Below are 72089 nucleotides of genomic sequence, written 5' to 3'. Positions count from 1 at the left end.
GTGAAGAAGTGTCAACGGATATTGAAGACCTTCAACGGATAAGAAACTAAGCTTCAACGGATGTCTCTAACGCTTCAATGGATAATATCCATCAACGGATAAGTGCTTCAACGGATAAAGCTTCAACTGCTAGAGCATCAAAGGATAAAGCCATCAACGAATGAAAGCTTCAACGGATGCACTGCTAGAGCATCAACGGATAAAGCCATCAATGAATGCTCAGTCTCATAGCAGTTGATAGTGACAGTTAACAAAGCTGACAGAGGCACATGGATTGACAGAGATGTGGTAGCCTATTTCAGGAACAGCAGAAAAAGCAGCCGTTTTTAGTCTGGTTCAAAATGGAAAGTCAACAGATAATTCCATATTACACTGGATAAAAATGGAACAGAAACAAGTGGAGAACTATTGTCTTATTATACTTTATCTTTGTCTTCACTTGTAAACTTGGTGATATATAAACCAAGTAGTAGCTAGTAATTAGATATGAATTTTCCCTGAGCTGTTTAGAAATATCAAGAGAGAAAATCATCTAGTTTGTACTAGGAAGCAGCTGTGATTTAGTTTTGAATCACAGATTTTCTGAAATAACACATCTCTGGTGGAACAACAGATCCACCAGAAAAGTTTTTAAGTTCTTTGTGTTCATTACATTTGTGTTTGAATATATATCTGTCTGCATCAGCTCCAAGCAATTCACACACATTTGATCACTCAAACACTTAGTCTTATAAACTGCTCAAAACTTGAAAAAGTTTTGAGATTTACATTCAACCCCCCTTCTGTAAATCTCATTGTTAGTTCACTGGGAATAACAATTGGTATCAGAGCAAGCTCTTAACATACAAAGAGTTTAAAGATCTATTATGCTAACATCATGAGTAAGAAGGATATTGGTGTAAAGATTCCAATCCTGGAAAGAGATAACTATCATCACTGGAAGGTGAAGATGCATTTACATCTTCTCTCTCAAGATGAAAGCTACATCAACTGCATTGAGAATGGTCCTCACATCCCACACAAGGTGGCCACAGCTGCTACTGCTACAGTTGTTGTTGGACAGTCTATTCCCAAGCCAAAGGCAGAATGGACTGTTGAAGATATTGAAGAGGTCCACAAGGACAAGAAAGCCATGAACATTTTGTTTAATGGCCTGGATCAAGATATGTTTGACAATGTCATCAATAGCCAAACTGCTAAGGAAATTTGGGATACTGTGCAGCTTATCTGTGAAGGCACTGAGCAAGTTAGAGAAAACAAAATGCAGCTTCTCATTCAACAATATGTATATTTTCATTTTGAAGAAGGAGAATCATTGAATGATACATTCAACAGATTTCAGAAACTATTGAATGGATTAAAGCTGTATGGGAGAGTGTACCAAGTCAAGGACTCCAATTTAAAATTTCTAAGGTCTCTACCAAAGGAATGGAAGCCTATGACTGTTTCTCTAAGAAATTCTCAAGATTATAAGGACTTCACACTTGAAAGATTATATGGAATATTGAAGACTTATGAACTTGAGATGGAGCAAGATGAGCTGTTGGAAAAGGGAAAGAGAAAAGGAGGATCAGTTGCACTTCTAGCTGACAGTGAAAAAGTTGAAGCCAGAAATGAGGAAAAGACAATGCCAAGTCTCAAAATTGGCACAAGCAAATCAAAATCAAGCAAGGGTAAAGAGCAAGTTGCTGAGGATGAAGACAATTCCAGTCAGGATGAATATGATGATATTGATGAATATCTGGCCTTTCTGTCCAGGAGGTTTGCAAAGATGAAGTTCAGGAAAAACACAAAGTTCACTAAGCCAAACAAAAACATGGTGGACAAATCAAAGTTCAATTGTTACAACTGTGGCATTAGTGGACACTTTGCAAGTGAGTGTAGGAAGCCAAATTCTGAGAAAAAGAAATTTGAGCAAGTTGATTACAAAAGGAAGTATTTTGATTTGCTCAAACAAAAGGAAAGAGCTTTTCTCACTCAAGATGATTGGGCAGCAGATGGGGTAAATGAAGATGATGATGTGGAATATGTCAACCTAGCCCTGATGGCTAAATCTGATGAAAATGAAACTAGTTCATCAAGCAACCAGGTAATTACTACTGATCTCTCTCAGCTTTCTAAACATGAATGCAATGAAGCCATAAATGATATGTCCAATGAATTATATCATTTGCGTGTTTCTCTTAAATCACTAGCTAAAGAAAACACTAGGATCAAAGAAAATAATGTGTTTTAAGTGATAGGAATGCTGTGTTAGAGAGTCAGGTAATTGAGCTTGAAAAGATTAAACTTAAATGCTTGACTGTTGAGAGTGAACTAGAAGAAGCTGTTAAGAAAGTAGAAATTCTTTCTAAACAGTTAAAAAGTGAGCAAGAGGTAATCAAGGCCTGGAAAACATCTAGGGATGTTGGTGTTCAAATTGCCAAGGTTCAGGGAATTGAATCATTCTGTGAGGATGCCTGGAAGAAAAACAAAAAGAAGTTAGAATTAATTGATGGATTGTCAACGGATGTGGAATCAACGGATGATGAAAGTTATCCGTTGAAGAAAGAAAAGGAGCATCCGTTGAAGGCTCATCAATTCAAACAGGCAAGTTCTTTTAAAAATAAAAAGAATGATTCAATTCTCAAGAACTTTGTCAAAGAAGGAGCTAGCACATCCAGAGATGTCAGTAAGGTGAATATAGGACACATGACTTTAGATCAGTTGAAAGATAGGCTTAAGTTGGTTGAGGATAAGAAGGAAACTAAAAGAAAATCTAAAAGAAATGGGAAGGTAGGGATTAATAAACATAACAATTACACACCTGATAGGTATGCTCCTAGAAAAAGCTGTGTACATTGTAAAAGTGTTAATCACCTATCTGATAATTGCAAATCTGTTAAAAATGCTCCCATGCCTTCAAATCCCTCCATGCCTAACATGTCTATGTCACCTCTGCATGCTATGCCTGTTATGTCTCACCAGAATCCCCATGCACATTTTGCAAACATGCCATACATTAACAATCCTTACTTTACTGCATTTAGTATGCCTCAAATGCCATACAATATGCCTATGTGGGATAACATGTTTGTACAACCTATGCCTTATCAAATTCAATCAAATGTGTTAAATGATTCTGTGACTAACCCTACACTTCAACCAACCACATCTGAGACCAAGGTTGACCCAAAGTTACCTAAGTCAAAAGATGCAGGAGGAATGAAGTCTAGGAAAAAGACTAACAAGGCTGGACCCAAGGACACTTGGGTACCAAAATCAACTTGATTGATTTTGTTGTGTGCAGGGACAAAGAAGGAATCTATGGTACTTGGACAGTGGTTGTTCAAGACACATGACAGGAGATTTCACCCTGCTCACAGAGTTTAAGGAGAGAGCTGGCCCTAGCATAACCTTTGGAGATGACAGCAAAGGATTCACTATGGGATATGGCTTGATTTCAAAAGAAAATGTCATCGTTGATGAAGTTGCATTGGTTGATGGTCTCAAACACAATTTATTGAGCATCAGTCAACTATATGACAGAGGGAATACTGTTTCCTTCAATTCTGAAGCCTGTATTGTCACAAGTAAAAAGGACAATAAAGTGGTTCTAACTGGAGTTAGAAAAGGGAATGTGTACTTAGCTGATTTCAACTCTACAGATGCAGAATCCATTACTTGTCTTCTCAGCAAAGCAAGTCCAGTTGAAAGTTGGCTATGGCACAAGAAGTTGTCCCATTTAAACTTCAAGACAATGAATGAACTAGTAAAAAAGGACTTAGTTAGAGGAATGCCTCTAGTGGAATTCACAAGGGATGGACTGTGTGATGCTTGTCAGAAAGGAAAGCAAAAGAAAGTATCATTCAGTAAGAAGCTTGAATCTGCAATTGATGAACCACTGCAACTTCTACACATGGATCTTTTTGGACCAGTCAATGTATTGTCAATTTCAAGGAAAAGATACTGCCTAGTGATTGTAGATGATTTCTCAAAGTTTTCATGGGTTTATTTTCTTGGATCAAAGGATGAAGCTAGTGAAATCATCATCAATCATATCAAGCAAGTCAACAATCATCCTGATTTCAAAGTAAGGAATATTAGGAGTGACAATGGAACTGAGTTCAAGAATTCAACCATGAAGATGTTCTGTGAAGAAAATGGGATCATGCATGAGTTCTCAGCTCCAAGAACTCCACAACAAAATGGTGTGGTGGAAAGGAAGAACAGATCACTAACTGAAGTTGCAAGGACAATGCTTGAGGAGTCAAAACTCCCAACTTATTTTTGGGTTGAGGCTATTAACTGTGCATGTTACACTCAGAATATTTCTCTAATCAATCAATCAAAATGCATGACTCCCTATCAATTATTCAAGAGAAGAAAACCAACTTTAAACTTTCTACATGTCTTTGGTTGCAAATGTTACATCTTAAGGAATCAATCTGATCACAAAGGAAAGTTTGATGCAAAGGCTGATGAAGGAATATTTGTTGGTTATTCTGCTGGAAAATCATATAGGGTCTACAATCTAAGAACCAACATTTTCATGGAATCTGTACATGTTGTGTTTGATGATAAAAAGATTGATGGACTAACAGATGAGGGACATCATGAAGGACTCAAATTTGACAATATTGAGATATATTGTGATGATAGTGAAGATGAGAATGATGAAGAAGGCATCTCAAGAAGAAACCAGAGTCTGCCTTTGGATAATGCACAGAATGCTGCATCCGTTGAAAGTCATAATTCAGCTTCCGTTGAAAGAAGCAATGCAGCATCCGTTGAAAGACAAAGTGCATCATCCGTTGAAGTTCATAACGAAGCATCCGTTGATCACAGTCTGTCAACGGATAATCAGTTCACCTCATCAGTTGATAGAACTCCCAATTCCTTTCAAAGGATCAGCAACTCAGGGGGAGTTTCAACAAATCAACATTCTATCTCACATCATGACAATACTGAGGCAACCTCATCAAGGGCTAATCTACCACCTCAAAGGAAATGGACCAAGAATCACCCTTTTGAACTGATCATTGGTGATGCTACATCTAAAGTACAAACTAGAAGGGCTACTCAAGATGAATGTCTGTATAGTAGCTTTCTATCACAGGAGGAACCTAAGCGAGTGGAAGAAGCTCTTTTGGATCCAGATTGGATTTTAGCAATGCAAGAGGAGCTAAACCAATTTGAGAGGAACAAAGTGTGGAAGCTGGTACCCAAGCCAAAGAACAAGAGTTCTATTGACACAAAATGGGTATTCAGAAACAAGATAGATGAAAATGGCATTGTCATAAGGAATAAAGCCAGATTGGTTGCCAAAGGCTATTCTCAACAAGAGGGAATAGATTTTGATGAAACATTTGCTCCAGTTGAAAGACTTGAAGCCATCAGAATCTTTCTAGCCTATGCAGCTAATGCCAATTTCAAAGTCTATCAGATGGATGTCAAGAGTGCATTTCTAAATGGGGAATTGGAGGAAGAAGTTTATGTAAGCCAACCTCCAGGTTTTGAAGATCCAAATTTTCTAGACCATGTGTATTATTTGTTGAAAGCACTCTATGGACTAAAGCAAGCACCTAGAGCCTGGTATGAGACTTTATCAAAGTTCCTTCTAGATAATCACTTCACAAGAGGTACTGTTGACAAAACTCTCTTCTTTAGAAATGTTAATGGCTCTAAGATACTTGTACAAATTTATGTAGATGATATTATATTTAGATCTACAGATGATAAACTTTGTAAAAAGTTTGCTAAATTAATGCAAAGTAAATATGAAATGAGCATGATGGGAGAGCTAACTTACTTTCTTGGTTTACAAGTTAAACAAGTTAGTGGTGGAATTTTCATTAGTCAAACTAAATATATTTATGATCTTTTAAAGAAGTTTGACTTAATGGATTGTTCACCTGCAAAAACTCCCATGGCCACTGCCACCAAGCTTGAATTAAACAAGGCTGAAAAGTCTGTGGATATTACAAGTTATAGAGGCATGGTTGGCTCACTTTTATATTTAACTGCCAGTAGACCTGATATTATGTTTTCTACATGTCTCTGTGCTAGATTTCAAGCTGACCCTAAAGAATCTCACTTAGTGGCTATTAAAAGAATTTATCTAATTGGCTACTCAGATGCAGATTATGCAGGTTGCAAAATAGACAGGAAAAGCACAACAGGCACCTGTCAATTTCTAGGAAACAAGCTTGTATCATGGTTCAGCAAGAAGCAGAATTCTTTTTCCACATCAACAGCTGAAGCTGAATACATTGCAGCTGGTAGTTGCTGTGCACAAATACTGTGGATGAGGAACCAGTTATTTGACTATGGTATAACTGTTGACAAAATTCCAATATTTTGTGACAACACAAGTGCCATTGCCATTACTGAAAATCCAGTGCAGCACTCAAGAACCAAGCACATTGATATCAAGTACCACTTCATTAGGGAACATGTGATGAAAGGTACAGTGGAACTTCATTTTGTTCCAAGTGAAAAGCAGATTGCAGACATATTTACCAAGCCACTTGATGAATCAACATTCACAAGATTAGTAAGTGAGTTAGGTATGCTTAACTATTCATAATCTATGTCATCTATGTAATCTGTCTTGTAGCCTGAAATGAATTTGCTGCAAGAACAAAGTTGGCTTTAATCAAGACTTATCCTATCAACGGATATTCCCTATCCGTTGAAAGTCAAAATTGTTCTATCAATGGATATTCATTATCCGTTGAAAGATAAATACATTTATGGTAATTTTATCCTTCAACGGATAAAATAGTGTTGTTCATCAACGGATAACTATTTACCTTATCCGTTGATGTGTCACGTCAGTGAGTCACAGCCGTTGATTCTTTTACTCAACCGTTGATACAGATATACAGTGTTGTATGTATTTGTATTTACGGTAGTTTTCAGAATTTCTACAGTTTCATTTATTTCTGAACGGCTATCACTTACTTAAAAGTATCATTTAATTATTTTATTTGTGTTTTAATTCAAGAAAGTATAAAAGCCCAATTGAATTCTTATTTTCACTTTACGCTTTCTTGCAATTATCATTCTCTTTCTCTCTCAATTCTCAAGTTTTTCTCTGCAATCTCTACTCACAATAATGGCACCAGTAGTCAAAATTATGTCTCAAACAGGATTTGTTTATGAAAAGAATAATTTCATAGTCTTGGTTGAAAAGAATGAAGCCCATTCTGATTATCACAAGATGATGGACTTCATCAAGAACTGCAAACTGAGCTATGCAATGCTGGAAGCCCCAACCATCTACTGTGAAGTGATTGAGGAGATTTGGACAACTGCAGAGTTCAACTCCACAGATATGACTATTGCCTTCTCTCTCAAAGGTAAGGACTATTGCATTAATTGTGATGATATACAATCTTGCTTTAAGTTGCCTGAGAATAATGCCATGACACCACATACTGATAAAGATGTCTCTGCAATGCTAGATTCCATATGCTATGCTTTTGATTCTGCTAGTTTAGGTAGTATTAGAAGGAAAGGCCTTAGGAAAGAATGGAGTTTTCTTGGAGATGCCTTTATCAAGGTTTTCTCTGGGAAGATTAGCAATTTTGATGATATCACTTCATCTCTTGTTAATATGCTCTATATGCTAGTTTCTGATAGGTACTTTAATTTTAACAACTGTATTATGCTAGAATTAGGTTCCAGATTAGGCAACAAAGCTAATAGACCACATAACATCTACTTTGCTAGATTCTTTATGTTATTGGCTAACCATGTTGCTGAAGGTTTGGTTATATCCAATGAGAATAATAAACTCAAATGCTGGGCACAAGAGAAAAGGGTCCTTGCAGACCTTTTGAGAATGAACCTCAACAACCAGGTGCCATTGGTATACTTGCCAATCATGAATGCACCACTGGTAAGTGAGGTAAATGTTTCTATAACTCCTACTATTTCCAACCCCAATGTTTCTTTTCCTTCTAGTGTGGCTATGGAACCTGTGTCATTGTCCAAACAGGCTCCTACCAAAGCCACCAAATCTAAAGTTTCCAAAGTCAAGTCAAAGAAACCTACCTTTGTTGTTTCTCAAAAGACAACCGTTGTAACAACTACCAAAAACCCTGAAGGGAGTGAACAGGGTGTGAGTGGTGAGGGGAGGGGTGTACATCAAAAAACCCCCCAGGATAAGGTGGGAAAGGTGAGTGGTACCCAAACCAGCCAAGCCACAGTCTCTCAAAAGACTGTAGTGGTTCAAAAGGAGTCCAGCACATCCCTAGTTGCATCCTCCCAAAAGGATGTAACTATTGAAAATAGTCCCCAACCAGGGACACAGAACAAAAGAGGGAGGGACACTGAAGCTACACATTCACCAATTCAAGCCTTTTCAAGGAAGAAGAAGGCCAAAACCCTAGTTTCCACACAAGGGACACACACAGCACAGATACATCCACCAGTATCTGTGCCTTCTCAAATTCAGCTTGATGTGATTCCAGCAAATGTGGAATCACAGCCCCATTCTCTCAATATAGAAACACACCATTCCTCAAACTCTCCAACACCCTCTCTGGATGTGGATATGATATTCACATCAATTCCTGATTCTCCCTCATTAAAACTCAGGGAGGAGCCCCTCTCAAAACCTGGTGATCATCATCTTTTAGATGATTTGTTGGATCATCAGCCAATTCTTTCAGATGTAGTTGCAAAATCTGTGTCACCACACTTAAAATCAATCCACACAGATTCAACAATTATATCACTTTCTATCTCTACATCATTTCCTTCTTCAACGGATATCTCTCATCCATTGACAAGTGGTTGTTCTTCAACGGATAAGCTTAACAGCAGTTATCCGTTGATACCATCAGTTTCTACTTCAACGGATACTCCCTATCCGTTGATGACCTCTACACACTTAACAGAAACAACTCCAACTGTAGAGGATATGGCAACTGTACAATCACTTTTAGGCTTGAGGGAATGGAGTGATTTTTTGAGTGAGAGGCTGGGTTGCTCCCAGGCAAAAGGAGAGGTTGAGAGTCACCAAATGCATGCTATTTCTTCCAGCATGGAAAAAGTAAGTGAGAGGAGTGCCACCTTAGAAGGTGAAGGTGAGGGTGTGAGGGTGTGTGTGAGCCAGGGGGAGCCCCTGATGCAAGAAAAGAGAGAAATTGAGAGAAAGGCAGGTACAGAAGCTATAAGGGTGGATCCAGCCATTGCTAGTGAGTTAATGAAAGTGGATGATGCAGATAAGGAAAGACAATTTCAGCAACATTACAAAGCTGTCATTGATAACATTTCCTTGGATGCTGACACTTTTACTCACCCTGTTTCAGCCTATCAATTATTGGCTGCACAGGGCAATATGGAGGCAGAACAGACACTACACATTGTACACACTTCAGAATCTCTTCTCAGAGACAAAGCTGCTGTCAACAGGCTGCCTTCTCAAGCTGGTGAGCCATCTGAAGAATTTGGAGTAAATTCTAATGATGATGACTCTAATTCTTTGAATGAGAGCATGAACTTAGGGGGAGTAGCAGGCCCAAGTTCTGTTCCTAATCTTACTGCATGGGCATGGGCAAAACCATCAACACCAGGAGAGTTTGGTGTCACTTTGGTCAAACAAGTCATGACAATTCAGCAGGCCATTCAGGAGACTCAGGATGCTGGTACCAAGGCAATTCTTCAAGCTCATCTGGAATCTCTGCATCTCTTGCAGTTGCAGCATTACCAGCAAAATCTAAGTGTGGATGAGCTCAAGCTGGACATTGCTGATCTGAAATCCTACAATGCTGAGAAATTGGATTCAGTTATACCCTATGGTACTATGCAAGATTTGTTGGGGAGACTGAGGAAGACATCTGATGCTGACAAGAGGGTGGCCAGATTGGAAGATAGGGTTCAAATCATTGAAGACTCTATGGTCACCATTCTTCAGAATCAACAAACTCAAACAAATCTACTCATGCAGCTGGCATAAGCACAAGGCTTGACCCCTACCCTTGATGATAACAAAAAGGGGGAGAATAAAGGGGAAGGGGAAGGAGAGCCATCTATAACAGTTCAGATTTCTCAAGTGCTAGTTCCTGTCATCACAACTTCTCCACCAATTCAAGTCAAAGGAAAGCTAGATGGAATTGATCTAATCCAGATAGCAACAGCTGAATTGCAAGTCAAAGAGCAAAGGAAGAAGATTGATGAAAAGATGCAACTAATATTTGGTTCTACAACTTCTCAATCACAATCTGTGAAGCATAGCACAAAAGTGGAATCAATTATTATGGAACTCAAGCCAGTAGGGAGGCATAAGGATGGAGAAACTTCTTCCAAAGATCTGCAACCTATGGTTCTCAAGCCCAACAACAGATCCAATAAGGACTCTACAAAGAATCCTCTAAAAGAGGTGGATTTTCCTCTTCCAAAAGCTGATGAGGACAAGCTTTTAGGTAGAAGTATTGCATATCTCAACGAGACCATGGATGAGGCTGTAAGGAGAAACATGGCTATTATCTTCAGAGAGGGAAAGAGCATATGTGTGATGCAAGGACATCCCAAATTCTCAATAGCCAAGAGGGAAGAAACCAAAAGGTTGAAGGAAGAAGCCAAACAGCTAAAGGCTGACAAAAGAGCACAAGCAAAGCTTGAAAAACAGCTAAAGTCAAGTCAGGCTGAAGAACAGAAAGAAATTGAAGACAAAGGTGAAGATGAAGCTATGGGGGACATGGTTGGTACTGAGATGGAGGAAAGAAGTAAGGAAGAATGGCAGAAAGGGAAAAGAAAGAAGGTCAATGCAAAGAGAAAGAAGGTAGATAAGACTGAAGAAACCCAATCAATATCCAAACCACTACCCTCTATTCCTGAACCCATTGTACCTGACCCCTTCATGAACATTCATGGTGAAACAATCATTCCCAAGGAGGAACCAATTGATTGGGACACCATCAAATTGCCCACCTTCCTAACCTCTTCTCCGCCATCAAAGAAGCAGAAAAGAAGAATCAAATCAACACCCTCTAAAGCCTCAATCAAATTCACACAGAAGCCTAAGCCTAAACCTCAAACCTCTAAAAATGATTATGTTCACATCTGTGACATAAAAGAATTTTCAGACATTGAACTCTATCTGGATGAGCTGGAGGATGTAAGGGGAATAGCCGCCTACAGATAGCTACCAGAAAGACTAGTGTTCAAATACAAAGGAGCTGGGGAAAGAACATGGCCTCTTCACAGAATTCTGAATGAAGGCTACTCTACCTTGATTAGAGTCTACTCAGCCATACATAAGGATTCTGGCTTTACCAGAACTGCCAGGACTGAGATTCTCAACAAGATTGCCAACATAAGGAAAACTTGGAGGGAGCCCAATGCCTTGCCTAGAACTTTACTCATTCAAGAGAGAGGTATTACAATTCACAAATCACCTCATTGGTTGATGGAGTTCAGAGACAACAAAGGAGTCAGAAGATTTTTCAGAATTGAAGATCAGCTAAAGATTGCAAGTAATGAAACTCTCAAGGATATGCAATCTAAGTTAGATATCAATGAAGAAGATGAAGCTGAATTCTACAGACAACTTCAACTTCAAATAGAGGAGAATGACAGGAGGCTAGGAAAGAAAACCAGGGATCAAAGGAAAAGAAAGTAATTTGCTCAGGCTAAAGGAGCACCCTTGAAAACAATGTATTTCTTCAATTTCATCTCAGCATATACACTTTTGTAGCACTTTTGAATTTCTGCTTTGTTACGGTTTATATATTTGTTAAGTGTTTTGTTATCATCAAGCTAAACCTAAATTTATGCCTACAGTTCTAGTAGACATAAATAGGGGGAGATTGTTAGGAATATGTGTATTAGTTTGATGATAAGTTCAGCAAAACACTTAAGTAGAAATCTAGTGTTTGTAGCCTCAACGGATAAGACCATCTTGGCTATCCGTTGAAGGAGTAGCCTTACTTAGCAATAAGTTTGGTATTGTAGCACATCTCACTCTCTGGTTTCAAGCTGTAATTCTTAGATGTTGTTAGGAGATAATCAGTCATGTTGACTACTAATGGATGTACAAATAGGAGGGCTAATTGTAAATATTTCATGTCTTGTAATTTTGTATAAGTGAAGAAGTGTCAACAGATATTGAAGACCTTCAACGGATAAGAAACTAAGCTTCAACGGATGTCTCTAACGCTTCAACAGATAATATCCATCAATGGATAAGTGCTTCAACGGATAAAGCTTCAACTGCTAGAGCATCAACGGATAAAGCCATCAACGGATGAAAGCTTCAACGGATGCACTGCTAGAGCATCAACGGATAAAGCCATCAACGGATGAAAGCTTCAACGGATGCTCAGTCTCATAGCAGTTGATAGTGACAGTTAACAAAGCTGACAGAGGCACATGGATTGACAGAGATGCGGTAGCCTATTTCAGGAACAGCAGAAAAAGCAGTCATTTTTAGTCTGGTTCAAAATGGAAAGTCAACAGATAATTCCATATTACACTGGATAAAAATGGAACAGAAATAAGTAGAGAACTATTGTCTTATTGTACTTTATCTTTGTCTTCACTTGTAAACATGGTGATATATAAACCAAGTAGTAGCTAGTAATTAGATGTGAATTTTCCCTGAGCTGTTTAGAAATATCAAGAGAGAAAATCATCTAGTTTGTAGTAGGAAGCAGCTGTGATTTAGTTTTGAATCACAGATTTTCTGAAATAACACATCTCTGGTGGAACAACAGATCCACCAGAAAAGTTTTTAAGTTCTTTGTGTTCATTACATTTGTGTTTGAATATATATCTGTCTGCATCAGCTCCAAGCAATTCACACATATTTGATCACTCAAACACTTAGTCTTACAAACTGCTCAAAACTTGAAAAAGTTTTGAGATTTACATTCAACCCCCCTTCTGTAAATCTCATTGTTAGTCCACTGGGAATAACAATGATGGAAATGATGACCCGGGAAACTCTGAAAGGGGTAGAGGTCATGGTCAAGGCAAAGGCTCTTCATCTAGGAAAGCAGGAACTTCTACACAGAGAACAAGTTCTGATGCTGGGAGAAGAACAAGTTCTAATACTGGTAAAAGGATGAGTTCTAGTGAACAAACTTTGAAACTTGATGAAGAGATTTACAATAGGCTGTTCCTAAAGGACAATCCAGGCATGGATATTGAAAGTCTGAAGGAAGAAGAAGCCAGACTTAAAGCAGAAAATGTCAAGTCAAAGTCAAAAGCTCAAGTCATTGTAAAGAAACCACATAAGCCTAAAGACATTGTGATTAAAGAGAAGACAAACTCTGAGGCAATCAAATCTGAATCCAAAGCCAAATCACAGGTGGAAGTTGATCCTAGATCCAAGGGTAAAGCAAAAATTGATGAACCTGTAAAGGACTTTGTAAATTCTGATATTATAATGAAGCAAACAACCTCTGACAGAGCTCAAGTTGGCTTGATATCAGAAGATAAAGGAAAGGAAACCTCTGATATTGCTCATGTTAAACCTTCAAAAATTCTACTACCTTGGTTTACTAAAGCTCAACAAGTTACTCAAATTTTGAAGACCATATCAAGTGGTTTTGAAGCAAGAGTTATTAGAGGAAAGGAAGCTAGAGATAAATCAGGATTGGGTAGTTGTAAAGAAAAGAGAGTAAATAATACTACCTCTAATCCAACTTCTTTGAGTGAACCAGGAGTAGGAACAACTCCTGAAAGATTGAATCAACTGGAGTCTGTACAAATGGTCTACCACTCTGTACTGAAAGAAGATATCATGTTATATTTCATGACAGATGGGAGGGTATTCCAGATTAGAAAGAATGTTATTCGTTTGAAGTACTTTGAAGAATTGCAACATGTGTTACTTATACTTCAAGTGAAAAACAGATCAACATATGGTGCTGCCAGTTACTTAAAAGCTGATATTCAAAGGCAGAAGAAACTTTACTCTGTAAAGTCTGACAGACCATACTATCCTAAGTACAGAGCTCACAATGGTGATATAGTTGAGATGAAGCCTAATACCGCCAAAATCATCACTACATTTCTTGGTATTAAAGGTCTTGAATTCAATCTAGAGTCTGATAAAGCCTATGTCATCAGACTGGATCAGGATATAAGGAAAGCAAAAATAAATTATCTCAGGGCTGCTATCTTTCAAACAGGTGAAGATACAGTTGAACTTAAATATGTAAAAAGGAGGATGCAGAATGAACTTGAATGTGCTGCGAGAAGTCTTTTGAAGAACTATCTCACAACAACTTCTAACATTAAAGAGATTACATACTGAAGCCAAGTCAAGAACTACAGCTGATGAATTTTGAAGTATATACAAGTTAAAGCTGATATCATACTTTAAGGATGGTAAAAGCTATAAATACTGTGAGTTGTAGTTACTTAGTCAAATTCTCATTTGCATTTGTACTTAATGTTTTTGACATCATCAAATATCTATTGAACTTGTATATTATGCTAATTTACAAGTTAGGGGAGATTGTTAGATATATTTGTGATGTCATGTTTAATAATGATTTGTGTTTAGTTTTCAGATCTTAACTAACAGGACAAATCGGGACTTAACTGGAAATCAGTACTTATACTGAAGTCAGAACTTAAGATATCAGAACTTAAGTTATCAGAACTTAAGATATCAGAAGATATTTATCAGGAGATAATATCGGGACTTAAGAAGACTTTCAGATAAGGAAGGCGGCTGATTGAAGGAAAGAAGATTAAGGAAAACACAAGAAGAGATATGCATGGAGAAGAATTCTATGAAGAATGAATACTTGGAGGAAAAGATAACTGGTTGATATATTTATGTTCGATATCAATTAGAAGTTTATCTTATAACTGTGTGTCTATATAAACACAACATAGGGTTTACACTATAAGTTTATCATAATCGAGAATATTATTCATTGTAACCCTAGCAGCTCTTGTGATATTTGTTCATCACTGAGAGAGAACGGTTCCATTATAATACTATTTTATTAATAAGATTATTCTGTGTTTCATACTTGTGTTCTTAATTCGATTTGATTGTAGTATACACTGTATTCAACCCCCCTTCTATAGTGTGTGTGACCTAACACTACTAGTAGATGTACAAAATAGGTTGATTTAATGTAAATATAAGACGTCTTGTAATTCTGCACAAATGAAATAGAGTCAAGTGATAAATGGCTACTCGACGGATGATCAACAAAGCTACCCGACGGATGATCAACAAGGCTACCCGACGGAAAACAAGCATGTACCCGACGGATGATCAATTCAAATATCTGTTGATAGTGACAACACAGTCACATGCATTGGGTGTTTGTAAAAGGAATGTGGCAGCCTGTTTAGCAGAGTTTTGAGAACAAAGAAGCATTACCATTTCCATGCTATTTTGAAGATATTCAAAGATGCTGGAATAGAGTAGTGAAGCAGCATGGAGTTAGACTTGATAGGTTTTGTTTTATTATCCTGTCTTATTACCATGTAAACTTTGTGATATATAAACCAAATATAGCTAGTAGAACAAATAACTAAGCAAACACATTTTTAGCAGAGAAACATTTGTAAGTTGTATTTTGTAGAATTTCTCTGTAGTTTTTTTGTTCACTTGTAAAGCAGCTGTGAGCTATTCAAGCCTCATAGGGTTCTCTTGATATATATATATATATATATATATATATGGTGGATACATTCAAATCCACCAGAAAGTTTTAAAGACCTGAGTTTTTATTACTTTATGTTTGATTAGCTTAACTCTGTATTCCGCACTTTGCAAATCAAACAGTTAGATATAAATTGAGTTATAACCATTTTTCATAAATCTCAAAAAAAGCCAGAATTACATTCAACCCCCCCCCCCTATGTAATTCTTGTTGTATTGTTAGAGAATAACAATTGGTATCAGAGCAAGCTCTTGAAGTACAAAGAGTTTAAAGATCACAACAAAACAACAAGATGAACAAGAAGGATGTTGGAGTTAAGATTCCATTTCTGGACAAAGACAATTATCACCACTGGAAGGTGAAGATGCACTACACATGCATGTTGATTGATTATCTTGAATTTCCTGTTGTTGTCTGAATAGATTGTGTTGGACTTGTACTGCATTGAACATATGTAACTTTTTGGAGTTTAATTAGATATATGCAGTGTATAGTTGCAAACATTATTGCAGAAAAGATAATAATCAATTCAGTTATAAACACATAGAAATCATGACATAAACAAGATTAAAAAAAATAAGGAGAAGAAGTAGAGTTTTCATTAATAATAGAAACAGAGTACATGAAGATATAGATTTCAACAAGTGAATCCTAATCCTAACTACTCTAGTTTCTGCTTCTTCTTCTCGGCTTCTATCCTCCTTGCCCGACGCTGGTATGCTCAGGACATGGAGTGTGTAAGAGAAATAATTCTATCTTACAACTCCAGAGCAGCAAAGCATTGCTGCTCAGCCACCATGGCACGTCTCTCCTGCTCAAGAGAGACATCTCCCTCAAAGAATAGGAAGTTTATCTGATCGTCCCACGAGAGTTCATCAAAAACGTCGAGGGGAACATCAAAGGGGCTGAAAACAATCCCCTTGATGCGTACATGAAGTCCAGAAAGGTTCATAGTAGACTTGGTTGTCCGCCAAATGAAGAGCGGGTTGATAAACTCCATTGATAAACTTGTAGAAAACTGGGGCAACCATTGGAGATAGATGAACAAGAAGTTAGTTTTAAAGTTAGGATGTTTGTTGAGAAAGAGAGTAGTGATAAATAATGAAGAGAGAAGGGTTTGAATTTATAGAAGGAGAAAAGAAACCAAGAGATCTTAAATTGCCCGATTAATAAGTGTAATAATCACACAAACATACTTTACGAGTATCTAGACAGTTAGAAGTGACTTAACTTTCTAGTTACTATTCCACATGCAAGTACTCAAGAATCTTAGTTCACTTTCTAGGTTAACTATTCCCCATGCAAATAAACAAGTATCCCTACACAAAAAGTAACCCTCCATATCAACAAAATATTCCACTGGCTAACTCGTCAAAACAAATACTGATAAGGAATTATTTTGAATAAATTCAAAACACATAATTAGCATATAGTCAAATAGATTTAACTATTATCAGCATTCTCAAAACATCACATATAATATACTAGTCCACTTACCTTAGACTAACATATTCCACACTTAAAAAAATATTTCACATAAGCACGTAAATGTGTCAATAAGTCTGAGTAATTATAGACAAAGTATGTCAAAAGTATTTTGCTGAACATAATTTATGAATTAAATTATTTCAGTTTTTCATACTTTTTGCTTCTTTTGATCTGCTATTTATTAACTTCATATATTTAGGATATAAATTAGTAAATATTCAGTTTTCTTGGAATTTTGAGAAATTCCAAGTTAAAATATGCATCGAGAAGTCTGGGTATTTATAGTAAAAGTAAATGACTTGTCGAGAACCCAAAAATAGATATTTGGATTTTGTCTGTCGAGAAGTCATTTTGAGAAATAAAGTAAATATCGAGAAGTCATTTTAAATTACTCTTTTAGAGAACTCAAAATTTACTCATCGAGATGTCAAATAAATACCCGGTTTGTCCAAAAAGTGGACTGAACTAATTCTAACTTTTATTTGAATAAATTCAAAATAAAATTAGAATAAATTTTTCAAAAGTATTTTACCAAAATAATTTATTAATTTAAATTATCTCAGTTATGAGTTATTAATAAGTCAAAAATTGTACTTGTAGAGAACTCTGTGAATGAGCACTACTAGAGAACTCTACAAGAACTTATCGATAAGTCATTTTAAAGCCTATCGAGAAGTCACTCAAGAAGTCAGTAAATTGACTTATCGAGGACTCACTCAAGAAGTCCTAAAATGACTTGTCGAGAAGTCAATTTTTACTTATCGAGAACTCAGTTCTCTATATACTTTTGATTTTTGTAATTCTGTCTTGTGTTAATTTTACATATTAAGAATGTAAATTAACAACTGAGCAGTTTACTTAGAATTTAAAAAATTCCAAGTTGAATTTGAATTTGAAAAACAAATATGCAGAGATTTCTGAAATATTTATAATTCATATTTCAGTTAATTTCCAATTTAATCAAACTAATTTTGATTTACTGGAGATTAATCTGCTACAAAACATTAGCTGAGTTCTTGCTTTAGGATGAAGAGTTAAGCATTCCAATTTCACCTAAAAGTCTAGTGAAAGTTGCTTAATCCAAAGGTTTAGTAAAATTGTCAGCTAATTGTTTTTCTGTTGGTACAAAAATGAGCTTAATGGTACCCTTTGTAGCATGTTCTCTGATGAAATGATACCTCACATCAATGTGCTTTGTCCTAGAATGATTAACTGAATCAGATACTATAGATATAACACTAGTATTGTCATACATATTAGGAATTTTGTGTAACACTGGGCCATAATCTATTAGTCGATTTCTAATCCAAAGCAATTGAGCACAACAACTTCCTGCAGCTATGTATTCAGCTTCAGCTGTAGAAGTTGATATAGATTGTTGTTTCTTGCTATACCAAGATACAAGTCTTTGTCCAAGAAATTGATAACTTCCACTGATACTTTTTCTGTCAACCCTGCATCCAACAAAATCTGCATCTGTGTAACCAACAGCTTCAAAACCAATTCCCTTAGGATACCATATTCCCAAGTTTGGAGTTCCCTTCAAGTATCTGAAAATCCTCTTTACAACCATCAAATGTGATTCTTTTGGATTGGATTGAAATCTTGCACATAGACATATTGCAAACATAATGTCTGGTCTACTTGCTGTTAAATAAAGCAATGATCCAATCATCCCTCTATAGCTTGAGATATTTACACTCTTGCCCTTTTTATCTTCATCCAACTTTGTTGCAGTAGACATAGGTGTAGATGCAGGTGAACAATCAACCATTCCAAACTTTTTTAATAGATCCTTGACATATTTAGTTTGGCTGATGAAGATACCATCACTTCTTTGACTGACTTGAAGTCCAAGGAAGTAACTCAGTTCCCCCATCATACTCATTTCGTATTCACTTTGCATAAGCTTGGAGAATCTTCAGCAAAGCTTCTCATTAGTAGAACCAAAGATGATATCATCCACATAAATCTGAACTAGGATCATATCTTCACCATGTTTCTTGTAGAAGAAAGTTTTGTCTATGGTTCCTCTAGTAAAACCATGCTTCAGTAGAAAATCTGATAGTGTGTCATACCAAGCTCTAGGTGCCTACTTTAGTCCATATAGAGCCTTGAGTAACTTGTGCACAAAATTTGGAAATTTTGGATCCTCAAAGCTAGGAGGCTGTTGCACATAAACTTCTTCTTCTAGCTCACCATTCAGAAAGGCACTTTTGACATCCATTTGATACACTTTAAAGTTTGAATGTGCAGTAAATGCTAGAAAAATTCTTATAGCTTCAAGTCTTGCAACTGGAGCAAAAGTTTCATCATAATCAATTCCTTCTTCTTGTGAGTAGCCTTTTGCAACCAACCTTGCCTTGTTTCTGGTAACTATACCATTTTCATCCATTTTATTCCTAAACACCCATTTTATTCCAATAATGCTTCTATTCTTTGATGTAGGAACTAACTTACAGATTTTTCTTCTTTCGAACTGATTCAGCTCTTCCTTGCATGTCAGATATCCAGTCAGGATCTAGTAGAGCTTCATCAATTTTCTTAGGTTCTACTTGAGACATAAAACAAGCATGTAGGCACTCATTAGCAGTTGCAGTTCTAGTCCTTACACCAGCTGTAGTATCACCAATAATTGCTTCCCTAGAGTGACTTCTATCCCACTTCCTTGTATGTGTTTGTTGACTTGTGCCTTCATCCTCTACTACATTATTGGTATGACTGCCAGTTCCTTATTCTCTTTCTCCCCCCTGAGTTTGTGCTATCAAATTCAGGTGTCTGAGCTGAGCTTCTATTTTCATGATCTTCCTGTTGAGTAGTCACTTCATTTAATATTTGTTGTGCATCAATTTCATCTTTCATATCAGAATCACTATCAAAGTTGAGGTTTTCAAATGCCAGGACTTCAACTTCATTATCATCAAGGCATTCCAAGTCTGGACACTTGTCATCATCAAAGGTCACATCTGTACTCTCCATAATCTTCTTTTGATCAATCACATAAACTTTGTAGGTTGTTCTTTCCGGTGAATATCCCAGAAAAATTGCTTTAAAAATCTTTGAGTCAAATTTTCCCACATATTCAGAGTTGTCTTTCAAAAAGTAACACTTGCTTCCAAACACATAAAGATGTTTTATAGTAGGCTTTCTCTTAGACATGATTGAGTAGGGTGACTTGTCATGTGCCTTGTTAATGAGATATATGTTCGGAGTATAACATGCAATGTTAACAGCCTCTTCCCAGAAACTTGTTGGCAACTTGGCATCTTGCAGCATTGTCCTGGCAGCTTCAACCAATGTTCTTTTCTTTCTCTCAACTACTCCATTTTGTTGAGGTGTTCAGGCAGCTGAAAATTCTTGAACAATGCCTTTGCCTTTGCAGAATTCACTTAATGTAGCATTTCTGAATTCTGTTTCATTGTCACTTCTTAATCTTTTCACACAATTGTAATCTTTAGCCTATTTTTTCTATTTTCTTGATGTGCTCAATTATGATGTGTGAAGTTTCATCTTTAGAGTACATGAACTCTACCCAAGTGTATCTTGAGAAATCGTCCACCATCACAAGTGCATATTTGTTCCTTGAAATTGATAAGACATTTACTGGCCCAAATAAGTCCATGTGAATAAGTTGCAAGGGTGCACTTATAGAATTCACAGTTTTTGATTTGTGACTAGATCTTTTCATTTTTCCTTTCTGACAAGCTTTACAAACTTCAACTTGAGCAAATTCCAGCTTAGACATGTCTCTTACTAAATCCTTTCTGACTAAGTTGTTAATTGCCTTGAAATTCAATTGAGACAGCTTCGTATGCCATAACTTGCTTTGTTCTTCTGATGCCTTGGTGTAGAAGCAACAAATACCATCCTTATTTGTTGAGCCCACGTCTGCAACAAACAAGCTTCCTTTCTTTGCTCCTTTAAGAGCAACTTCACCAGTTTTCTTGCTGGTAAAATTACAGTCTTCTTTGTTGAATAAAACTTCAAAGCCTTTGTCTGCAAATTGGCTAATACTGAGAAGATTCATTTCAAGACTAGCTACTAGTGCTACATCATCAACGACAACATTTTCAGAAACAATCTTGCCATAACCTATTGTGAATCCTCTGCTGTTGTCTCTAAAGGTCACCAATGGGACAACTTTCTCCTCAAACTGTGATAGCAGGGCCTGATCACCTGTCATATATCTGGAACATCCACTATCAATAATCCATATAACTTTCTTCACTTTGCCCTGTGATTTAGATGAGGATGATTGTCCTTGCTCAAAGGCCATGAGTGCATAGTTTCCAAGTTCTTCATCTTCATCATTTTCGGAGTTATCCCAACTTTTACCTTCTGCAATATGAGCTTTGCTTTGCTGTTTCTTCAGAAGAGCTTCATACTTTGCTTCAAGTTCAAGATACTTTGCTTTATCATTATTTGCCTTCTTGGGTTTCCTTCATTCTGTAGCAAAGTGGCCTAGTTCATCACAATTGAAGCACCTTATCTTAAATTTGTCAACAGATCCAGTTTTGTAGCCATTCTTGCTATCAGAATTGTACTTCCCTTTTTCCTTCCAGCTGTTATCTTTGTTGAAAGACTGTCCTTTATTCTTGAAGTATCTTGGCTTCTTTACCTAATATTAGAGAATTTTCTAGCCAAATAGGCCATTGACTGATCTAGCTCATCCAGTTCTTTAAGAGTATAGAACTCATCTTTTTCCAATTCCAGAATGACTTGTTCCTGTGAATCATTTGTTCTTTGCTCACTTTTTGAGGCAACTGGAATTTGAGATCTTGGTTCATCATTAGATGTTTGACTTTCATTTACAATTAAAGCACTTGAGCCATCTACAACATGTCCTTGGCAAGATCACAATGATTTTCTCTGAATCATTTCAAGTTCATATGTTTTAAGAATTCCATATAAACTTCCAGTGTTATCCTACTCAAGTCTCTCCATTCCCTGATTACTGAGATTTTATGTTCCAAATGATCAGGGAGAGTAAGCAAGAACTCCAGGTTCACTTCTTCAGCTTCATAGTATTTGTCATGGAGCTGTAAGTCATTTATCATCTTATTAAATCTCGCAAACACTTCAGTAATACTTTCCTTTGGTTTAGCCATGAAACCCTCATACTGTGAAATCAGTATCCTTCTCTGATTTGATCTAACTTCCTCAGTTCCCTCACAGAGTATCTCAATCTTTTCCCATATTTTCTTGGCAGTGTCACAGTTGACAATGTTGTTGTACATTACATTGTCAAGTGACTCAATCAATATTAATTGCAAGCTGTTATCCAGGGAAACTTTCTCTTTTTCAGGGTCACTATACTCAGAAGGATCTTTTGGAGCATAATGAGCTGGAATAACCATGTTTCCATCTGTAGATTCCTCAACTCTAACCATAGGAATGAAGGGTCCATTCTTGAGGATCTGAATGTAGAGTGGATTGGCCATCCTGATAAACAACATCATTTTCTTTTTCCAAAGAGTGTAGTTAGTTTTGTCAAAAGTAGGAATTTTGATGCTACTGATTTTCTGTGTATTCATTCTTCCAAAATCTTGAATCTGTTTACTTTCATATTTTGCTCTGATACCACTTGTTAGGAAATGAATAACACACGGAGGGGGGGTGAATGTGTTTTACTATTTTTGTGCTTTTCTTGAATGTTTATGGTTGAACAAAGTAAATTAATTCTTGTAGTGAAATGTGTTCATGTAGAATTTAAGCTTGCTAAAAATAAAGAACACAGATCTTCAAAACTCACTTAATTTTATATTAAAATTAAGACTAGCTTTTGTTGATAAAGAGCTTAGCTTCTTCTTGAGAGTGTTACAAGAAATTTGATCTAAATTGTTACAATTGACTAAGGACCAATGTTAACTTTATAACTCGGTTAACTACTGGTTTACACAGTGTGTAATAAGACATGCTATTAGCTTTTTTAAACTGTCACTTGTCATTTCTATTTATAGAAAAGTAGATCTTCCATTTCTGGATAGCATATCTTTAGCATCTCGTGTTCACTTTGTTCTTACTCTGTCTGTTAATCTTTACCATTGATCTTGCACATTCTTCAAGCTGCTTTTTGTAGACTTGTCAATCCAGCTGTTGGATTGTTTGTTGATTGTTTATCTTGGATATTGAACTGATCTGCAATTTGTACTTTAAGATTATACCTCGAGATCTCCAGTTTAGGTCTATAGAACAGTTGACATCTCGATAAGTATATTGGCTTATCGAGATCTCTAGTACTCTATATTTAGTTTGGCTTGTAGAGGTCTTCAGTTCTCTATAAGAGAATTTAGGCTTGTCGAGATCTCTGGTCTTCACATCTTCACTTTGACTTATCGATAACTCTTACTTCTCTAGTAGCTTCTTGATTTGTCGAGATCTCAGAGTTCTCTAGTCAAATTTAACTTGTCGATATCTCAGAGTTCTCTAGTTAAAATTTAACTTGTCAATGTCTCTGAGTTTTCTAGTGAATTTTGACTTATCGATATCTCTGAGTTCTCTAGTAGACTTAGACTTATCGATAACTCAGAGTTCTCTAATAAATGTAGACTTGTCGATAACTCTGAGTTCTCTAGTGAAGAAATGACTTGTTGATATCTCCAACCTTCATGTCTTCTTGACTTGTCGATATCTCACTGAGTTCTCTAGTAGCTTTCCTGACTTCTCGATAAGCCATTCTGGAGTTCTCGAATGACTTCTCTATAACATTAAATATGTGACTTGTAGAGATCTTGACTTAGAGTATTTTTCCTAAAACAGATTTATTCAACTCCAAGCTTCTTCATAATTCTTCTGAGGCATGATCTTCTTGATCTTCTTCCAGATAGAATTCTTAAGCTTGACACTGTTTATAGAAAAAGGCTCCAGTCTGCTCCTTTGACATGTTTACAGACTTTAAATGTTACAAGTACAAAATACAAATTAAGATAACAATAAAACTTACTTAGGGTTGACCCCAAGCTTAGCTGATTACCAAAAGTAACAGTTCATTAATCTCCTTAGAACAGATGTCCATTTGGCTTGCTTCATACTTTGATCAGGGACACTAATGATATTGTTATCTTTAGTAATCTTTGACATCATCACTTATATATTACAATATATATATAATTGATGGATGATTTAGATTATTTCAAATTAAACTATTTTTTATTTATAAGTATAAATTTTATTCACCTTTTTACTTACCTTTTGTGATATGAGAAATATAACACAATCCCAAATTTATCACAATTATGCTAAATGGTATTTGTTATGCCTGCTTTCGGTCATGGGCCCTAAACAGTCCCAAGTTTGGTTGTATTGGTGGTTGTGAGTTGAATTGTGGTTGATTGGAGTAGTTTAAACATTGGTAATCGCGTAAACGTAGCCATCATAATGCCCATTTTTATTCAACTGCTTGTTCTTAGTGTTCAGGACAGAAAGCTCAATAACCAATCTGTAACTTTGCCATTTTTAGCTAGAATGTGTCGTAAGCTTCATTTTGATATGTGGTTCGCTTGGTTCCGATGTACAGTTTAGGAGAAACGACTGCTTTAAGTAACAGCATTTCACGAACGAACCATTACCCCTCGCCTTACTTTGAAACCTTGGTTAAGGTCCTTAAATTACTAATTGGAGTATGAAACAATTATGTAAGGTTAATGGGTCAGTTGGTAGAGTATTCGTGAAAGCGTCACCTTAAAATTCATAACAGTTAATTTATTAAAAATGGTGGAGTCGAGGGTACTCGAGCGACTTATGTGAATCGTTAAGCGCAAAAGCGAACGTTAGGGTCCAATTGGTTAAAGTCTAGTTTCTTAAGCGACCGTGATTTAATTCCAACTTATATGTTGTTTCTAGGTTACCCTACTCGCCCCGAGCCTTTTACCACCCCCAGTCGCTCAGGCAAGTTTTCTACCCGTTATACTAGTTATTGTAATGTATATGTGTATATGCATTATCTTGTGATAAGTGCATGATTGTTATTAGCAAATCTTGCGATATATTGGAGCATATTGATATGATATATATGCATGCCTGTTTCGTAATCTTGATATCTCCTTGTTAAATTCAAATGCTTATAAACTACATAATACCTATGCTAGAGATAAGCAGTAGTTGCGTATACCCTTAGTATAGGGGACCCAAAGGTGAACATTTTTCTAAACCGAGAGTCGATGTTCCCGAGTATAATATATATATATATATATATATATATATATTATATTTATATATATATAGTTTATATAACTACTAATCGGATAAGGTCTATTCGATAGTTTTGAATAATAATCAAACTTATTTTCGATTATTCAAATAAAGATCGTACTTTCGTATAAGTATATCTTTGGTTATTTATTATTCATTTCAAGTATGAGTTTTAAAACTTCTACTTCAATTATTTTTATAAAGATTATCCTTATGGGAATATTATTAAAATAATAATATTCAGATATTTTCTAACATATCGAGAATGACTTATTTTATTAAATCATCATTACTCTAAACATTCTTTAAAATGTTTTCGAGTCTTCAAAATAATTTTAAAAGTTAGAGCGAATCCCAAAACTCATTTTTATATTTAAGATCTTCCTTTCGAAGGGGATTTAAATACTCGCTCAAAACCTGAGGGATCCGGCTCTGTGGTGTATTTTATATTCGCAACGAGGTTGCTGTTTTGAGAAAATATTTTGATTACTTGCCCAACATTCGGGAAGTAAGTCCATCTATTTGAGTCGGCATAAGCAACATGGGCTCAGTGGGCGTCCATGAAAGTGTAAGTGGCTCAGTGGGAGTCCATCAATGCGTAAGTGGCTGAGTGATAGTCCAACATAGGTCCTAATACGGCCAGGGTGATGACCAGTGGGGAATTCGTCCATCTTCAAGTAGAAAGGTTACTTATTGGTATCTTTGCCTGATCAGCAAGATATCAGGTTTATGCCAAAATTCTCTTCTTTCCAAATTCATTAGATATGAAAACTCTGTTTATACTTGTCATGACAGAGGTTTTCAGGGAACGTATGAGATATATATATAGGTATATATATATCGGGACTTAATGAAGTATCTCGTAACTTCATTTCTTTGAATGATATTTCAAAAATTGAATTTATTCAAGTCTTATCTTGTAGTCTCATCTATGTGATGAACTTTTGAAACTGATTATACCTTGAACGGTGGTAGTTTAAGTCGTATTCGGGAAAAGATATAAGTATATTGGAGTATCTAGTAACTTCATCTTTTCAACTTATATCTAGTAAATGATTATCTTATGCATGACAAAGATTTTCAGAAAAATGTTGAAACAGGGTTAGATATATGAGATCACCTTGGAACGATATTTTTATACAGTTATAAACTAGAACTCTGTGTATATTATGCATGGAAGAGGACTTCCAAGATTTTGAAAAGTATATAAACATATATACTAAATATTTTGCGACTTGGTCGCGTTAAGATATCAAACTTGGTTCATATCTGCTTGACCAAGACTTTCATGAGTATTATGATGGGAATGCTCATATATTGTTAATCATTATACATATTATTTTGGTGGGCTTGTTGCTCACCCTTGCTTTCTTCTTTCATCACACAACAACAGATAGACAAATTGAACAGGACTAAGCTCCCAATTCGCAAGCGGATAGGAAACGTTTTGCAGTTTCCTGTAGGCGTTGATTATGTTGTAGCTGAGGTAGGAAGTACCAATAGGCCAGGTTTTCAACTGTTGAAGTACCAGACTTATGTATATTTATGAATTGTAATAATGGCAGAGAATATGTAAATTTATTCACAAACCCTTTTGAGGTGTAATGACTTATAATTATGGAATAAAATGACTTGTGTTAATTTTGGTATTCATCTCTGAGACTATAACTTGTGATGTGTGTGTGTATATTATGGGGTCACAGTACGCAGTAGTTGGTTGTTTATTAAGATTAAGTGTTATTAAGGAAAATGGAACTCGTGACAACCCGGATCCCCGACCCTGGATTTGGGGGTGTTACATGGGCTCAGGTGCCCATACGCGAGCTGAGCTCATGTGTTCATATACGAGCCGGGCCCACGAGCCCATATCTTGTGGAAAATAAAGGAAACATCTTTTTATTGATTTAGAGAAAAGGCAGTGCGGGACGAGGCAACCAGGCTGACCCGCATTAGAGGAATTTGTGTGTAGCATGGAAAGTGACCCATAGATGACTGAGTTGCTCGTAAATTTTGGGGCCGACACGAGATATTCCTGCAATCACGGGAAGAAATGCGGAGATGCCGCGAGATTGTTGGAAGCGTGTGGAGCCGGTCGAGATTTACGTGACCAATTGGCAGATGGCCTAACTTTATCATGGGCTTGGGCTACACGGGTCGAAGAACCCTAACCCTAGCCTATGTGACTTGTTCCCCAAGAACTACATGAGGCTTGATCCCTATAAATAGGGTACGTAGGCACTTGTATAAGATATGAGTCGACACTTGATAAAGAATTACAAAAACCCTATTGTTTCTTGAGGAGTCAACTACAAGCTCGGCCACCATCATATACAACCTTCCTCCTCCCTCAAAATACCACCCTTGATATTATTTCGGCCATCAGCCTCCAAAACACTGTTATGCGAAATTCTCCCTATAACAATATTTTAGCAAAAAGTATACCTCAATATTGAATTAATAAATTTCACTCTTTGTTTTATATTATAAATCTAACACGATGTTGAATGGGGAATTTCGTTGAATGGTGTTTTGAAGATTGGGTGCGAGAATAGAGATCAAGGACAGTGTTTTGTGGTGGAGAAATATTGTTTGTGGTGGTGGTTGGGCTTGTATGATGACTGTTTAAGAAATAATAGGGTAATCTTTACTATTTATCTTAGTGTCAATTCACATATCTCATACAAGTGTTTACATAACCTATTTATATGTATCAAGCCTCACGTAATTCTTGGGGTACAAGTCACACGAATAGGGTGATATTCTTGAGGTATCAAATCTATATATTTATTGTCCATATCATTATCAAAATAGGGTGATACAAGCAGGCCTGTCCATCCTGGCTCACACAAACGTTATGGTATATCCATGCTCATATTTTCAAGGAGATGACGAAGCGAGGTCATTTTCCATTGTCATTCATTGACAAGTTCTTTTATTGTATAACTTCCTTTAGAGCACCCGCAACGCGGGGTCTTTTGTTTCCTAGGGCCATGTGAAGTGGCTTAAATATAAAAACTGGGACTCTGTTAGCGTTGTAGGAAATAAGATAGAAATGGGCGGTCCCTCTTTGCCGAGACTGACCCATTTTATTATTTTAATATATATTCAAAGTCATCCAACATGCTTACTTTGCTTTTTCAGTTTATAGATACCTACTGATTGCTTTTCTAACTTTTCTAACGTTAATATAACGTATATATTTCTAATGTAAACTTTAAAAACGGTAATATTTTTTCCCTATAAATACTCAATTCTCATACCTTATTCATAATCTTTACATTCTAAAAATATTTAAAAAAAATCTTTGGGAAAATATGTATCCAAACAATTTCAACAATCCTCCACCTTCAAATTCTCTAAATTCAAACCCTCAATTTCCATACCCATATCCAAATTCCTATTTTGCAAAGCCACAAAATTTTAATTTTAGTTCTCAAAATCTGAATTCACCGTGCCAATTTCCATTTTCTCAGAATTCTTAATTTCCATTTTCAATGTCCTCAAAATTCTCCGTACCTATTTCCATTTCCTCCATTTTCAAACCACAATTTGAAACTCAACAAACACCAATTAATATCCAGGATTCTCCAGAAGCGCAAGTGCCGGCGTTTGGTCACGAAAATATTATTGATCTAAATGATGATTACGAAGAAACTGAAGATTTATGAGAAATTATCGGTCGGTGGAAGTGGGTTGAAGATAAAATATTAATAAGTGCATGGTTGAATGTGTTAGTTGATCCATTAGTCGGTACGATCAAAAAGCTGAAGCATTTTGGGAACAAATTCATTAATATTGTGAAGAAGATAATCCTGGTGTCATTAAAAGAGGAGTTGTGACAATGAAAAAAGGTGGCAAAGAATAAATGAAGGTGCTCAGAAATTTGGTGCGTGTTATGATGAGGCTCAGCCAAAAATCGGGAGTGGTTCAAACTAAGACAAAATAATTGAGAAAGCTCACCAAGATCTGTTAGGAATATGTGTATTAGTTTGATGATAAGTTAAACAAAACACTTAAGTAGAAATCTAGTGTTTGTAGCCTCAACGGATAAGACCATCTTGGCTATCCGTTGAAGGAGTAGCTTTACTTAGCAATAAGTTTAGTATTGTAGCACATTTCATTCTCTGGTTTCAAGTTGTAATTCTTAGATGTTGTAGGAAATTATCAGTCATGTTGACTACTAATGGATATACAAATAGGAGGGCTAATTGTAAATATTTCATGCCTTGTAATTTTGTATGAGTGAAGAAGTATCAACGGATATTGAAGACCTTCAACGGATAAGAAACAAAGCTTCAACGGATGTCTCTAATGCTTCAACGGATAATATCCATCAACGGATAAGTGCTTCAACGGATAAAGACTTCAACTGATAATGCATCAATGGATAAAGCTTCAACGGATAAAGCCTCAATGGATAAGGCATCAATGAATGAAAGCTTCAACGGATGCTTGGTTCATTAGCAGTTGATAGTGACAATTCACAAGCTGACAGAGGCACATGGGTTGACAGAGACAAACTGGAATGTGGAAGCCTCTAGGAGGAATCAAGAAAATGCAACATTCCCATTCTGATGCAAACAAGGAAGTATTCAAAGATTCACAGATTATCCTAGATTGCATTGGATAGAGAAATGAAGAAGAAACATGTGAAGAATCCTTTCAATTGTATTTTACAGTTTTGTCTTCACTTGTAAACTTGGTGATATATAAACCAAGTAGCAGCTGGTAATTAGAAGTGAATTTTTCCTGAGCTGTTTAGAAATATCAAGAGAGAAAATCATCTAGTTTGTACGAGGAAGCAGCTGTGATTTAATTCTTTGAATCACAGATTTTCTGAAATAACACATCTCTGGTGGAACAACAAATCCACCAGAAAAGTTTTTAAGTTCTTTGTGTTCTTTACATTTGTGTTTGAATATATATCTGTCTGTATCAGCTTCAAGCAATTCACACACATTTGTTCACTTAAACACTTAGCCTTAGAAACTGCTCAAAACTTGAAAAAGTTTTGAGATTTACATTCAACCCCCCTTCTGTAAATCTCATTGTTAGTCCACTGGGAATAACAATTGGTATCAGAGCGAGCTCTTAACATACAAAGAGTTTAAAGATCTATTCTGCTAACATCATGAGTAAGAAGAATATTGGTGTAAAGATTCCAATCCTGGAAAGAGATAACTATCATCACTGGAAGGTGAAGATGCATTTACATCATCTCTCTCAAGATGAAAGCTACATCAACTGCATTGAGAATGGTCCTCACATCCCACACAAGGTGGCCACAGCTGCTACTGCTACAGTTGTTGTTGGACAGTCTATTCCCAAGCCAAAGGCAGAATGGACTGTTGAAGATATTGAAGAGGTCCACAAGGACAAGAAAGCCATGAATATTTTGTTTAATGGCCTGGATCAAGATATGTTTGACAATGTCATCAACAGCCAAACTGCTAAGGAAATTTGGGATACTGTGCAGCTTATCTGTGAAGGCACTGAGCAAGTTAGAGAAAACAAAATGCAGCTTCTCATTCAACAATATGAATATTTTCATTTTGAAGAAGGAGAATCATTGAATGATACATTCAACAGATTTCAGAAACTATTGAATGGATTAAAGCTGTATGGGAGAGTGTACCAAGTCAAGGACTCCAATTTAAAATTTCTAAGGTCTCTACCAAAGGAATGGAAGTCTATGACTGTTTCTCTAAGAAATTCTCAAGATTATAAGGACTTCACACTTGAAAGATTATATGGAATTTTAAAGACTTATGAACTTGAGATGGAGCAAGATGAGCTGTTGGAAAAGGGAAAGAGAAAAGGAGGATCAATTGCACTTGTAGCTGACAGTGAAAAAGTTGAAGCCAGAAATGAGGAAAAGACAATGCCAAGTCTCAAAATTGGCACAAGCAAATCAGAATCAAGCAAGGGTAAAGAGCAAGTTGCTGAGGATGAAGACAATTCCGGTCAGGATGAATATGATGATATTGATGAACATCTGGCCTTTCTGTCCAGGAGGTTTGCAAATATGAAGTTCAGGAAAAACACAAAGTTCACTAAGCCAAACAAAAACATGGTGGACAAATCAAAGTTCAAATGTTACAACTGTGGCATTAGTGGACACTTTGCAAGTGAGTGTAGGAAGCCAAATTCTGAGAAAAAGAAATTTGAGCAAGTTGATTACAAAAAGAAGTATTTTGATTTGCTCAAACAAAAGGAAAGAGCTTTTCTCACTCAAGATGATTGGGCAGCAGATGGGGTAAATGAAGATGATGATGTGGAATATGTCAACCTAGCCCTGATGGCTAATTCTGATGAAAATGAAACTAGTTCATCAAGCAACCAGGTAATTACTACTGATCTCTCTCAGCTTTCTAAACATGAATGCAATGAAGCCATAAATGATATGTCCAATAAATTATATCATTTGCGTGTTTCTCTTAAATCACTAGCTAAAGAAAACACTAGGATCAAAGAAAATAATGTGTTTTTAAGTGATAGGAATGCTGTGTTAGAGAGTCAGGTAATTGAGCTTGAAAAGATTAAACTTAAATGCTTGACTGTTGAGAGTGAACTAGAAGAAGCTGTTAAGAAAGTAGAAATTCTTTCTAAACAGTTAGAAAGTGAGCAAGAGGTAATCAAGGCCTGGAAAACATCTAGGGATGTTGGTGTTCAAATTGCCAAGGTTCAGGGAATTGAATCATTCTGTGAGGATGCCTGGAAGAAAAACAAAAAGAAGTTAGAATTAATTGATGGATTGTCAACGGATGTGGAATCAACGGATGATGAAAGTTATCCGTTGAAGGAAGAAAAAGAGCATCCGTTGAAGGCTCATCAATTAAAACAGGCAAGTAATAAAAATCTTAATAAGAAGAATGATTTAACTCTCAAGAACTTTGTCAAAGAAGGAGCCAGCACATCCAAAGATGTCAGTAAGGTGAATATAGGACACATGACTTTAGATCATCTGAAAAATAGGCTTAAGTTGGTTGAGGATAAGAAGGAAACTAAAAGAAAATCTAAAAGAAATGGGAAGGTAGGGATTAATAAACATAACAATTACACACCTGATAGGTATGCTCCTAGAAAAAGCTGTGTGCATTGTAAAAGTGTTAATCACCTATCTGATAATTGCAAATCTGTTAAAAATGCTCCCATGCCTTCAAATCCCTCCATGCCTAACATGTCTATGTCACCTCTGCATGCTATGCCTGTTATGTCTCATCAGAATCCTCATGCACATCTTGCAAACATGCCATATATTAATAATCCCTATTTTACTGCATTTAGTATGCCTCACATGCCATACAATATGCCTATGTGGAATAACATGTTTGCACAATCTATGCTTTATCGATCAAATGTGCTAAATGATTCTGTGACTAATCCTATACTTCAACCAACCACATCTGAGATCAAGGTTGACCCAAAGTTACCTAAATTAAAAGATGCAGGAGGAATGAAGTCTAGGAAAAAGACTAACAAGGTTGGACCCAAGGAAACTTGGGTACCAAAATCAACTTGATTGATTTTGTTGTGTGCAGGGACAAAGAAGGAATCTATAGTACTTGGACAGTGGTTGTTCAAGACACATGACAGGAGATTTCACCCTGCTCACAGAGTTTAAGGAGAGAGCTGGCCCTAGCATAACCTTTGGAGATGACAGCAAAGGATTCACTATGGGATATGGCTTGATTTCAAAAGGAAATGTCATCATTGATGAAGTTGCATTGGTTGATGGTCTCAAACACAACTTATTGAGCATCAGTCAACTTTGTGACAGAGGGAATACTGTCTCCTTCAATTCTGAAGCCTGTATTGTCACAAGTAAGAAGGACAATAAAGTGGTTCTAACTGGAGTTAGAAAAGGAAATGTGTACCTAGCTGACTTCAACTCTACAGATGCAGAATCCATTACTTGTCTTTTCAGCAAAGCAAGTGCAGTTGAAAGTTGGCTATGGCACAAGAAGCTATCCCATTTGAATTTCAAGACAATGAATGATCTAGTAAAAAAGGACTTAGTTAGAGGAATGCCTCTAGTGGAATTCACAAGGGATGGACTGTGTGATGCTTGTCAGAAAGGAAAGCAAAAGAAAGTATCATTCAGTAAGAAGCTTGAATATGCAATTGATGAACCATTACAACTGCTACACATGGATCTTTTTGGACCAGTCAATGTATTGTCAATTTCAAGGAAAAGATATTGCCTAGTGATTGTTGATGATTTCTCTAAGTTTTCATGGGTCTATTTTATTGGATCAAAGGATGAAGCTACTGAAATCATTATCAATCATATCAAGCAAGTCAACAATCATCCTGATTTCAAAGTAAGGAATATTAGGAGTGACAATGGAACTGAGTTCAAGAATTCAACCATGAAGTTGTTCTGTGAAGAAAATGGGATCATGCATGAGTACTCAGCTCCAAGGACTCCACAATAAAATGGTGTGGTGGAAAGGAAGAACATATCACTAATTGAAGCTGCAAGGACAATGCTTGAAGAGTCAAAACTCCCAACTTACTTTTGGGCTGAGGCTGTTAACTGTGCATGTTACACTCAGAATATTTCTCTAATCAATCAGGCAAAAGGCATGACTCCCTATCAACTATTCAAGAGAAGAAAACCAACTTTAAACTTTCTGCATGTCTTTGGTTGCAAATGTTACATCTTAAGGAATCAATCTGATCACAAAGGGAAGTTTGATGCAAAGGCTGATGAAGGAATATTTGTTGGTTATTCTGCTGGAAAATCTTATAGGGTCTACAATCTAAGAACAAACATTATCATGGAATCTGTGCACATTGTGTTTGATGATAAAAAGATTGATGGACTAACAGATGAGGGACATCATGAAGGGCTCAAATTTGACAACATTGAGATATATTGTGATGATAGTGAAGATGAGAATGATGAAGAAGGCATCTCAAGAAGAATTCAGAATCTGCCTTTGGATAATGCACAGAATGCTGCATCCGTTGAAAGTCATAATTCAGCTTCCGTTGAAAGAAGCAATGCAGCATCCGTTGAAAGACAAAGTGCATCATCCGTTGAAGTTCATAATGAAGCATCCGTCGATCACAGTCTGTCAACGAATAATCAATTCACTTCATCAGTTGATAGAGCTCCCAATTCCTTTCAAAGGATCAGCAACTCAGGGGGAGTTTCAACCAATCAACATTCTATCTCACATCATGACAATACTGAGGCAACCTCATCTAGAGCTGATCTACCACCTCAAAGGAAATGGACCAAGAATCACCCTTTTGAACTGATCATTGGTGATGCTACATCTAAAGTGCAAACTAGAAGGGCTACTAAAGATGAATGTATGTATAATAGCTTTCTATCACAGGAGGAACCTAAGAGAGTGGAAGAAGCTCTATTGGATCCAGATTGGATTTTAGCAATGCAAGAAGAGCTAAACCAATTTGAGAGAAACAAAGTATGGAAGCTGGTACCCAAGCCAAAGAACAAGAGTTCTATTGACACAAAATGGGTATTCAGAAACAAGATGGATGAAAATGGCATTGTCATAAGGAATAAAGCCAGATTGGTTGCTAAAGGCTACTCTCAACAAGAGGGAATAGATTTTGATGAAACATTTGCTCCAGTTGCCAGACTTGAAGCCATCAGAATCTTTCTAGCCTATGCAGCTAATGCCAATTTCAAAGTCTATCAAATGGATGTCAAAAGTGCATTTCCAAATGGGGAATTAGAGGAAGAAGTTTATGTAAGCCAACCTCCAGGATTTGAAGATCCAAATTTTCCAGACTATGTGTATTATCTGTTGAAAGCACTCTATGGACTAAAACAAGCACCTAGAGCCTGGTATGAGACTTTGTCAAAATTCCTTCTAGATAATCACTTCACAAGAGGTACTGTTGACAAAACTCTCTTCTTTAGAAATGTTAATGGCTCTAAAATACTTGTTCAAATTTATGTAGATGATATTATATTTGGATCTACAGATGATAAGCTTTGTAAAAAGTTTGCTAAGTTAATGCAAAGTAAATATGAAATGAGCATGATGGGAGAGCTAACTTATTTTCTTGGTTTACAAGTTAAACAAGTTAGTGATGGAATTTTCATTAGTCAAACTAAATACATTTATGATCTTTTAAAGAAGTTTGACTTAATGGATTGTTCATCTGCAAAAACTCCCATGGCCACTGCCACCAAGCTTGAATTAAACAAGGCTGAAAAGTCTGTGGATATTTCAAGTTATAGAGGCATGGTTGGCTCACTTTTATATTTAACTGCTAGTAGACCTGATATAATGTTTTCTACATGTCTCTGTGCTAGATTTCAAGCTGACCCTAAAGAATCTCACTTAGTGGCTATTAAAAGAATTTTCAGATATCTCAAAGGGACTCCAAATCTAGGAATTTGGTACCCTAGAGAGTCTGGTTTTGATCTAATTGGCTACTCAGATGCAGATTATGCAGGCTGCAAAATAGACAGGAAAAGCACAACTGGTACCTGTCAATTTCTAGGGAACAAGCTTGTGTCATGGTTCAGCAAGAAGCAGAATTCTGTTTCCACATCAACAGCTGAAGCTGAGTACATTGCTGCTGGTAGTTGCTGTGCACAGATACTATGGATGAGGAATCAACTATTTGACTATGGTCTGACTGTTGACAAAATTCCAATATTCTGTGACAACACAAGTGCCATTGCCATTACTGAAAATCCAGTGCAGCACTCAAGAACCAAGCACATTGATATCAAGTACCACTTCATTAGGGAACATGTGATGAAAGGTACAGTGGAACTTCATTTTGTTCCAAGTGAAATGCAGATTGCAGACATATTTACCAAGCCACTTGATGAATCAACATTCACAAGATTAGTAAGTGAGTTAGGTATGCTTAATTATTCATAATTTATGTCATCTATATAATCTGCCTTGAAGCCTGAAATGAATTTGCTGCAAGAATAAAGTTGGCTTTAAGTAAGACTTATCCTATCAACGGATATTCCCTATCCGTTGAAAGCCAAAATTGCTCTATCAACGGATGTTCATTATCCGTTGAAAGACAAATACATTTTTGGTAATTTTATCCTTCAACGGATAAAATGGTGTTGATCATCAACGGATAACTATTTACCTTATCCGTTGAAGTGTCACATCAGTTACTATAAGTGAGTCACAGCCGTTGATTCTTTTACTCAACCGTTGATATAGATATACAGTGTTGTATATCTTTGTATTTAAGGTAGTTTTCAGAATTTCTACAGTTTTATTTATTCTTGAACGGCTGTAACTTACTTAAAAGTATCATTTAATCATTTTATTTACGTTTTAATTCAAGAAAGTATAAAATCCCAATTGAACTCTTATTTTCACTTTACGCTTTCTTGCAATTCTTATTCTCCTTCTCTCCAAAAAAAAAAAAATTCTCAAGTTTTTCTCTGCAACCTCTACTCACAACAATGGCACCAGTAGTTAAAATTATGTCTCAAACAGGATTTGTTTATGAAAAGAATAATTTCGTAGCCTTGGTTGAAAAGAATGAAGCCCATTCTGATTATCATAAGATGATGGACTTCATCAAAAACTGCAAACTAAGCTATACAATGCTGGAAGCCCCAACCATCTACTGTGAGGTGATTGAGGAGATTTGGACAACTGCAGAGTTCAACTCCACAGATATGACTATTGCCTTCTCTCTCAAAGGTAAGGACTATTGCATTAACTGTGATGATATACAATCTTGCTTTAAGTTGCCTGAGAATAATGCCATGACACCACACACTGATAAAGACGTATCTGCTATGTTAGATTCCATAGGCTATGCTTTCGATTCTGCTAGTTTAGGTAGTATTAGAAGGAAAGGCCTTAGGAAAGAATGGAGTTTTCTTGGAGATGCCTTCATTAAAGTTTTCTCTGGGAAGATTAGCAATTTTGATGCCATAACTTCATCTCTTGTTAATATGCTCTATATGCTAGTTTCTGATATGTACTTTAATTTTAGCAACTGTGTTATGCTAGAATTAGGATCCAGATTAGGTAACAAAGCTAATAGACCACATAACATCTACTATGCTAGATTCTTTATGTTATTGGCTAACCATGTTGCTGAAGGTTTGGTTATATCAAATGAGAATAATAAACTCAAATGCTGGGCACAAGAGAAAAGGGTCCTTGCAGACCTTTTGAGAATGAACCTCAACAGACAGGTGCCATTGGTATATTTGTCAATCATGAATGCACCACAGGTAAGTGAGGTAAACACTTCTATAACTCCTACTATTTCCTACCCCATTGTTTCTTTGCCCTCTAGTGTGGCCATGGAATCTGTGTCTTTGTCCAAACAGGTTCCTGCCAAAGCCACCAAAACCAAAGTTTCAAAACTCAAGTCAAAGAAACCTACCTCTGTTGTTTCTCAAAAGACAACAGTTGTAACAACTACCATAAACCCTGAAGGGAGAGAACAGGGTGTGAGTGGTGAGGGGAGGGGTGAACATCAAGAAACCCCCCAGGATAAGGTGGGAGAGGTGAGTGGTACCCAAGCCATCCAAGCCACAGTCTCTCAAAAGACTGTGGTGGTTCAAAAGGAGTCCAACACATCCCTAGTTGCATCCTCCCAAAAGGATGTAACTATTGAAAATAATCCCCAACCAGGGACACAGAACAAAAGAGGGAGGGACACTGAAGCCACACATTCACCAATTAAAGTCTTTTCAAGGAAGAAGAAGGCCAAGACCCTAGTTTCCACACAAGGGACACACAACACAGATACATCCACCTGTATCTGAGCCTTCACAAATTCAGCTTGATGTGATTCCAGTAAATGTGGAATCACAGCCCCATTCTCTCATAATAGAAACACACCAATCATCAAACTCTCCATCACCCTCTCTAGATGTGGATATGATATTCACATAAATTCCTGATTCTCCCTCATTAAAACTCAAGGAGGAGCCCCACTCAAAACCTGATGATCATCATCTTTTAGATGATTTGTTGGATCATCAGCCAATTCTTTCAGATGTAATTGAAGAATCTGTGTTACCTCACTTAAAATCAATTCCCACAGATTCAACAATGATGATGACTCTAATTCTTTGGATGAGAGCATGAACTTAGGGGGAGTAGCAGGCCCAAGTTCTGTTCCTGATCTTCCTGAATGGGCATGGGCAAAAGCCTCAACACCAAGAGAGTTTAGTGTCACTTTGATTAGACAAGTCATGACAATTCAGCAGGCCCTTCAGGAGACTACAGATGCTGGTACCAAGGCAATTCTTCAAGCTCATCTGGAATCTCTGTATCTCTTGCAGTTGCAGCATTTCCAACAAAATCTAAGTGTGGATGAGCTCAAACAGGACATTGCTGATCTGAAATCCTACAATGCTGAGAAGTTGGATTCAGTCATACCTTATGGTACTATGCAAGATTTGTTGGGGAGACTGAGGAAATAATCTGATGCTGACAAGAGACTGACCAGATTGGAAAACAGGATTCAAATCATTGAAGATTCTATGGTCACAATTATTCAGAATCAACAAACTCAAACAAATCTACTTATGCAGTTGGCCAATGCACAAGGCTTGACTCCTACCCTTGATGATAACAAAAAAGGGGAGAATAAAGGGAAAGGGGAAGGAGAGCCATCAACAACAGTTCAAATTTCTCAAGTGCTAGTTCCTGTCATCACCACTTCTCCAATTATTCAAATCAAAGGAAAGCTTGATGGAATTGATCTAATCCAGATAGCAGCAGCTGAATTGCAAGTCAAAGAGCAAAGGAAGAAGATTGATAAAAAGATGCAACAAATATTTGGTTCTACAACTTCTCAATCACAATCTGTGAAGCACAGCACAAAAGTGGAATCAATTATTATGGAACTCAAGCCAGTAGGGAGGAATAAGGTTGGAGAGACTTCTTCCAAGGATTTGAAACCTATAGTCCTCAAGCCCAACAACAGATCCAATAAGGACTCTACAAAGAATCCTCTGAAAGAAGTGGATTTTCCTCTTCCAAAGGCTGATGAGGACAAGCTTTTGGGTAGAAGTATCTCATATCTCAAAGAGACCATGGATGTGGCTGTAAGGAGAAATATGGCTATTATCTTCAGAGAGGGAAAGAGCATATGTGTGATGCAAGGACATCCCAAATTCTCAATAGCCAAGAGGGAAGAAACCAGAAGGTTGAAGGAAGAAGCCAAACAGCTAAAGGCTGACAAAAGAGCACAAGCAAAGCTTGAAAAACAGCTAAAGTCAAGTCAGGCTGAAGAACAGAAAGAAATTAAAGACAAATGTGAAGATGAAGCTATGGGGGATATGGTTGGTACTGAGATGGAGGAAAGAAGTAAGGGAAGAGAAGAATGACAGAAAGGGAACAGAAAGAAGGTCAATGCAAAGAGAAAAATGGTAGATAAGACTGAAGAAACCCAATCAATATCCAAACCACTACCCTCTATTCCTGAACCCATTGTGCCTGACCCCTTCATGAACATTCATGGTGAAACAATCATTCCCAAGGAGGAACCAATTGATTGGGACACCATCAAATTGCCCACCTTCCTAACCTCTTCTCCACCATCAAAGAAGCAGAAAAGAAGAATCAAATCAACACCCTCTAGAGCCTCAATCAAATTCACACAGAAGCCTAAGCCTAAACCTCAAGCCTCTAAAGATGATTATGTTCACATCTGTGATATAAAAGAATTCTCAGACATTGAACTCTATCTGGATGAGCTGGAGGAAGTAAGGGGAATAGCTGCCTACAGACAGCTACCAGAAAGACTAGTGTTCAAATATAAAGGAGATGGGGAAAGAACCTGGCCTCTTTACAGAATTCTGAATGAAGGCTACTCTACCTTGATTAGAGTCTACTCAGCCATACAAATGGATTCTGGCTTTACCAGGACTGCCAAGACTGAGATTCTCAACAAGATTGCCAACATAAGGAAAACTTGGAGGGAGCCCAATGCTTTGCCTAGAACTTTACTCATTCAAGAAAGAGGAATTACAATTCACAAATCACCTCATTGGTTGATGGAGTTCAGAGACAACAAAGGAGTCCGAAGATTTTTCAGAATTGAAGATCAGCTCAAGATTGCCAGTAATGAAACTCTCAAGGATATGCAATCTAAGTTAGACATCAATGAAGAAGATGAAGCTGAATTCTACAGACAACTTCAACTTCAAATAGAGGAGAATGACAGGAGGCTAGGAAAGAAAACAAGGAATCAAAGGAAAAGAAACTAATCTGCTCAGGCTAAAGGAGCACCCTTGGAAACAATGTAATTCTTCAATACCATCTCAGCATATACATTTTTGTAGCACTTTTTGAATTTCTGCTTTATTACAGTTTATATATTTGTCAAGTATTTTGTTATCATCAAGCTAAACCCAAATTTATGCCTACAGTTCTAGTAGACATAAATAGGGGGAGATTGTTAGGAATATGTGTATTAGTTTGATTATAAGTTAAACAAAACACTTAAGTAGAAATCTAGTGTTTGTAGCCTCAACGGATAAGACCATCTTGGCTATCCGTTGAAGGAGTAGCTTTACTTAGCAATAAGTTTAGTATTGTTGCACATTTCATTCTCCGGTTTCAAGTTATAATTCTTAGATGTTGTAGGAAATTATCAGTCATGTTGACTACTAATGGATATACAAATAGGAGGGCTAATTGTAAATATTTCATACCTTGTAATTTTGTATGAGTGAAGAAGTATCAACGGATATTGAAGACCTTCAACGGATAAGAAACAAAGCTTCAACGGATGTCTCTAATGCTTCAACGGATAATATCCATCAACGGATAAGTGCTTCAACGGATAAAGACTTCAACTGATAATGCATCAACGGATAAAGCTTCAATGGATAAAGCCTCAATGGATAAGGCATCAACGGATGAAAGCTTCAACGGATGCTTGGTTCATTAGCAGTTGATAGTAACAATTCACAAGCTGACAGAGGCACATGGGTTGACAGAGACAAACTGGAATGTGGAAGCCTCTAGGAGGAATCAAGAAAATGCAGCATTCCCATTCTGATGCAAACAATGAAGTATTCAAAGATTCACAGATTATCCTAGATTGCATTGGATAGAGAAATGAAGAAGAAACATGTGAAGAATCCTTTCAATTGTATTTTACAGTTTTGTCTTCACTTGTAAACTTGGTGATATATAAACCAAGTAGCAGCTAGTAATTAGAAGTGAATTTTTCCTGAGCTGTTTAGAAATATCAAATGAGAAAATCATCTAGTTTGTACTAGGAAGCAGCTGTGATTTAATTCTTTGAATCACAGATTTTCTGAAATAACACATCTCTGGTGGAACAACAAATCCACCAGAAAAGTTTTTAAGTTCTTTGTGTTCTTTACATTTGTGTTTGAATATATATCTGTCTGTATCAGCTTCAAGCAATTCACACACATTTGTTCACTTAAACACTTAGCCTTAGAAACTGCTCAAAACTTGAAAAAGTTTTGAGATTTACATTCAACCCCCCTTCTGTAAATCTCATTGTTAGTCCACTGGGAATAACAAGATCATTAAACTAATTACAAGAAGAAGTCTAATTTTGAGCTTCATTGGCATGAACTTCGTAGACATCCCAAGTGGAGAACTCCTCCAAGTAGTGGGAGTTCTAAAAGAACTAAATTAAGTAATTCTGGAGCTTACTCATCAGAAGGAAATAACGATACACCAACATCCGATGAATTTGAACAGGTTCGTCCTAAAGGTACAAAAACTGCAACTAAAAGGAAGGGAAAGGGAAGGCCACAGCTGCAGAAGTTGATGAATGGAAATCTTTACAAGTTAATCACGAAAGAAAAATGGACATAATGGATAAACTAAATGAAATTTGACTAAGGGATCTTGAGGTGAAATAATCTGAGATGGATTTACAAGTCATTATGGCAGATACTACAAAAATGAATGATGCTCAGCGGAAGGCGCATGCAAAATTGCTTGAGAAAATTATGTCCAAAAACTAGAGTTCGTCTTTCTTGTTTATTTTTATGTGTTTGTAAACTAGCCATTGGAAGCTAATATTTGTTTTTAATTGTTTGTAAACTAGCTGTTGAAAGCTAGTATTTGTTTTTATTTGTTTGTAAGCTGGCCATTGAAATATATTCGATTTTTCTTTCTATATAAACAAGATGTATTAATTCTTTCAAATCACATAAACATGAATAAACACCCACACCGGAAAGTTTCACTAAAGAATTTACTGAAGAATTCATTAAGGAGTTTTGCGATGATGCTGAAGACAATCGTCGAGTCGAGCTCTTTTATAAAATATATGGACAGAGTTCAACATCCACGGCTCGGAAATGTATTTATAGAGATCGTGAAGAAGATCATCAACGTCTGGTCAAGGATTATTTTTCACCTAATCCAGTATATCCATAAATTATTACCACGTCCATAAAGTGAGAAAAGGAAATTATTTTTAAAATATCAAGAAAGACAATAAAAAGACGTTGAACGAGTATTTGGTGTGTTAAAGTCCCGTTTCACAATTGTACGTGGTCCGACACGCTTTTGGGACCGAGCTGATCTTGGGAGAATCATGAGAGCGTGCATCATAATACATAATATGATTGTTAAAGACGAGAGAGACACATATGTCACTTAATTTGGTCCATTACCAACTTATGACGATGCAACAAATGGTTTACCGGAACTAAAATTGGGTGAAGAACCTTTTATCCCGTATGAAATATATATTCAAAACAGTATACAGATGCGTAATAAACAGATCTATCGTCAACTCCAAAATGACTTGGTTGAGTATATCTCGTAGTTCCATAATTATCGTTAATTTTTGTTTATGTTGTAACGTTTAAATTAATAAAAAAATTAAGTTTGATATTTTTGATTACATGGTGCATTTTAATTACATATTTTGTATTTTAATAATATTTTTAAAATTTTAATCACATTAATTTGATTATTATAATTTTAATTTTATTTTAAAATTTAAAATTTTAAAATAAATTTTTTATTATCAAATTGAGGTTAAATAGCGTAAAATGTTTTTAAAGAATCGTACACAATGAGCATTCATTATAATAGTTTATAAAGGGGGCCTAAAATATGAATAGAATTTTATTTTGTAAAGAGTGTAATGACCCTTGCATTGGAAGTAATTGGCCATTTCTTCTCCCTAGACTAGTTCAGCTGAGGTGGCTGTGTTGTGGGGTCTTGAAAATGAGAAAAGAGGGACTGCCGCTACTGATGCTCTTAGCACACATGAACACCCCGTTCAATACGAGTTCATAAGCTCAGCCCAGAGTATTGCATATATTGAAGGTATTGAAGGTGTGCTAACATTAGCTTATTATATGGTTCAACTCTCTTCACCCTTAGAGCAACTCCAAGAACTTAACTATTTGGGTTAACTGAGGTGGCTGTGTTGTGGGGTCTTGAAAATGAGAAAAAAGGGACTGCCCGTTGTTGATGCTCTTAGCTCGCATGAACACCCCGTTCAATACGAGTTCATAAGCTCAACCCATTGTATTGCATATATTGAAGGTGTGCTAACATTAGCCTGTTATATGGCTCGACTCTCTTCACCCTTAGAGCAACTCCAAGAACTTAACTATTTGGAGTCTTGAAGTATAATATAAGGAATATGGAGAAAAACTACTCCAACGGTATCCTAGTAATTCATTAAATCACTAAAATCCACTAAAATCTATTCAAATTCCTTATTTTTAACTAATCTCTCTATTTTTCTAACTTTTATTTTAAAATATATATTTGATAGAAGCACTTTCTTTTTCTTCACTTTATGTAATAATAATACTTTCTAATAATAAAATATTATATGCGGAATAAATATAAAGAATGTTGTTGGAGGTGAGAATAGCTATTGATATCTTAAGTTACTAAAATCCAATACTTAATATTAAATTTAGGAAATGAATTAAGAAACTGTTAGAGATGCTCTTAATTACAGCGATGCGAGCCCAAACCAGCCCAACTCGCATTTACCCTAAATTCAAGCGCAATCCCATTCCTAGGCCCAACCTATGAACATGCTTATTGAGACCTATTTAGGACCATGTCCATAACGGTCATAACATATAGAGATGCACAATAGGCCCACCGGGCCGGACTTTGACCGGGCTTTTTAAGGCTCGGGCTTTCCCAGACTTTTCAAGCTTTGACTTTAAACCGGGCCGGGCCGGACTTTCAGAAAATGTCAGAGCTCGTTTGGGCCCTTGAGGCAGGCCTTACTGGGCTTTTTTTCGGGTCAGATCGGATCGGGCCGGGCTTTTTTCTAATTTAAATTGGATCGAGTTTTATTAGAGATTCTGAAGACTACATATATTAGCAACTAGATCATCGTAAACATGTATAAGTTTGCATGAAATATTTTATGAAAATATTACTTTGTTGAAAATATTTAAGTTTGGCAAAAATAAACATGTTTATTGAATAATATGTTTTATCAATGTTATCCAAATATATATCGTGTACTTTTATTAATCCTGCAATAAAGTATATAAATAATATTATTAATCACGAATATGTAAATATATATATATATATGTTTAAAGTATAATTTATATTTATAGTAAATGTAAATTCATAATCGGGCGGAGCCGAAACCCGGGTTTTAATCGGATCGGGCCGGGCCGGGCCGAGCTTTGCCTAAAAATATAGGACCCGTCGAGGCCCTGAGCCTCGGCCGGGACCGGGCCAGGTTTGATCGGGTTTTGATCGGACCGGGCTGAGTTAGATTATCCGGGTCGGGCCGAGCTTTGCCTAAAAATATAGGACCCGTCGAGACCCTAAGCCTAGGCCGGGACCGGGCCAGGTTTAATCGGACCGGGCTGAAATAGATTTTCGTGCCTAGGCTTCGTGTGCATCTCTAATAACATACCACAGGACATGCGAACATGCTCTTGCATAATTACATCTATTATCTTTATAATACTAATTTCAAAAATAGTTGTTGTTGATAGGAATCGAACCTATGCCAACTCTTTGCAAACTAAACACATCAACCACTTGAGCTAGAGACACTTTTGGTTAAACTTTTATAACATTAAGTATTGACTTAGAAACATCAAGTTTTTGGAGAAACATTTTATTCGAAATTACTGTTTTGCCCATGTATTTTAATAAATTTCAAAAATAGTTGTTGTTGATAGGAATCGAACCTATGCCAACTATTTGCAAACTAAACACATCAACCATTTGAGCTAGAGACACTCTTGGTTAAACTTTTATAACATTAAGTATTGACTTAAAACTTATTTATTTACACGAGGTGTCTTGCCTTACATTAAATTTTATATTTATTTTAATATTTATATAAAATCTATTATCTTTATAATCTGCAGTTGGGGAAACATTTTATTTAAAATTACTGTTTTGCCCATGTATTTTAATAAATATCAAAAATAGTTGTTACCGATAGGAATCGAACCTATGCCAATTATTTGCAAATTAAACACATCAACCACTTGAGCTAGAGACACCTTTTGTTAAACTTTTATAACATTAAGTATTGAGTTAGAAGTTATTTATTTACACGAGGTGTCTTACCTTATATTAAATTTTATATTTATTTTAATATTTATATAAAACATAATGATTTGAGACTTGATTGAATAACTCATTTCAATATGCTAACTTTACACTTATAATAAACATGTGACTTCAACCAATTGAGCAAGCTTATTTGGTTAAATTTTGATAAAATCAAGTATTGAGTTGCATACTTCTTTCTTTATTTTGGGTGACTAAACCTATATAATTCAATATTATATAGAATAAAATTATTCTAAGACTTGGTTAATTAGTTGATTACAATATAATAACTTTACACTAATGTGCAATAACGGGATTATAATTTTTTTTTAATTTATACATTCAATAAATAACTTCTTGTTGATAATATATTATCATATTAACTTGTTGATAATATCTTACCATATAATAATAATTTATTAATTATCGAAAATCGGATAATCAACTCACATCGAGATACTAATTTATACTCGTGTAACAACTAAGGGTATAATCAATCCGAGTCGAGTCAAAAACTGTCATGCTCGTACTCGATTAAAAATGTTCGGGTTCGAGCACGAACTCGAGTTAAACCGAACTTCAAATTTTAAACTAGAAATTCAGGTAGTAAAAAGTTCGATAAGGTCAAATTTTTTAGGGAAAACATATAAGTCAAGTCAAAATTAATATTTTGCACCCTTATTTGAATAAATATGAAAAAATATTATTGGCTTGTAGAATTGAACCTGTGACACCTATATCCAAACATTTGACTTCAATCGATTGAGCTAGAGGCTCATTTGATTATATTTTAATAACATCAAGTACCCAGTTATATATTTGTTTCTTCATATTGGATGGCTCATATAATCTAATATTGATATATAATAAGATTATTCTAAGACTTGAGTAATTAACTCACTACAATATACTAACTTTATACTCATGTACAACCACGTGATTTTAATTATTTTTTATATATAAAAAAATTAAAAATATTAAATAAACAACTTGTTGATATGATGTTACCATATTAACTTATTGATAATATATTACCATTTAATAATAGTTTATTAAATATTGAGACTTGGGTAATTAACTCACTTTAAAATACCAACTTTACAACAACTAAGGGTATAATTAAGCCGAGCCGAGTCGAAAACTTTCAGACTTAAACTCGATTAAAAATGTCCGGACTCGAGCACGAGCTCGGTTTCACTCGAATCTTAAATCAAGCATGAAACTCGGGTCGTAAATAGTCCGGTAGCCTCAAGTTCGGCTCGAAAACTTGAATCAATTTCACCAAATATTGACAAAAACTCGAAATATGATAGGTTGTGCTCGAATTCGATTCTAATAAATATATAATATATTAATAAAATATTAAATATTTAGATAAAAATATATCTCTATTAGAAAATAATATCGCCATGATAAGACTCGTGAATCTTATGAGCCGAGTAATTTGAAGTTCGAGTTCGACCATGCAAAAAATTTACTATTTTGCCCCCATATTTTGATAAAATGACATCTAAATATTATAATATTTTTGGTATCTCTAGTTGAAAAAATCATTGAGACTTTATAGAAAACTTTTATTTTTAATGGTAAAAGTGCACTCTAAACTTTACATTCGCGATACAATATAAATTTAAGGATGTTCATCGTTACTGTAGTCCTTCTAACATGAATCACACAATATTGTATGAAACAACACGCAAATATCATAAAAGTACGTAAAAAATAGCAATTTTTTTATAAATAAAGCTAGCCCGTGCCATGCATGATAATAAAGCTAGTTCTTTATTATAAGTCTTCATTATATTAAGACCTGGTAAATTATTTGAGATCGAATAAATACGTGAATCTTCAGCTTAAGGGCGAGGTAATTTTAAAGTTCTTAGTGAAGAAATACCCTTTAGACTAGCTTCATTCGGTAAGAGTCTTGATTAAAAATTTAAATTGTAAGCTTTAGGAAAATAAAAATAAGTGATCAGTATATTTAAAAAGAAAATTATATAGAACATTTTTACTTGAAAAATATTTTTAGAGACATCAAGTTTTGTATTTTTTATAAAATCTTTTGACTATCCCAAAAATTTCCCCCAATATTTTTTATTAAATGAGATGACTAACAAATTTCGGGTTTTAATATTTTTTAAAAAATTGCTACACGCGTCAGTATTTTAGAAATTTTTTGATTAAAAAAATTGAAATCGCTAGCATTGTCTTAAATGTTAATTATTAAACATTTTCTTATTTTAGATTTGTGGGCGTATCTCTCAATTTTATTTTATTTTTCCTAAGCAGCGTATCTCTTAATTTACTTTACAATCGAAATTTCATCGATAACTTTCGATGTTACAGTATTTATGTCTTACAATATTCACATTCGTATTTGTTGCGGCATCTCCGCGGCCATCAAATTTTCATTACTTGATTTGTAAACTTATTGTTCAACTCAGGTAAGACAACTATATCCTAATATTCTTTCCAGGCAGTAATCCAACATTGTTCCCATGGGCCGTTTCTTAAAATTTTAAGATCAATCGCTGAGTGGCCATACTGATCGAATCACCTACCTCTCTCGTGTTTCGTTAAAAACATACAAAAGGCCAGCACAATAAAACAACTAAAACAGAAAGTTGCATAGTCCCCGGCTGTGGATTGCTCACATTAGACATGGAAACGTAATGATTTGAGTCTGAAAATAAATATAGTATCTCGGAGGTTAGGCAAGTAATAAAATCAAATGGATTCCAGAGTTATATTTACTGGGCATCATTGTATGAGCTCCGATGGTTTTTTGGTACAATTGAAAGAAATATTCATAAAAATGGGATAGCTGTTGAGAAAGTTGCAAAATTGGCATAAAACACCACTATTTCTTATTTCTAGGCTTCTGGGGTTCTACTAATGTTACCCAGAAGTAGTGGCGTTTCGGGATAAAATAACCTCTTTTTTTTCTTCAACTTTTCCTCCCGTGCCTTGTGTAATTTTGCATAAACCGAAAAATGATGGTGAAAAATGAAGGTGAAGGGCATGTTTTGCTAGTGGAGTGTAAAGATTAGGCGAGTGCATGATTTTGGGTGCTCATATTTAATTCCCAGAAAATTATTATGATTTAATTCTTTTTATGTTGAGTAGTGATGTAAACCTATTTGTAGTATGTTTTTTTATATTAATTTTAAATTTGTTTTGATTTGAGTTTAGTTGCTTGGAAAAGGGTATCTTGGGGGAATATATTTTCTCATGAAGCGGCCTCATAATCATGATTTTTAAGTAATCATGTGATGTTTAAGGAATGGGATATAACTGATAGTATTTCCATATTTTTAAGTAATCATGTTATAATTGCATGATAGATTATTTAGATAATACAAATGATAATTGTACTACAACATGTAATGTCAAAGATAATTCTTGAGAAGTAAGACAACAAAATACGATAATGTTAAGTTCACGTGGTTAAGAAATGCGCCCTGGGCATTTCTTGCTACGCTTGGTGTGACCTTCTTGGTTGCATACACTACATTTCTTTCCTAACCGTGGAACATCAATCTCCGTTCGGATCCGCACCGATTGGCTCTTATCTCCACGTTTTTTCTTAAGTTTTTTCAATGACTTATCCGACACTAACTTTCCATAGCCCTGCCAAGGGAGGGGTAATTTGTAGTTCCAGTATTAAGTTGGTTACAACGGATAAATCATTGGTCGGTACAAGTTCTCCATTATCTGGTTCTTATGGCAACTTTCAATGAAATGATCCCAACTCAATCCATGTCTTATACAACCAGCCATTGCATGAGAGCACAACATATGATGGATCGCCCATTTTCCACACGTGCAAGTACGGTCATTGAGGTTGACAACCTGGATTTTACCTCCCTTTACCATCCCCTTAGCAGTTATGTACTGATGTGTAACTATTTTAAGAATCCCGCGTGCACGGTGGAAAGTAATAACGGTATATCCCGTTGCCTTCCTTTGAATTTTTGTTAACATAGAGGCTGAACGCGCACATAACTGTTGACCCTGTTGCAGACCATCATCCACTATATTTCGATGTATGTCAATAATTGTGATCGCCTTGTAGAAGAGGTACTCCATCATCGCTGTTACTGGAAGGAAACGACCCTTCTTATGTTGTCGTTGAAACCCTCAAGCATGTTTGTGGTTGTTTGACCATAGCGAACACCAGTGTCGTGGGAAAGCGTCCACCTCTCCACGGGTATTCAGGCAAGATAGTCCAGGGCAGGGGGAAATTTCACCTATCCTTGCCATGTATGCGTCATGTTTAGAGACTTGCGTGGTTGTTCCAACTTTCCACATCAATTTTTTTAGTTCACCACCAGGGCGACGCTAGCAAAAGTTACTTCTGACATGGAGTAGACAGAACCTATGGATTCCTAATGGCTCAGCAAATCCTTTTGAGGGTCTCGTAGTGCGGAGATAATACTGGCTGCACGATCTAAGATGATGCACACGCTGGCCTTTTGGCGACAAACATGTCTCTGAATACGCTGCAAAAACCAAGACCAGTTCTCGTACGTCTCATCATCAAACAAGCCATAGCAAAGAGGAAAAGGGTGGTTGTTGGAATCTACACCCATAGCAATAAGCAGCTTGCCCCTATATCTTCCCTTCAAGAAAGTTCGGTCTATTGAAATCACAGGACGCGCATGTTGCCACCCGTCCATCATTGCCTTCAAACACCAAAAGATTCGCTTGCATACGAAAGTGCCCCGTTCCTTAGCATGAGGCACGACATCGATCTCAACAATGGTTCCAGGATTTGTCTTGATGATAGCTGCCAAAAACATGGGCAGAGCTTGGTATGTTGTGGCCCAACTACCATAGACTTCCTTAACGGCTATTTGCTTGCCTCTCCACGCTTTGTTGTACCCCACTATATGGTTGTGCTCGTTGTTGATAAGCGGGATAATGGTTTTAATGGGGATTTGTGGTGTATCTATTACCTGTTTCACATATCACAGTAAATGTCAAATATTTCCGAACCAAATATGTAGCGAACTTGAATAGTTATGTATGTGAAATTGCTTACTAGTGGTTTCACAATCCGCAAAATTATCCTTGCAGATAACTTCTTATGATCTTGCAACGGCTGATCAACCATGCATTTGTGTTCCTCTCTATTCATATTTATCCTCCAGTACCCAGAATTATGCATGAAAGCAGCTCTCATCCTCCAGTTACAGCCCTCCGCACGACACTGTACAATGAGCTGTTCTTTGTTACTCTTCGTCGTTATATATATACGATCAATAGAAATATGTGCACGCCTCACTGCCAACAAGAGGGCGGCTTTGTCACGGTAACACCTTCATTCACTCAGATCCCCATGGTCGAGGTCTTCATCAACATACATATCATTTCGGTTATCTATTGTTTGGGGAATATATTATTATGTGCAAAACCAAGAAGCCCTTGAAACATGATGTTGTTCCCCAACTACTGGAAATAAGAAATTTCTTCATGCCTCTCTAAAAGCCCTTCAGTTTCTTTGCTTGCTGAAGAATCTTCTTCATCATCATCGTGAAGGTGAAAATTCTCCTCACTAGATGAAATGGCTACAGATTCATCTGGGACGAGGGCTAACCGCTTACCCGAACCTCTTCCCACCATATCTACATTACCTCCACCACCTCCACCACCTTCATCATTTTCATAACTACTCCCCCCTCATACCCTCCACCATAGTGACTACTCTCCCCTCCAAACCCTCCACCATGTTGACTAGTTCCCCCTTTATACCCTCCACCATGTTCAATAGTCCCCCCTCCATACCCTCCACCATATTTACTACTCCCCTCTCCATACCCTTCACCATATTCACTAATATCCCTTCCATACTCTCCACCATATTGACTAGTCCCCCCTCCATACCCTACACCATGTTTACTAGTCCCCCCTTCATACCCTTCACCATATTGACTAGTCCCCCTCCATACCCTCCACCATATTGACTACTCCCCCTCCATACTCTCCATCATATTGACTAGATACGCCTCCATACCCTCCACCTCTGTGCTTACCACCTTGAAAAAGTAAATATGACCATCCTGTGTTGACATTACTTCTGTATGTTATTTGTGGCGGTTGAGACCCCAAATTAAGTTGGAATGAGTACGGGCCATCAACAACAATTTCCTCAGTTTCGATGAACAAAGAAATATCCCCTTGAACGTTCAGCAACATGGCAAGGACATTTAACATGCGTGTAACATCATCACATAATATATCCATTTGGTAAAAACCTTCAACTAGGTTGTATTGACCAAGGTAAGGATACTTCAAACTCAATTTCAAATTACATTGATACGAACTAATATTCATTACATTGTAAACAAGACTTTTAAACTCATCAAAAGTGGTATCAAACCTAATAAACATTATTTTCTTGGGATCGATAGAGTAGTTAATATTGGTACCTTCTCGAATAACCACTCCACCCAAAAAAAATTTGACATTCACGTGCCCTTCCATTTCCCTGTTTTACAGAAAAATTAACAATTAAGCAACAGAAGTAAAGAAAATATATATATGTACATATATGTATATATATGTATATATACACACACATTGATGACAAACCTTTTACAAAATTAGAACGTAAGCAAGTATTGAAGGCGCCAGTGTTGAACATATGTAGTGGCTTAGGACATGTATAAATAGTAGCATATGCAGTATTGAAAATTATTGTGAATTATTGTTCTATTAATAATTTCTGCAAACAGAAATCTGATAGTATACTTTTGAGATTTCAGATAAGGTTACTCTGTAGGAGATGTCTACTTTTTCGTCAGATTTTGAAAATAGCTGATAGCCTCCAGAAGATAAGGTTCGCGAAATTATCAACAAACAATTCCTACAAAAAGAAACATAAATTTATTTTAAAAACAATTTAAATGGACAATTTTCTGCAAAAATTTCTGCAAAGAGAAATCTGATGGTATCTTTTGAGATTTCAGATAAGGTTACCCTGTAGGAGAAATCTACTTTTTCGTCAGATTTGAAGATAGCCTCCAGAAGATAAGGTTCTCGAAATTATCAACACAAAAATCTTACAAAAAGAAACATAAATTTATTTTAAAAACAATTTAAATGGACTATTTTCTGCAATAATTTCAGCAAGGAGAAATCTGATAATATAATTTCTCGAAATTCTCAACAAAAAATTCCTACAAAAACAAACATAAATTTATTTTAAAAACAATTTAAATGGGCAATTTTCTGAAATTTATTTTAAGTTCTGGTAATTTAAAATAAAAAAACATAAATTTACGAATGTTACTATTTTTGGGATTTATGAAATATAAATACAAATAAAAATAAAAATTTATTATGGGATTTATATAAATTTTCTAATATTTAAAGTTTATGAAATATAAAAATAAATTTGGCTTCAATTTTTTATGGGATTTTTTATTATTATCTTACTAACAAAAATATTAGTATAAAATAATTTTAGATATCAGTAATAAAATACAAGTAAGCGTAAGAAATAAAGATAAGAAAGAAAGAGAAGGAGAAAGAGATAAGAAATAAGAAAGAGAGAGGGGGGAGATGGCTGAAGAAGAAGGAGTAACCCCGAATGCCGGCGCCCGAACCCCTGCAAAGCCGGCGTTCACAGACCCTGAGCCCCGCCAGAAGCGGCGTTCACAGACGCGGATACACTCCATATTTCACCTAATCCCCCTTCCAAGTGGCGCTTCTGGTCTTTCTCTCCTCTCTCTCTCGATCTCGAATACTCGGTTTATTTATTTTATTGTCACTGCCTTGAATTATTTATTTATAATTAGTGTTTAATTAATTGTTTAGTCTTTAATTAATTGTTTAGTGTTCAATTAATTGTTTAGTCTTTAAATATTTTTTAAGTGTTTAATTAATTGTTTAGTCTTTAATTAATTGTTTAGTGTTTAATTTATTGTTTAGTGTTTAATTAATTGTTTAGTGTTTAATTAATTGTTTAGTCTTTAATTAATTGTTTAGTGTTTAATTAGTTATTTAGTCTTTAATTAATTATTTAGTGTTTAATTAATTATTTAGTCTTCAATTAATTTTTTACTGTTTAATTAATTATTTAGTCTTTAATTTATTATTTATATTTATTTAGTTGCTTAAATTTAATTAATGAATTCATTGAATAAATTTAAATAATGAACTGAATTTATTGCGCTTCTTGTTAATTGTCTCCTAGTCATACTTTCTTTTACATAATTTCTTAACAGCTTGACAATATTATAGATGTGAACTCTCAGCCACTTTTAGAAACTAAAGAGAGTTGAAAACTTTTAAATAAATTTGTAAGTTTCAAAATCACCCGGGACACTTAGATGTTAAGGTTAGCTATTCAAGAGAGATTTAAGTGTTGTTGTGAAAGTTCAAAATATTACGGAATATTTAACGTTTACAATTGTGGAATTATTAGATTGACTTTGTTGGTTGTGTTTTCGGATTGGCAATGTGATAGAATAGGGGAAATGCTGTCCGTCTGTGCAAATGGCAATTTGATTTGTTTACAAATGTTGGTTGTGTTTTGGCATGATTAAATAACTGGACGACAAATTATAAACCCTGGTCCAATTGACGGGGAATTACTTAATCTAAAAAAATAGGCATCGTTCAAAGCTTGTCTGGGTTGGTACGATACACATTCATTTTCCCTGTTTTAGTTAACTTCTAATAGTTATTTATGCGCTCCTGAAATGCATAATGTCACATTTAATTACAGGGTAATGACGATCATTTACGGCTCCGCTCGAATTTTAAGACATACTAGGATTGTATTGAAGTTAATCCACTACCACAGCCTATCCTGGATGCCATAAGAGAAGCTGGTTTTATGGGTTTTCTGCTAACTGGGAGTATGAGACATGGTGTTGGCCTCATATCGGCTTTTCTTGATCGATGGCGTCCAGAGACTCATACTTTCCATCTCCGTTTCGGCGAGGCCACTGTGACACTTGAGGATGTATACTATTCCCTCCGTCCCCCTCAATTCTTTATATTGGGGGACGGGGACTCAGCACGCACTTTAATACTCTTATTAAATGTAGTTGCATAATTATTTTTCAAATTTTTTTTCTTCTAAATAAAAATATAATGTTCAAACTTTTATACAAAAAAAGAAAATTTTAAAAATAAATTACAGAAGTATACTTTATAGTTGCCTTAAAATGCGTGTCAAGCATGTGAAAAAAACTGTAAAGAAATGAGAGGGACGGAGGTAGTACATATTAGGGTTGCGCAGTGTCGGGCGTCCCGTATTACCTATTCCAGGGGAGGCAGGTGATGTGTTATTACATGAGCTTCTTGGTGTTGCCCCCGATCCACAGCAAGATACGGATTTAATCAGGAAGGGTGAAATTAAGATTAGTTGGTTGGTTCATCATTTCGGTGATTGTTCACGCCTACAATCAGCTACTGGTCCTGATCGTGAGCATGAGCTACTATACCACATACGTGCACACTTGTTTCTTCTCATAGGTTCTACTGTGCCGAATTATAGTGGTTACCGCATCCCTTTGAACCTCCTCCCGTTTGTGCGCCACGTGGATCAGATCAGTACTTATAGCTGGGGCAGTGCATGTCTTGCTTATCTTTACCGGCGCTTGTGCTCAGCTTGCATTGGATATAAGACCGAGCTTTGCGGGTCCGTGACATTGTTACAGGTACATATTCACCCAACATATTTCATATCCATACTTCAAACGTAATGCATACTATAGGGTGCATTTTACATACTTCATACTTCATGCATACAACACGTATATATTTGTGTAATGCATATGTGGACAAGTTTGGATCATGAGTATTGTACTGCCTTAGCTCCTAAACAGCGAGACGCGTATTTGATGCAGCATCCCCGTGCTCTTAGGTATGCTAAATTAACTATGGTTCTTTCTTTTCATGTTCACAAATGTTGCAACCATGTCATTAACACAATACATTTGGCTTCAGGTGGAGGGTCCCATTGGATGGTACGAGTGTGCAGACACATTCTTTACGCGGCATTCGATATGATCTAGATACCATGTCTGAGGATTCCTTCAAGTGGAGGCCCTACAATGATTGCGCGATTGAGGCACGAGACATCCCTGAGCTTGAGCTTTCACTTATGAGTGGACCTTGTCCACTCATTTACTTGACATGGGTGGAGTGGTGCTACACTGATAGGGTCACGAGGCAGTTTGGATACTTGCAGCAGGTCCCCACTGCATCTCTGCTTACAAACCATGATTTTTTCCATAGGGGTTAGATAGGATGACCTTTTAAGTTCAATACGGTGCGTGAGATGTGGGGGTCACGTCATACTGCCATTCTTGGGCCACCATCTTATAGACGTACTCGCAGACCTATGTGCGTAATTGAGTATCCTCAGTGGTACGATAGAGTCACTAGGCGGTTTATGATCAACCCAGGATTTGGAGGGACCAGCAAGGATTCCAGGGTTCGCAGGGGCATCTACCCGTGGCTGTAAGCTTTTTCTTCTTAGATTACAACCTCTTCATTTGTCACAATATAAGTTTGTGTAAACACGTTGTCATGTTGTCAATACAGGTTGAGGGCTTGTCTGCGGCCTACCACCGGATTCGGGATTCCGGCGTGGCAAAAGATGATGGTACCGTTGATGAGGCATTGCAGGGTTTTCATGGCACATTAGATGCCATAAGTTTCACATATCTTGTACAGAGGCCCCCGCATCCACCTCCTCCTACACCACGTACTAACAGTGCTCATGCCCGTAGGCCAGCTACTTCATTTCTTCATGTCGCACCAGCTCCCCGGGATGGTTGGGATCCTTGGCCTCGTCCATCAGGTGGAGAGGGTTCTTCAGTATACACCTCCGCTGGCTCTGGTTGGGAGCATAGTTCTCAGGGACATGGACATACTGAGCATATGTGGGACCATTTTGTTCAGGGAGAGGGAGGTTCTATTATGTCTACTTGGGGTCACAGTTCACAGGTCAATGATGATGGTGGGTCTTCTTGGGGGCAGAGCTCTTAGAGCCATGATGCTGGTACATCTAGTTTCGGCCACACTACTCAGACCCAGAGCCATATTTTCGGTACATCTACTATGGGCCACACTACTCGGGCCCCTTATGCAGTTCCTAGTGCTTAGGTTGCTGGATCCAGTTGCAGACATTCTACTCAGACCGATTACGGTCATGTGGTTCAGACTTCTCCACAGCCTACATACGGTTTTCAACCCAAGACATGTGGTTCGGGATTCTATTTCCAGACCCCGGCTAGGGGGTTCGACCCTGGTTAGGACATGATACCTCCTCACAGAGGTTTGAGCAGGGGCGTCATATGCATACACCCCCAGTCATGCATGAGGAAGATATGGAGGATGACGACGATGAGCAGGATGACGAGGATGAGGAACCTGATCCTCCTGTACAGCAAAGGCAGCAGCCCCGTAGAGCAGTGAAAGGAAAGGGGAGGCTATGCCATATCGACGGGAGGTTCTGTGGTTGATTAGTATTGTTTTCATGTTTCCAACATTTTCTTCTCACTACTTGCATTCATGTATGACTTTCAAACTTGTTTTAGAACAGTATTCGGTGATTACACATTGAGTTCAGACTTATTTTTATTAGTTCTTGTAACTTCGAAACTTGTTGTCTTTATTATGCAATATTATGCAATGTTCTAGTCACTTCCGTTGATGGTATTATTTTTCAAAACGCTTGCTAAATAATATTCAAAAAGTTCAAATTCATTGAAGATGAATGCATGTGACTTATTTAAAATTAGTTCAAATAATATTCAAAAAGTTCGAATTGTTTCCTTGAATTTTTCCTATGATACCCTTTTCCAAGCAACTAAAACCATACAAAAAATATTTAAAATTAAAAAAGTGTGCACATACTACAAATATGTTTACATCACTACTCAACAAAAAAAGAATTCAACCAAAAAAAAATTAAAACTATATTTAAAAATATTGTGAAAATGTGTCTCCGTCAGAAAATTAGCAACCCTTTCTCATGACACCCTTTCTCGACCCACCAAAATCATATATATACAGTTTTAAAAATTACGTACTAAAAATAGGTTTACAAATCTATCCAACAAAAAAAATTAGACCAACATTATTTTTATTTAATTCAATATAAGAGTACAAAACATGCCCTTTACCTTCATTTTTCACCATCATTTCTCAGCTTATGCAAAACTACACAAGGTACGGAAGGAAAAGAAGAAAAGAAAAAATAAAAAAAGGCTAGTTTACCCCAGAACGCCACTACTTCTGGGGTACTGGCGTTCTGTGCCACTTTTGCAACTTTCTCAACAGCTATCCCATTTTTATGAATGTTTCTTTCAACTGTACCAAAAAACCAACGGAGCCGCATTGTATGCTTCAATAAGCAAAAACATGTTCCACTACTCCCCGGTTACTCCATAGTAACTGCTAGAATATAGATCCAGTTACACCTTCATCTAACACCTTAAGGTTGTGGGCTTAGATCTAAAATCTTAAGCTGTTACAGCAAGACCCAACCAAATCTATATTCTAATAGTAACTTGAAAGAGGACGCAACTTAACATTCTTTTCCATTTTTCCTATTTAAAAAGCAGATTTTAAGCATCAACTTTCTAAGGTATTTCACTCGGCATTCAAATCTAGAAGAGCAAATCAGATGAAGTTGCTGATTAGTGACAAGTTGTCACTTCCATAAAATGGTCTTAGGTCTAATCTACTTGTGGACATAAACTAACGACAGAAAATGCTCTTCACATGGAAAACATGAGTTTCAAGTCTTTCTTTTCAATATTGAGCTACGCAGGAGCCCCAAGATCACAGCATGCATTTTTTTTGGAAGATCTTACAAAGTCTATAAATCTCATATTTCAACAGTGTAGGCATGTATGTACCAAACCAGAATTCCAGAAGCTACAACCCTCAATGCAGTCTTACTTGTAAATACCTGACTTCAGATACCTCAACTATACGATCTCAGGACCCTAGTCTGCTGTCGGGAAGAGTATAAAACTCGTATCACGTGCAATTATAATACACTTCGTTAAGTTAAAAAGAACAGTGACAAAGTGCTACCAACCCCACATCCATATATATTCATTTGTAGCATGTTTGGATGAGATCTATTTAGCATATGAAAATTCATGCTACATACAGTTATAGAACTGTAAACTGGGGTTCAAAATGAAGGATCAGGACAGCCCTGATAGAACATTCATCTGTGGGCAGATATGTCAACCTACCATATTATAGTTAACATTAAAATGGAATTATGTGCACCATCAAAGGATTACCTTTGATATCTATAATCTCAATAATTTATGTAAACTTGAACTTCTGAAGTAATATATTCCGACAAACAAAAAACATGCAAGGGAAGAGCTATACACCAAAGATTTTTGGTAAGGAGTTTAGCTTTCTCCTTTATATTATATTAGGAAAATTACATGAAAATTAATACCTGTAAATAGGACAAATGGGGAAGAAGAACAAATACACATGATTGAGGACACTTAAATGTGTCTTGAACTATACCATGTATACTTATCTCAAAACGACATTTAGCTTGCTCTGCACTTGATCTCGTACATTCCACTGCAACCACAATGATTACACATACTGATGTAAGGCCAATAGATTTGGTTAAAAAAAACACTCAATGTGAAAACACAAAATTCACGTTCATATAGCATGATGCAGCACGTCTAAATTATTCATATTTTATATCATAAGTACCTGCAGTTCATTAATTTCATCATCTGTTAAAGAACGCTCCATGGAGCGATATGCTATCCTATAACAATGGCTTGTCATTCCCTTCTTGTTGGTAAAGTTATCGATTAATCGCACCTGATAGAAAAGGTAAGATTTAGAAGATCGGATAAATGAAACGGAAAAACATGTGCATTTGGCCCTAGTCTTGCATAAATTTATGATTTGTTAAAAGGTTTAAAGATTATGCAGGTTATCTTACTATTGAGTCCTATATGAAACTCCATTCTCATGTCTAAAAACCACACTGGAATGAACATATGTTGATATTACAAAACAAGTCAACGTAATTTGCACAGAGTGAACCTCATTCTTTTGCTTCTTAATTTTGATATTAAGAATAAAGTTCATAGCTGGTTTGGCTTTCTCTCGGTTTAATTCAGGGAAGCTTGTAGAATGTAGAAATTAGAGGCAATCAGCGAGAAGAACATCATTAAAGCAGACAACTGCTACTTAATATTTACTACTGCTGATCATAACCAATAAAATTATAACGTAACACTTCATTCAAGACACTGCAATGCAATTGTTCACTCCCTTGTTCATTGTCAGACTAGGCCACTGGCTTCGAACTTTATATTATGACAAAGACAGTGCCAAGATATTTTCTACTTTCCATTGATGCTTATAAAAAAATGCACATACTTATCGACTTATCGTGTAGAAAGTACTAATCAATTGACACACAGGACAACTTACCTCCTCAACAAGATCCCCAGCTACACCTCTAACAATTTCACACAGATTATTTTCGGTAAATGAATCACTTAGCCAGAAACTCATATCTTTGAAACATGGAGGATACTGCAAAAAGAAGTGGATTTTTGTCAAGGAAATTGCAAGTACTACTGATGCTACTAAAATTACAAGCAGGCTGAATTTCCAAAACTGGGAACAGATAACAAAATTATGCTAATACACTTTCTAAAATATTTCTAAGCATTTGGGCAACATACAGATCTGCCAACCGAGTCTGGTTAACATTTCTAAGCATTTGGGCAACATGCACATCTACCAACACAGTCTGGTTTGAAAACTTCACCTTAAACACCTAATAAATTAGAAGTGGACATAAGTTGTACCAAATGAAAAGTAATGTCAAACCTTTGAATATGGCTTGAACTTCATCCCAAGTTCACCTTTCAAGAACTGCATTCAGGAGAAAAGGAAACTTGCAACTTAGTGCGGTGTTACATTTTTAATGCTGAAGAAAGGACCTTTTTAGGAAAACAATATTAGGTAAACGACTAAACTGCACCCAGGATACCTGTAAGTTTTTACATTTGCACTTTGGTGGCCAAAACAAAAAAACTAAACATATGCATGGCTAATTGTGCTTTTTCTATGCATTTTGGGGGCCATGCATATGCTGAATTTTTTGTTTGAGCCCCCAAAGTGCAAAAGTAAAAAATCACAGATACACAAAAAGCAATTTAGTCTAGTTAAACTGAATTATTTAATTTAGTCTAGTTAAACTGAATTATTTAATTTAGTCATGACTGAAAGCATGAGCAACCAAAATAAAAATCAATGCTGTTAAAATTTACTTTAAAAAACCGAATGTTTTTTAAAGTTCAAGAGAATTACTTGAGAAGTAAATCTCTCATCACTTGACCAGAATAGTCGAATATCAGGTATGTCAAACAGAACCATGGCCAGACGTTCCAATCCAAGTCCGAAAGCCCAAGCAACGTTACTGGTTTTACCACTTCTTTTTAGTATCTCCTGCTCAGTCACCCCGCATCCAAGAACCTCTAGCCACTTGTCCTAATAAGTTAATTATTAGTTTAAATATTGAATCAAATACCATATATCATTCCAAGAGAATTACATGGTAGTCCTGTTTTCCTGCTCCTTGCAAGTGGCAGACTTTAGCAGGGGCAAGTGAGGAAACTGACTCCACTAAATTTTGTTGACATTTTTTAGACAAATGCTTCTCAACTAAGAATCCCTTCTAACCCCTGTCACACTCACACTACAAGATTTGGCCATTCCCGGAGTCACTGTATAGCTTGTCTTAGTTAACACTTAACAAAAAATTTCTCAGCTTCAAACAAAACAAAGCTAATCCACACTTGCAAAATTATATACTTCGAATTTGATGATGTTTGGCTCTACGCATTTAAAGATCAAGTGATAAACTAGGTAAATATACCACTTCTTTAAAAATATATGCCGGTTTTAACTATTCAAAAGAGTTAATGTCTTGCTTATAAATTGGTTGAAAAACAAATCAATATTATATCATCTTGCTTTTATATGTAAGTGAAGGGATTTGCCAAGCCAGTTGCAAGTTGCAACTGCAACCGTTGAGAGCCGAATTTTTACTATGGAACTTTTTAAAGGTCTTCTTTGCAACAAAACGGGAGATGTTCCATGGAATGATAGTTGGGTGACATATATTGCAAAAAAAGTTTTTAAAATCGTTGATAATGAAGCTTATGGAAGCTCCACTGTTCCAGTACTTCCAGAACATGAAGAACAGAAGAATGTTGCTGTTAACATTGAAGATTATTTATAATGTTTTTGGTTTGTATTCTTCTTATTCATTTTTATCACATTCGTTGAAATCTTAGGCTATTTTCGAAAAGAATACAACCAAAAATGCAATCAAATATAAGTACCTGAAAGTATATCTCGAGTTCGAATGATGGATTGGTAAAAGGAAAATAAGTGTCAACCCAGCGCATTTCCACAGCCCCTGAAGTACTGAGAGATTCCAAGTCAAATAAGGAAATTCAGTCACAATCATATTGCTAATTCTACATAGTAATCTAGATATCAAGATATGGGGAACCAATGAACTATAAAATAATAAACAGAGTGTCAGAGCAGTATCATACTTAATTTTTTTATAATTTAGCATTAGTTTAATATTCAACTCCAGCTTCACTTATGGGGATTGCATCGTCTAGGTATTTCGACTCAAAATTGTTTTTCACTATTTAAAGTAACTGTCACGCCCAGTACACTTATTACAGCATTTCCAACATCTAATTTAGCATAAAAGTAATTCCTACTTTTCGGAAACAATTTCAAATTATATGAGGCTCTACATTTCTCTATAAATAATGTTCATGTTGACCATCTTACTAGATAGATACCAAAAACCAAACACAAGATCTTACCGAACAAGTGGCTTGCCAAACCCTCAAGACATGTCTTCAGATCCCCAGCAGCATATGATGTAGCATCCATTCCAGATGCCCCCCAATCATCTGGACAAAAAACTCGAACCCCTTCCATCTACAGTTTTTAAGTTCAAAACAATGTTAGATATTAGAAGGCAATTGCTAAAATGATCATTTCTGCAATAAGAGAAACATAACCTGATGGAATACGGGATAATGAGTTGCATCAATGGAATCCCTACGGTATACATCTCCAATAACAAGAAAATGAGTATGGCCCTTCATCAATAACTCAGTCTGATGTGCACTTGTGTGGCACCTTAAAACAGTTTCAGAGTCTACATAGTATGTATCATTGTAACTCCTACTAACATGATCTGCAGGTACCAAGACATCATCAAAGTTCTGCAGAAAATGAATATAGTATTAGAATGCATCTTAATAGAGGTCTTATTACCATCGAAGGAGTAATGTCCTCCAACATGCCAAATCTTAGTATGTGCAGTTTCTTCTTTCAACCGCAAAAAAATCAAAAAAGAATGTAATGTGTTAAATCTGAATTGAATGCTCAAGATCTTTTGTCACATGTCAGTAGAAAAGAGATTTGGAATTAGTATATATAATTACTCCTTAGTCCGTAGACATCAAAATATAGTTCTGCAGTTGGTCATCCTTTCCCCTTAATTACATCTGTAGAAACTAAAAGTAACTAGCACTAGGCAAGCTATATAATGAATCATGATGCACTAAGTGAACAAAAATGAAAGACCAATGACCTAAACAGTAAACATTCTTAACATCTTATGGGTAAAGAATTGTGTAACTATTTAGCAAAAAAAAAAAAGAATTGTGTAACTAAGGTAAAGGCTCAAAAGCATTCTATGTTTTTTCTTGTTAATTGTGATAACAGCTGTTGGGTTGTAAGACTATTTATATAATGATTTGCAACCATTTTAAGTTGAAGCTAGTTCATAGTGGTACTATTTGTACAGTAAGTCCGGATCGACTATCTTGAATATTTAACCATCTCCTTACAAAATTATTTAATAAGAAAATTGCATCCAATAAACTTGACAAGAATATTGAATGATTTAAAATATCACTAGAAGTCGAAACATGTACATGAATAAGTGAGACCAATATCTTGTAAGAACATGTGAAGCAGCTACTCGTCTTTAGAGACACCTATATATTTCAATACGAGCATAGGAAGAACTTTTGAATTGTAAAGGATAGGATGTGCAACTCCAATTGATTATGATTTTATAGTTGTTTACAGGAAACTTAACAAATATAGAAGCTTCCTAGCTGAGAGCATATCAACGAAAATGAACTTGCAGCTTCACTTACGCTGTTTTGTGCTTATTATTTTATAACCACTAAAAGACCATTTTAAGACTGGTATATCATCTATATTATAATCCAGTATAATGATACACTAAGGAAAAGTTGTGCAAATCTCATTAACTAGAAAAAGATTTACTTTGAAAAATTCAGTAAAATATAAATTACTTCTAATCTCCTGAATTACACCTAATAATAGAAAAAGAAATCTTATAATGTGGAAACAACTATGATGCGCAAAGAGGGATCCTATTGCTTCATAGAATGTTACGAAAAATAACTACTTTTTATAATGCTCTGATTTTGTGTACCATTTACATGCATTGCCAACATGTCTGCATATAAAGACTCGCACCTTTTTTCTTGACAAAGAAATTCTAGTGCCTTAGTTCTTTTCTTTTTATTTAATGAAATCTAGAAATGACCAGTGAATAGAAGTTCTTGTAGCGTACTCTTGTGGCTAGCTAAGTTGCAGCGTGATTGGAAAATCATGCAAGCTTGGTCATCTCAAAGAAAAGTCCACATTAGCGGGCGAAAAGCTCATCTCGTTAAGGTCGGTGCCCAGTAAGCACATGATAGGTCCAGGACCTCGACCAATATCTGTAGATGCACATTCACAGGAGTATCTTTATCCCTCACTAATACGTACATATTGTCCCTGTTGGGGTCACTGCCCAAGGAATCCACGATTGGTGGTGGTCAAGGATTAATACTGATGGTATCCCAGTTCTCATAGCAGCTTCCCTAAGTGGATACACATACCAAGTGAGAACAAATGCAAACTATGTTACCCGGACTTTTCAATTTTTTCCTCGTACCCGTGTTGATCGGACACGACATGGGTGTGGGTATGGGATCTGAGTCGGATCCTTCAATTGAAAACTGGACACTTCTATTTCCAGCAATATAGTTAAAAATAATTTACAAAGCCTCGCAAAAACTTGTTTTAGTGAGGGATGTCTATAAATTACTATTTCCATGCTATTCTTTTGATTTATGTTATAAGTTTGAAAGAAACAATTAGTACATGCCTTATAGTGGTAGAAGACACTTAGTTTACAAATTTAAAATATATAAAATGTAGGTATAATGTCACATATTTAAAGGTTATATGTCGAATCCCAGCACCGTGTTCAATTTCAGATCTATATCCATGAATCCTAATTTTTAAGAAATTAAGGGTCTGACACTTGGATCTGCACCCGTGTCCAACACCCATACCCGATTCCAAGTAACTTGCAAATAATACAGATAATGGCTGACTGTGATGGTCCCCGCCGGTTCCTGCCTTTTTTGGTCTATAAATAGGACGTGCCAACCTAGGAGGAAAGCATTCTATTCTATCATCACACTAATATATTAAGCAACAGTCTCTCTCAACTATTGGACTTTCACTCTCTACTCTTGTCATTGTTACTGTACTTTGTTGTTCTCGAGCGATGTCTTAAACACTCTAGCCTTTCTAACAAAATCTTGTTACCCAATTTCATCCAAAAACAGAATTTTAAAAAAAAGTACAAAGCAAGTGAGCATGTCAGCATATTACCTGTTTAGCAGAAACAATCGGACAGAGATCATCAAACTTGTCAAACTTGTTCGGATAATTGGTATCAAAATAATCAAAGATAGCATTTTTCAATATCCCTAATGGATGTGTAGGCCTTCTATGAAGTTGCATTCCAAGTTTCGAAAATATCGAGTCAGGAACATTGTTTGTAGGATCCTCTTTAACCACATCTGCATACCAAAACCAAAATAAATCAATCCATAACACAAAATTCTAAAATGTAGTACATCAATTCAAAAAGTAAACTATACGCATAAAACGCATACACACATCAAAAATCGAGACCCTTGTCCTATCCAAAAAGGTAGACTAGCAAACTCTAATTTCAAGAAAATTGCACAAAATAAATAAAGATTGCGACTTTAAGTATTCTATCACACAATACAACATTTCAACACATTCCCAACACATTAAACACTAAAAAGATTCAAACTTTATCAAGAAAAATAATATAAAAGACTTGGGGTTTGAAATTTAATTACCCTCTTTAGCAATTTTAACACCACCAAGCTCAAGAGCTGAAACAACAGGCTGCCTCCATTTTTTCCGGCGAGTGTCAACAGAAGAAACGGCTGAGCAAGTAGAGTAAGATATAGATACAGATGGGGTTAAAAACATAAGGCTTCTGAACCCATTTCTTAGCAAAGTAGGGTTTGATAACAAGATAGACATTGTTTTCGTTTCAGTCACATACACTTCTTAGACGCGCTCGTCAAAATTAAAATTCTCTATCCAACACATGAGATAAAATAAAATAAAAACATATTTTTAATTGGTGTATTACCAAAAGGAAAAAAAGCTTTTAGCAAAAAAAAAACAGTGTTCAACAAATGGCCCTCTCTGCCGAGTACTCGTTCCGAGAATGTTTTTAATCACTACTCACTGGTCCAATTTGATTTTCGAGTAATCGGGTACAAAATCTATTTTATTAGAAATCATTTAAAACTCGGTTTTAACTTTGAGTACTCGAGATTAAACCTCAGTTTGAATTTCTCAACAAAAATTTAAATTCTCCCAAAAAAGATCAAAAATAAAATTATATATCTTTATTTTCTTGTAAAATATTGACATTTATTATAATGAACATACATGATATCTTTATAAAAGCTTATTTTTAATTATTTTATCAAAAATTATCAAACAAACAACTTCTACTTAAACTCTATTATTCATTGTATGATATTAAATTATTAGTATAATTAGATAATTTTACTGTTTATTAGTAGTAGGTATAACTATATATAATAATAATAAGTTTTAATACATGTACATAAAAATTAGAATTAAATAAATTATATATATGATAGATAAAATTAGTTAAATAATGAAAGTCTACTCAATCTGAGTACCTTCCGAGTTCCGAGTACTCATTTTTTCGAAATAAAATCTGGTTGAACCGATTTTCAATTTTATAATATTGGGAAAAAGTTAAGAGTTTTTTATATAATTACACTCATGCACACGTCAAGACGAGTTGAATCATTATCTTTCTCAGAGAAATTAAGAACTCGACCACCACATACCTAAAGTTGTTTTTGTTCTAAAAATATAAGTTTTTTCAAAAGTAAATTGCATGTTGGTGGTCCGTCAATAATTTTTTTTACATCTTGTTGTCAGATATTGTAAATCTTGCACTATAATGACTTCAGTTTAATTTTAAAACTGTTAAATGACTTCCGCCAATTTTGTTAATAAAACAATCTTTTCTTATCTTATAACAAAGTCTGAGCAGACTATACACACATTATCATATATGAATATAAATATTATGATTTTACAAAAATCGTGGATTTTCAATCCGGCGATAAAATAATGAAATTGATGTTGGGAATAGTTTTAGGACGAAATAATAAATGTTTTGAAGGTGGTTTGGTGGTTGAAAACCGATCGAAAGTTGGATGATCGATTAGGTCGTTTCTGGCCGGCATGTTGAAGGTGGAGGAACGAAATGGGGGAAGGGGAGAAAAGAGGAAGGGAAACAATTGGGCTCGAAGTGATGATCATTTTGTTGGTAGAGAGAGAGAGAGGACGACTGCGGGAAGAAAGAGCGAAGAGAGGGAAAGAGAGGCGAAGGAGAGAGACGGGAGGGAAGAAATGAGATGGAAAGAAGGAGAAGGATGGGCGACCACCTTAAAATCTCTGATGGTTCCCGGAATTAATGGAGTCTTGTGATGGGGAAGATGGATATGATTATATCGGTTTGTAAGCAACATGTACATATTTTATTTTGATTTTTTGATGTGTTTTATGTGCTAATCAGAAAATGGGTTGCCGAGTTTGATAGAGATTTGGCCGGATTTTTCATGGTTGTGCTTGGTTTTTGTTTTTGTTGTTACAGTCGTAGTTATGAAGTTGATTTGGTCATGTTTGGCTTGAAGACGTGGAAACCCGAGATGATTTGAGGGCATTATGGGGTTGTCGGAGTTCTTGAACTCGTCGGTCGAAATCTGGGCTGTCCATTTCCGGTGGCCAGTTTTTGGATTCTCCGGTCATCTTCAACCTCTCACCTCCATTTGTCAATCAGAACATAATACCCCTTAATTGTTAACTATGTTAAGCAAAATTTACCAGAAGTCATTTATCTGATTAAATATTATAAGTTACAGCTGTTGTGGAATAAAAAATATGATTGTGCTTGTATTTAATGTTAAGGTTGTTGAGCTTCAAGGTTTAATAAGTGCGCTTGTGATCGAGACTAACGATCCTCACAAGATGTTTATTCATCTCTTTATTGTAGAGAATCAAGCCAAAAACGTAGTTCTAGGTTGAATGGTAGAGCCCTTTATATAGAGGTTGAGTTTAGGGTTGGACTAAGTTTGGAAGACTTGGTGGACAAGTCTCCAACTTAGAAGGCAATTAGGTCTAGATAATGGATTCTAGATCCTTCATTGTAGGAGTCCGTTTTCATGTTGGACATTGCTTTGGTGTTGCATTAGACCTCGTCATCTGGTCAGCTCGGCGGCCCTATCAGGTAAATGATTTTGGGCCAAGGACGTCACGACCTAATTTGGGTCATGGTTACCACAACCTTATTCGGCCATGGCGTTCACGAGCTTTGACTAGTCAACTTTAGTACATAATTAATTCATCACTAATTATTTATTTACGGATTACTTTTCATGCATATCATTTTGCCCCCTAATTTTCGGGAATATTTCTTGAGTTTTCGTGGAAGTTATAATGGTCAAAATGTGACTCGGGGGTTATTTCATCCCTTCTTGGGTTTGGTCCTGTTGCGAACGGTGGAGAGACCTACACATTTACAGTGACTTATACTTTCTTAAGTGTTCTTTCACACTTTGGGCTATCAGGATGCTAATCGGATATCTTTCGAAGCTAATATGCCTTAATTGAGGCTGATAAATGAGCGTTGATCACCTTTTAACCTTAATAGGGTTAATTTCAGGGCGAAATCTAATAATTGACCCTAATTGAGGTTAAATTGGCCTTAATTGGGGCTAATTTCTAGGTTACAACTGCTAATTAGGCTTAACATAGCCTACTTTTAAGCTAAAGTATGTTAATTGGCCTAGGCTAACTGGCCTTAATCAAGGCTAATTGATCTTAATCCGGATTATATATTAAGCCTAAGTTGTTAATTAACCTTTATAAAGGTTAATTATAAATTTTATAGGCTAATTGGCCTTAATCGAGGCTAATTGGCCTTAATCGAGGCTAATTGGCCCTAAACGGGGCTAATTTTTTACTACTTTTCATTAATCGGCCTTAATTTGAGCTAATTAGGAAATCTAAAATTTTTAATCTTTTGGCGAAAAATCATAAGAAAATTTCATCCATGTTAGCCTCGGGGAGCCAAATTTTTCGTTTGTGGTCGTTATAAGTGAGCCAAATTTTTACCCGTGACAGCGACGGAAAGCCAAGGGCTCCTCCAAAGCTTACTCGACTTATTCTAGTCGGCTGGGGGTATTCACCATGGCCTCCTACTCGGCTGGGGGGTGTCATAGTGAAGGCCTACTCGGCTAAAAAACATTTCAATTTTTTTTTGTGACAGCCTACTCGGCCGAGAGGCTCCCTTGGAGCCTACTCAACTAGAGTTACTTGGTTGGGAGCTCCCGGAAGCCTATTCGGCTGAGTTCACTCGGCTGGAGTGGTTCCCCTGAAGCCTCCTTGGTCGGGGGTCCTCAGCCCTATTTTTTTTACAAGTCAAATCCGTTTTTCTTGAATCTTTTGACATTGACGCCCTATTCTTTCGAGAGCTTGTGGCATGGACGCTCTACTCTTTTCAAAGTTTATGGCATGGATGCTCTACTCCTCCGGGATTAATCGTGGTGACATGCTAGATGGCTAAAAGCCTCTAAAATAATCATACTCTTCCGAAAGTAAGCGAGGTGACATCCTTGACGGCTGAAAAACCTTCAAAATAATCCTATTCTTCCGAGAGTAGGCGAGGTGACATCCTTGGTGGCTGAAAAGACTTAAAAATAATCCTACTCTACCGAGTCTACTCTTTGAAGAGTAAGCGAGTTGACGTTCTTGACGGCCAAAAAGCCTCCAAAATAATCTTACTCTTCCGAGTATTCTCTTCCGAGCGTACGCGAGGTGATGTCCTTGACAACTGAAAAGCCTTTAAAATAATCTTACTCTGTCGAGTGTACTCTTCCGAGAGTAGGTTGGGTGACATCTTTGACGGCTGAAAAGCCTCCAAATAATCTTACTCTTCCGAGAGTAAGTAAGGTAACGTCCTTGGCTGCTGAAAAGCCTTCAAAAACATTTTTATAAATTTACATATAAATTTCTAACTTATTAATTAATTTGAATGATTTGCATTTCTAATCTTAGCTTATGACTAATCCATTGATCTTAGCTTTAATTAAGCGTACTTAGGACTATCTCCGAAAATTAAGCTCTGATGGAGAATTTCTTCATTTTTTTGTGTACATTTCCTACTAACAAGGAACATTTTTAGTCATTTGTAGGTATTAACCCGTAAAAAACCTACAAACACGAACCAACCTAGGTTATAACTTGCTATAACATGTGCCTTTTATATAAATAAGAGGAGAAACTTTCGTTTTCAGTTACTTCTCATTTCTCAACATCTCAATTTCTTAAATTCTCTCCAGCTTTAGCTCTTTCAAGTATTTCAAACTTTTGTCGAGGATGTCTCAAGAGAACAACGACACTTCCATTTCCATGACCGAGGCAACGACCTGTCATGCCAAGGCGAGGTCCCATCGAGGTATGATACTTAATTCATCCATGTCTCTACAATCTTGTTTGATTACTACGAGCATGGCAAACTGTTTCAATAATTAGCGGAAGAGTTTTTGGCTAGTGTTTATCTCGATGCATTTCTTCATGTAAGTGAGCTCAAAAAAAGTGAGCTAAGGCAAATCAAGCAACTGTATAGCTTTCCTCAAGGGGTCAAAGTCCGTAAGGCTCTGGCAATGACCTAACCTGTCACTGGGATCTGGGATGTCTATGTATTTTCAAGAGTGCCATTACTGTAGGATTAAGGTTCATGGTTCATCCATTCATAGTAAAGTTGCCAGCAGAGATTGGGGCTCACCCATGTTAGCTCTACCCGAACGCCTGGGCTGTTATTATAGTCTTCATAATTAGGTGCTACCATTTGGGCATTCCATTGAGCACCACAATCTTCAGGAGTATCTTCATGCTCAAGAACTCTCCATTGATAAGAGCTGGTTGGGTATAAATAAATCATAGACCCGGGGTTTATAATATTTTTAACTCACTCTCTATTCCCGATCCTTATCCGGGTGGAACAAGAAATTTTTTATTCTTAATTTGGAAGACAGTGATTGGGGTGACCTTTTCAGGAATAGTTTTAGCAATGTGACAGATCATCCTGACCATATTCTTAAGCTTGGTGTTAACGAGTGCTATGTTCGCTATGCTCTCATTCGTGTTAAGGGTCGAACTCACTTTCGGCATATTGCGACTGAGCGAATGCTCGTCGAGGATGGTTTTAGTGATCTTTCGTTTAAGGGTATTTTACTTATTCTTTTCTTAAATTTGAAAAAGTTTGTTCTTATTCCAATGTTACTCTTGTTTTGTATCAGCTGCTGAAGCTATGGATGTCGAGTCGACCAAGAAGGGGATCAAGCCCACCAGAAGAATGCTCAACCAGGAGGTCAAGAAAGCAAACCGTTTTCCTCCCAAGGTCTCGGGCTTATTTGGAGAGTCTTCTTCAGGAAAGAAGAGAATTGAAGGGCAGATGGGTGTTCCAAGACCCCTTTCGAGCCGTCTTAGGGGATTTCTATTCAGGACTCTGTAATCGGGAGACCGGGGCTTGCTCTAGACTGGTCCAGGTGCTCCATCACCCATGTCGACCTGATTGAGGTCACTTCCCGACAAGCTCCTCGAAGCTGAAATGATGGGAGGTCATGCCTTGTATCAAGTATGCATTCTTTCGCATTTTGCATAGTCGGATCTTTCTAGTCTGTTTTAATAATCTATTGGTACATGTCTATCCTTTCAAGGT

At 36.2% G+C, this 72089-nt stretch overlaps 2 protein-coding genes across 3 annotated transcripts; both read right to left on the bottom strand.

Moving 5' to 3' along the window:
• Positions 1–50205: 50205 nt before the first annotated feature.
• Positions 50206–51442, bottom strand: LOC141660822 (uncharacterized). Its single transcript, XM_074467808.1, has 3 exons — positions 51297–51442; positions 50862–51138; positions 50206–50775 (listed from the first exon to the last, which is right to left on the bottom strand). The coding sequence occupies exons 1-3, from the start codon at positions 51440–51442 to the stop codon at positions 50206–50208; spliced, it is 993 nt and encodes a 330-aa protein (XP_074323909.1).
• Positions 51443–59113: 7671 nt separating this feature from the next.
• On the bottom strand, positions 59114–66435 carry LOC141724989 (phenylalanine--tRNA ligase, chloroplastic/mitochondrial-like). Of its 2 annotated transcripts, XM_074527321.1 has the most exons (10): positions 66106–66435; positions 65603–65793; positions 62911–63117; positions 62710–62827; positions 62206–62282; positions 61169–61348; positions 60686–60730; positions 60281–60385; positions 59546–59659; positions 59114–59404 (listed from the first exon to the last, which is right to left on the bottom strand). In XM_074527321.1, exons 1-10 carry the CDS (start codon positions 66293–66295, stop codon positions 59354–59356), a joined length of 1278 nt encoding a protein of 425 aa, XP_074383422.1. In that variant the 5' UTR covers positions 66296–66435; the 3' UTR covers positions 59114–59353. The 2 variants fall into 2 exon arrangements, with proteins under 2 accessions (XP_074383422.1, XP_074383424.1); XM_074527323.1 differs by lacking the exon at positions 61169–61348 and having other exon boundaries at positions 66106–66431.
• Positions 66436–72089: the final 5654 nt, after the last annotated feature.

This window comes from Apium graveolens, chromosome 5 (genome assembly GCF_009905375.1).
Source record: "Apium graveolens cultivar Ventura chromosome 5, ASM990537v1, whole genome shotgun sequence".
Taxonomy (NCBI): domain Eukaryota; kingdom Viridiplantae; phylum Streptophyta; class Magnoliopsida; order Apiales; family Apiaceae; genus Apium; species Apium graveolens.
This window is presented reverse-complemented; position numbering and strand designations above follow the sequence as displayed.

Bases quoted from the DNA above. Each gene is read 5' to 3' on its own strand.
- LOC141660822 (XM_074467808.1), bottom strand. From the start codon at position 51,442: ATGGTGGGAAGAGGTTCGGGTAAGCGGTTAGCCCTCGTCCCAGATGAA. The intron at 51,139-51,296 runs GCATGAAGAAAT...GAGTGAATGAAG, and splicing joins ACTGAAGGGCTTTTAGAGAG to GTGTTACCGTGACAAAGCCG. The intron at 50,776-50,861 runs GTAAGCAATTTC...TATGTGAAACAG, and splicing joins TGCGGATTGTGAAACCACTA to GTAATAGATACACCACAAAT.
- LOC141724989 (XM_074527321.1), bottom strand. From the start codon at position 66,295: ATGTCTATCTTGTTATCAAACCCTACTTTGCTAAGAAATGGGTTCAGA. The intron at 62,283-62,709 runs GTAAGATCTTGT...TCAGTACTTCAG, and splicing joins TTTGGCAAGCCACTTGTTCG to GGGCTGTGGAAATGCGCTGG. The intron at 59,660-60,280 runs GTAAGTTGTCCT...CTTTTCTATCAG, and splicing joins CTGGGGATCTTGTTGAGGAG to GTGCGATTAATCGATAACTT.